Source organism: Nicotiana sylvestris, chromosome 8 (assembly GCF_000393655.2).
Source record: "Nicotiana sylvestris chromosome 8, ASM39365v2, whole genome shotgun sequence".
Classification (NCBI taxonomy): Eukaryota; Viridiplantae; Streptophyta; class Magnoliopsida; order Solanales; family Solanaceae; genus Nicotiana; species Nicotiana sylvestris.
Window position 1 is genome coordinate 2914232 of NC_091064.1, and position 54475 is coordinate 2968706.

Consider the following 54475-nt stretch of genomic DNA (forward strand, 5'->3'; position numbering starts at 1 on the left):
TTCTCCACAATTGTTCCTCATTTTTTGGCATTTTGGGGCCATACAACAGGAATTTAGCACGATTTCTAATTATTCGTGTGATAATGTCCATGCCATCTTCATGAGTTCGGGCGACAGTCACGGATCGTCTAAAATTTAGCAGGCCCATCAAAAATGGCCAAACGAAAAATAGTCATGGCTTCTCCATGATCGTTCCTCTTTTTTGGTGTTTTAGGGCCATAAAATAGGAATTCAGCATGAGTTTCAATTTTTTGTATGCTAATGTCCATGCCATCTTTATAAATTCGAGCGACTGGCCCTAAACCGCTTAAAATTTTGTGGGATATCAGAAACTACCTAATGAAAAATATTCATTGTTTCTCCATGACCATTCCTTATTTTTTGGGATTTTAGCATCATAAAACAAGAATTTAGCACGATTTTCAATTTTTCGTGTGCTATTGTTTCACGCCATATTCATGAATTAGGGCGGTCGGCCCCAAATCGCCTAAAATTTTGTGAGCCAATTATAAATTACCTAATGAATAAGTCATTGCTTCTTCATGATCATTCCTTGTTTTTTTGTTATTTTAGGGCAATAATACATGATTTCAGCATAATTTTCTATTTTTCATATGTTAATGTCTGCACCATCTTCATAAATTCAGGGGACGGGCCCTAAATTATCTAAAATATTTTAGGCCTATTAGAAATAACCTAATGAATAATAACCATTATTTCTCCATAACCGTTCCTTATTTTTTGGCGCTTTAGGACCATAAAATAGGAATTCAGCACGATTTCTGATTTTTCGTGTGCTAATGTTCGCGCCATCTTCATGAATTCAGGCGACCGGTCCCGAATCACCTAAACTTTTATGGACCTATTAGAAATAATGTAATAAATAATAGTCATTGCTTCTCTATGACCGTTCCTCATTTTTGGTGTTTTAGGGCCATAAAACGGGAATTCGCCACGATTTTTGATTTTTCATGTGCTAATATCTACGCCATCTTCATAAATTCGGGCAACCACCCCGGATTGCCTAAAATTTTGTAGGCCCGTCTGAAACGACCTAATGAACAATAGTCATTGCTTTTCCATGACCGTTCCTCTTTTTTGGTGTTTTAGGGCCATAAAATATGAATTTGGCACAATTTTCGATTTTTGTGTGTTAATGTCCATGTCATCTTCATGAATTAGGACGACCAGCTCTAAATCGTCTAAAATTTTGTGGGCCCATCAAAAATGATCTAATGAACAATAGCCATTGCTTCTCCATGATTGTTCCTCGTTTTTTGGCGTTTAAGACCATAAAATAGAAATTCAACGTGATTATCGATTTGCTAATGTCCACGCCATCTTCATGAATTTGAGCGACCAGCCCCGAATCGCCTAAAATTTTGTGGGTCTATCAAAAATGACCTAGTGAACAATAGTCATTGCTTCTCCACGATTGTTCCTCATTTTTTAGCATTTTAGGGCCATAAAATAGGAATTTAGCATGATTTTTGATTTTTGGTGTGCTAATGTTCACGCCATCTTCATGAATTAGGGCGAGCGGCCCCGAATCGCCTAATTTTCTTGGCTTCATAAAAAATGATCTAATGAACAATAGTGTCACGACCCCAATTTTCCTCCGAAGGATGTGGTGATGGCACCTAGGTTCTACAACTAGGTAAGCCTAACAAATAACAACATCTGAACGGATATATAATAATAAGTTACTGAAAATGACTAAATAATAGATAAAACCTCCTGAAAACAGAATCTCACAAATACACACCCCAAACCGGTGGAACTGAGTCATAAGCTCTATAATATGCAACTAGATACTGCTATATTACTGTCCGAAAAGAAATATAACATTAATTAAAATAAGGGAAAGTGACTTCGAGGCCTGCGAACGCCGAGCAGGCATATCTTGAAGTCTCGGGTAAAAGCAATTAGCAGGAGATCTCTATCGACCGGTACGAGCCGGTGTACCTGGATCTGCACAAAAAGATGTGCAAAAGCATAGTATGGGTACACCACAATGGTACACAGTAAGTATCAAGCCTGACCTCAGTGGAGTAGTGATGAGGCCGAGTCAAAGCACCTACTAGGAAATGAAATAGACAATATAAAAATATAATACAGATAAGTAACGAAAAGTAAAGAATAACTGATTCGGAAAAAGATAATAGCAAGAACTAGTATCGGAAGTTAACAATAGAAATAACATAAAAGAAGTAAAGTGCTACAATGATCATGTACGGACTACACCTGCTAGAATAATAAAGAATGAAGCAACACGAAATATTCCTTCCACAACACTTTGCAACATGGAACAAACAGCAAGAAACACAACGAGGTACGACCTCGTGTATAATGAAATCAAACCGTGGTACTGCCTCGTATAATCACATTTCTCAATATCAATCACAATCCTTCCATATATCGTCGTGTGAGCCTTACATTTGAAAATAGGTTTTGGAAACAGTTTTCTCGAAAAAGCTACATGTACTTTAGTCCACTTTATGATGTCGCATGGCTTCACATAATTCCCCTACAAGCAATCACGCGCATAAGTCCTACCTTATACCGTTACATGCACATCAACCCAAGCCTTATACCGTCGCATGCGCATCAATATCATATCACAATAACAACTCGGACCACAAGTGTCCACATATCACAACTTGCCAACAAAAACAATATCAATATTTCTACAAGAATAGCCCATGGCTCCACCACAACGTATACAAGAATATCAACAAGCATAATGGATGGAAAATACTCAATAAGATAGATGTTTCAACAATAACCAACATCGCCTTAACATATTAACGACTCTCACAACTTCAACATCAAATAACTCAACAATGAGAAAATAATGCATCACCGCGATATTAGATAAGACTAACTCATAATAAAGGAAATAATATTCAACAATAAGTCTCATATAATGGAAGTCAACAAGTAAAAGGGTAACACGAACAATTAATTCAAACAATAATAATTAACAATGAAGAGATAACATGTAACAATAAAGGGGAAAACATTTCGACTAAAGCATGGGAGCAATTTAGCAAGTAGAATGTAGAACAAATACTAAACAAGTCAATTAAGGTATTTAAGGATAGTCTAACACAATTAAGGATAATTTGACTATGAGAATTTAGAACATAACATGGCATCTCAACTAAAGCGTGGAAATAGTCTGAGTAGCATATACCAGTCAAATACTATGTACAACCAGTGTACCCACTCGTCACCTTGCATACACGAATTTTACTTAGCACGATTGAATCAAACAATACCAATCCTAAAGGGAAGTTTTCCCACATAAATTTAGGCAAGACACTTACCTCAATTAGGCCAATTCAAGACTCGAAAAATAGTTTTTCCCTTAAAATCCACCTCCACACGGCTCTAACCAAAAACGACTCAATATTATCAAACAATGCTAGGATATTAAATTGCAATAGGATTTTTATATTTTTCCCAAAAAATCAACAAAAGTCAACCTGGAGCCTGCCCTGTCAAAACTCGCGTCCAATGGTAGCTTCCATCTACCCATGACCCCATGAGTTCATATATGTGATTAGTTTCAAAATCCGAGTCCAAATCGACTCTCAAAACTCAATTTCTTATTTTTCAATAACTTGACAAAGTTTCATAAATTTCTACTTTGATTCACATGATTTTGATGTTAAAATCTAAGATATGTTGATGAAATATGATTAGAAATCAATTGGAATCACTTACCCAAGGCTTGTAGGTGAAAATCCCCTCTCCAAGTTGCCACCTACCGGGTCTAGGGTTCAAAAATGAGAGAATGAATGCAAAAATCCAGTCTCCCAGCTATTTGATCAGTTGCAGATGTCACAATTGTGAATAAAGCCTTGCAATTGCGGACTGAAGGCATGGGGCAAATCTTCGCAAATGCGAAGATGGGACCGTATTTACGACCCTTGATGCTCTCGCAATTGCGAACCTAGCCCATCCCAGAAGAACTTCGCAAATGCGAACACCTGCAAACCCAGCAGACTTGGCCTACCTTCGCAAATGCGAACTAAGACCTCGCAAATGCGAGATCTGAGGCATGTGCAGAAAAAAACTAGCAACTTTGATTCCAACAACACTCAGCTAAGCGTCTGAAACTCACCCAAGCCCTCGGCTCTCCAAACTAAACATCCACACAAGTCTAAAAACATCATACAAACTCGCTCGCTTGATTAAAACACAAAAATAACATCTAAAACTACGAATTGAACTCTAAAATACATTATTTTCAAAGAGATTTTCAAGAACTTCTAAAATCTCAACTAAGCATCCATATCCTATCAAATCAACTCCGAACGATGCCAAATTTTGCAAACAAGTTCTAAATTTTGGACCTATTCCAAGTCCCAAAATCAAATTCCGAGCTCAATAGCTAAAAGTCAACCTACGGTCAAACTTTTTGACTTAAAATTGCCAAATTTTGATAAATCAATATAAATCAGCCTACGGACTTCCAAAATCAATTTTGGGCATACGCCCAAGTCCGAGATCACAATACGAAGCTATCGGAGTCATAAAAATATAGTTCCGGAGTCATTTTCACAAAAATCAAAATTTGATCAATATTTTCAAATTTAAACTTCTAAGTCTAGAATCAAGGGTCCAAATCAACCCGAATGCTTCCGGAACGAAACTAATCAAGCAAGTCATAAAGACATAAACACATAAGTGTGAAGTAATAAAAGGGTAAATAGTGCACAATTACATAAAACGACCGATCGGGTTGTTACAAATAGTCATTGCTTCTTAATGATCGTTCCTCGTTTTTTGTCGTTTTAGGACAATATAGCATGATTTCACTATGATTTTTTATTTTTCTTATGTTAATGTCCACACCATCTTCATAAATTCAGGCGACCAGCCCTAAATCGCCTAAAATTTTGTGGGCCTATCAAAAACTACCTAATGAACAATAGCCATTGCTTCTCTATGATCGTTCCTCGTTTTTTGGCGTTTGGGGCCATAAATAAGAATTCAACATGATTTGTGATTTCTCGTGTGCTGATGTCCGCGACATCTTCATGAATTCGAGCGACCAGCCCCTATATCGCCCAAAACTAAATGCGCTCATCAGAACAACCTAATGGACAATAGCCATTACTTCTCCATGACCGTTCCTCGTTTTTTGGTATTTTAGGGCCATAAAACAGGAATTCGTGACGATTTTTGATTTTTCGTGTGCTAATATCTACGTCATTTTCATGAATTCGGTTGACCGATCCCGAATTCCCTAAAACTTTTCAGGCCCATCAGAAACGACCTAATGAATGGTAGCCATTTTTTTCTCCATGATCGATCCTCATTTTTTGGTGTTTTAGGACCATATAATAGGGATTCAACACGATCTTCGATTTTTTGTATGCTAATGTCCACACCATTTTTATTAATTATGTCGATCGGCCCTGAGTCACCAAAATATTTAAAATATATATAGTACAATAATTGATAATTTAAAAGCACCACGGGAGATTTGTAATTCCACCTTCCACAAGTACAATAATTGATACTTTAAAATATTTAAAATATATATATAATTTATGATCAAAGAAAATACCACCACATAAATTGGGACAAAGAAAATACTAGTTATTAGTGCATCGAAAGATCTTGTGATAAATTCTTTCCAATTGCATAAGTATATGGGTTTTGGGTCGGGTCAATACCCTCTTAATCGGGTCAATATTTATTATTTAAAAAAAAGGTGGATTAAAAAGTTATTGCACCGAAAAGTTAAATTTTTCGACAGTTGCGACTTTTTATGCTAGGTGGTGAAAATTTTATGATATTTCTGTTAGAAAACATAGTTATATGACTTTGATAAAAAAAAATAATAATCATAATTATATTAGAAAATTTTAGTTGTGGTGCGTGCAAGTTGACTTGGACACCACTAATATAAAAAAAAGATTACCTATATCTCTTAGCACAACATAAAATACCACCGGAGTTAAATGCCTAATCATATTGTAGTCTTGTAATATATTTCATGACCCTTCAAATAATGCAAATTCTAAACCATTCCGAATTTGTGGCTAAAAATTATTACTACTATTTTTGCAACCACAAAAAATAAATGGAAGAACGAGTCATTTGCTACCTTCACTTCATTATTAGAACAATATTATGAGAAATAATCGCTCCACCATATTTTTCTTAACGTTCTCCCACTATAAAAAGGGCATTTCATTCTACTCAAACAGGACACACAAAAAAAAGAAAAAGAGAAGGAGCAATAAATAAAAGAAGAAGAAAAAAAGTCAATAAAATACACAAAAAAAGAAAATTAAAATGGCAAAGGCTATTTTGCTCCTCTCTGCTCTCTGCATTGTAGCCCTTGCCAACTTCGCCCATTGCCACCCTCAAGTCTTTGATGTTGAAGGCAAGGTCTACTGTGACACGTGCCGTGTCCAATTCGAGACAAAACTCAGCGAGAACGTTGAAGGTACGAAATATTGCTTGGGTTTTCCAAAATTATTATCCTTCAAAAGTAATATATTCTAGAGGATCCAATATGGGTGCAACGATATTTATTTGAAATTCAAGCAATATAGCATTAGCTAGGGTGCAGACGCATCTTAGTTGTTGCTTTCAACTTAAGCTATATATATTTATAGATTTAAATTTATTTATTTATTTATTTATTACATAGAATAAAAATAATTACGGTAGGATATTGAATATAATGAAAAGCTTTTTTCTTATCACAATAGATACAACTATAATGATACTGACCTTATGTTATTGCTCGAAATCTTCAAAATTTCTATCCTCCAAAAACATGAGTGCAATAAAAAAAAAATTAAAATTTAAGCAACATAGCACTAGCTAGGGTGCAGGCACATCTAAGTTGTTGCTTTCAGCTTAAACTATATATAATTAAATGTTTAATATATTTATACATTGAGTTTTGAAGATTCTTGTACTGAACATAATGAAGAGCTTTTTTTTTCTTAGCACAATAGATACGACTGTAAAGATACTGATCGGCCTTATGTTATTGGGACAGGTGCCACCGTGCGCTTGCAATGCAGGAACATCAGCACAGAAATCGAGACATTCTCGGTCGAAGGCGTGACAGACAAAGATGGCAAGTACAAATTGACAGTGGAAGGTGACCACCAGGACGATATATGCGAGGTGACGGTCGTAAAAAGTCCAAGGGAAGATTGCAAAGAAGCTGTCACAGGTTATGAAAAGGCCAGAATTGAGTGCAGTGACAATGTTGGAATTCACAATGCTGTTAGATATGCCAATGCACTTTTCTTCATGAAATCTGAGGCTGTTTCTGGTTGCAAGGAAGTTCTTGATGAGTTGGGTTTATTCCCACTTGAATTCTAAATTTGTTAAATTTAAGTTTAAAAAAAATGTGAAAAAAAAATAATAGCTTTTGCCCATTTTGTTTAATGGTTAATGTAATAAATAAAGAATGAGGAAATATGGATTTTCTCATGTATATGTACTCTCTCATATGGAATGAAAAGTTCCATGTGAATTGTTGAATGAGAAGATCTTGATTATATTTTAAGAAAATTGGTGTTTGATAGTATTTTTTTTCTTTTTGTTTTCATAATATTAAGTAATTAATATGAATTAACATTTTGCCACGACCCAATTTATGAAATAAAGGAAAAATATATGGTATAATAAAGCAATGTCATTTTTTTTTTGAACATAAAAGGCATGAACTTATATTACTTAAAACACATTACAAAACGTGGATATAGTCTTTAGGGCATTACTATTGTTCATACTTGCTAAATAAAGCAACGTCAGTTGGCAATTTGTATTTTATTATATTATTTTTTTCATTGTAGAATTTGGAATAAGATTTATTTTTCTTAACACTAAATGAGATATTGTTTTAATTAATGAAAATATTGATAAATTTGCTAATGAAAGGCAAATTAAATATTTCGCTTGCAAATTGACGATTGTCTGCTTAATAAAATGTGTATTTATTTTTACTTTTAGCTACAAGACAAGATAATATTTCATCGGCTATTTTGGGATGAATTTTTTTTAATTCTATTTCATTACTTTAATATTATTAAACGAATATTGTTTGATACTTTAATGCTCCACCACCACTTTCTCAGATTCTCTAATTATTGTTTATGACATCGTCTCTCCTGCTGTATTGTTGTAAAACATCTTCTGCAGCTGAAAATAACTTTCTGGGCACAAGTTATTTTGTGTTCACGCAAGGTTCGAGAAGGAGCCGTACTCGAAAAATATATAGTGACGAATTCAGGGTTTTAAAGGTATGGGTGCTCGCTAATAAAAATTTTGAAAGAAGAGGAAAAAGGAATTTAGTCGTGGGTGCTCACTCAATATTTATTCAAATATTTTTATAATTGGCTATGTAAATTTACTAAATCTGATCAAAGATAATGGGTGCTTGAGCACCCATAGAAGACCATGTAGATCCGCCACTGAAGATATGGTCTAGACAATTTACACTAATGTAGGCATTAATGGCTGCTTCAATGACTCAACCTCGTGAACTATAAATTAGACAATGATAACTTTATCGTTGCTCCAAAACTTCATTCATTCTTTTCCTATTATGCATTTGCGAAAAAATGGGATCACTTTTAGCCCTTGTCAGAAACTATTTACATTTGATGGCCGAAAAATATATAAACTTTGTATGTTTTTTGTATACAGAATGTACTTTTATCGGCTATTAGTTTGAGAGCGGCTATACGGTGTCAATTTCTCTTTATTTTTATAGGAAACTTTCATAAATCGAGGGAAGACACTATCAGGGACGTATGTAATGTGATAATAATGTTCAATTAAACCCGTAACTTTCAACGGAGTAAAAATTTATATTTAAAAATTCGTTAAAATTTACAAAAATAATAGATATAAATCCATAACTTTAAAAATATAATGAGTTCAATGCTAAAAAATTTAAAAATTAAACTTATAAAGTTCAAATTTTAAATCCGCCTATAGACATTATGCTGTGTTTTACATTACTAATGTCCAGTGGAGGATCAAAACAATACTCAATTGACATAACTTATTGTTTCTAACTTGGACTATATAACATGTGGTGTAAAGAAATTGACATACGTATTAAAAAAAGTAAAAATTGCACGGGGCGTCCTATTTGGTCGCCCCCATTTAATTTATACCTATTTTTTAAAAAAGGTTTCAACTTGTACCCATTTTTTAAACAACTTCAGCCCCTTTCTCCTCCTCCTTCTCCTCCTCCTCCTCCTCCTCCTCCTCCTTCTTCTTCTACTGTTGGTGCTGCTATGAAACTTCAGTTCATAGGATGATTGCCATAAATATGTTTATCAGATTATTTAAAAATAAATTATAAATAATTACGTAAGTTAGTAGAGAATAATTTGTGAATATTTCCACGTACGTAAGTTAGTAGACAATAATATTTCTGTTCTTGAAAAAGCTTAATGACAAAACTAATGAATCTAGGACAAAAAAACTTCAGCTTATTTAGTGCAATTATAAACAAAAACTTCAGCAAATAGAGAACAAATAGGTATTATGCTTAAGTTCAGCAATTACAAACAAAAACTTCAGCACGCTGGTTACTTCAGGCCCGTCTACTAAAATGATGTGCGTGATTGCCTTTGCTACTTCAGCCCCGTATGTTGAAGTTACGCGATTACAAACTTTTTTTTGCAAAGCGAGCACAAATTAAAACGTGACCCAAAAAACGGGTATAGATGCAAATGCCCCATTAAAAAAATACTAAATGCTCGGACTCGAGATCTCTGGTTAAGGGTAGGGGAGTACTTACACTCATAGGGGGGAGCCATGATTTGAAGCTTATGGATTTAAGACAAATATATATTTTGAACCAAAGGTACTAAATTCGACCGAGTGTATACCTTGCAGGATTAATCCTGCTAAGGGGTTCAAAAAAAAGTTAAAAAAGATTATAACTAATGAGAATTGAATCAATGATCTTACAAAAGTTTTGAATCCCCTTGACCATTAAGCTATGCTTTTGGGTCATGTTAAAGAGATTCAAAATATAATATATAAAGGTAAAAAAAAAAATACTTTATATACACAATGTAATTTTTTGAAAAAGGGGGCCGCTCTAAATCCGCCGTTGCCGGTAATTTTCTAAAACCTTAAAGTGTGACTTTTAACTAACAAATTATCCGAGTCTAATCGGAAAATAAAGTATTTTTTCTATCTTAATTTATTGTTCGTCAGTATTTGATTGGTCATCAAATTGAATTTAAAGACTTATAACATATAATTTAATTGTTAAACGCACAACATATACCTCTTTTCATTTTACATAATATTTTTTCCTTGTTTTGTCCTTTCAAATAAATGTTAGTAACATCTTTCTATGTTTGAAAATTTTAAAGCTTAATTTTCTCATTTTATTTTTAATATCCTTATAGAAATGACATGATATTTTAAAAATTATAAGAATAATCAACAAAGTTGATCTTGTTAATGTAAGCATTTTTTTTTTTTACTGAAATATACTTATTTTTTAGTTTTTACAATCAACTATCAATTTGTTTAATTTATTAATAATTTTAGTGGGAAAACCTTTTTTTTTTTTTTTGTCTGAAAAATCTTTACTTTTTGGCAACAATAATACAAAGGCACGATAAAAAAGCAAAAAAGAAGAATTTCAATGGAACCCTATTAAGCATAGGTTTTTAGTGAGAGAAAGAGTGTGAAACTCTCTTACAATTTCTGCTTTCTCTCTCTAGAAAAAAGAGCCCCTTAGCGTAAACTTTCTGCGACCAAAAAAAAAAGGAAAAAAAAATTCGATTCAATTCAATGGCTAATAGCAATCTTCCTCGAAGAATTATTAAGGTTAATTTCCTGTTTTAGCTTTTGATCTTTTATGTTCATTGTTTGATTACTCTTTTAGTTAGGGTTTTTGATCTATTTTTTACTGTTCAGAGTTCGATTCAGTTTAAATTTTGCTGAATTTTGGTTTTATGTGATTTTACAGGAAACTCAACGTCTTCTCAGCGAACCCGGTAATTCACCCTTAAATCTTCGTCCCAATTCAATGCGTATGATGTTGTTTGTTTGGATACTGAGTTTAAGAAAGAAAAAAACTTTTAAAACTTATGATCTAAATAAAATAAGTAATGTTTGTGAGACTTTAAATAATCTCATTCATTAAGAGTAAAATGGAAAAGTTTAAAGTTAAATTATTTTTAATAATAGAGATGTGTCATTGTTAAAGAGAAAAGAGTGTCACATAAAATAAGACAAACTGAATACAAAGATATCTCTATGGAAGCCATGTATTAGTATATGTTGCGGTGTTTAATCAGCATGGAGTTTAAGAAAGAAAGTAAGACTTTTGAAACTTGTGGTCTAAAACAAATCATAGATATTTGTGTGGCTTTAAATTAATTTATGAAGGGTAAAATAGAAATTCAAAAGATAATTTGTTTCTAAATAAGAAAAAGTGGCCTTTTTTTGGGACTGGCGAAAAAGTAAAGAGTGCTACATAAATTGACAGGGATAGAGTATTTCTTTCCTGAAAAAGAATTTATTGAGTACTGCAATCCCACCCAGATAGAGCGGAACGGATATAGAGTATCTAAATAGTTGAACTCAACAAGTTTGGAATTTACTTACTGAACAATTATCGACTTTGTCTCCAATTAAATTGTGTTTAGAAAATCTAAAATCAAGATTCTATTTTGAAGCATTGAAGTCATTTCTTTAACAATTTAGGTACATGAACCTCTTCTCTCCTCTTCTTTCCGTCCGAGATGCAATTCTCAGTTATTCCCTGAATTTTCAAATACACTTCAAAGCATTAAAGTTACTTTTTTAACCACATGAACCTTTTTTACTCCTTTCTTTAATCCAAAAGTGCAATTTTGTGCTTTTCTTTCTCGAATTTCCGTATATAGTTGGTGTGATTCGTTTGTAAAATTTGGTACAAGCAAGTGTTATTTCCTTTGAAGTTTATTGCTAGTTTTTTTTTGTTGGATTTTGGGTTCAGTTGGATTGCGACATGTATTGCTAAGAGATTTAAAAGTTTCTAGTGTGGTTTAAAATTAACTGCAGCGCCGGGAATAAGTGCATCTCCTTCGGAAGAAAATATGCGATACTTCAATGTCATGATTCTTGGTCCAACACAATCTCCTTATGAAGGTAATTTGCTCAATCAATTATGCCAATTATGCTAAGTACACAGAGCTAGATTTCTAGTCACGAGTTTGGCAGTACCCAGTAGCTTTGCCAAGACTCTACTTAATATGTATATATTTATCCAGAGCCCAGTAAGCTGGCCTCTCTAGAATCTAGAACCTGTAAACTCAAAATTATGGATTCCCCTTTGGCTAAGTAGACGAAAGTCCATGTTGCTATTGTGCCTCACATTGTATAGAAATGATTAATTATTTATACATATTTCAGTTCTTTTTCTGGATGTTTTTGATTTAATATTAGAAATGATAAATGAAACATGAAATCAACTAGTGTTTAACTAATTAATCCTGCAGAGGTTGAAGTTAACTTGACCAGTTGACAGTGGGATGTGGGGCTGCAATTGTCAATTTTATGTATTTAAGTTGCTAAAGACGTCCCAACTCCCATTATTTCAGTGTCTATTCGGCCCATGTTAGCTATGTATGTCTCGACATATTTCTGACTACAGCTTAATGGAAAGCTATCTGTCATTGTACAATTCATTGAATATGGTTCTTTGAGTCTATTTGTTCATTATAGGTGTTTTGATGTCCACTATAGGTGTCCGGATGTTTTAAGGTTTCTAGTTGCATAGGATACAGTTTTTGAGAGGGGCATGAACTTGTTTGTGTTGCCCTCGTTTTGTACAGCTACTCGATAATTAATAAAACTTCTTTAATTGCCAAAAAAAACAGCATTCAGATGGAAGATATCCATCCTTCGCCTTCTAGTTTTGCTTTGATATGCATGTATGTTACTTTCTTTAATTTTAGTTCAACTGATTTATCCTTATAGTTGGACTATAGGTGATATGTTCTTGGTATACTTTGGAAATTATATCTTATGACCATGTGCAGTTTGTTTTTTGGCTGAAATATTCTTTGCTTAATTTCGCTGCTTGCTGCTTTTGTTTAGGAGGTGTTTTCAAACTGGAACTCTTTTTGCCTGAAGAGTACCCAATGGCTGCTCCGAAGGTATTTGAACACATAAATGGATTTTTTGGCAAGTTTCAGCAGATTCTCAGAGTCTCAGACAGGCTTCTCTAATTGCATATTCCGTAATTATATTGCTTGCATTTGTATAGAGTTTGATTTGACTGATTGATCAGGAAGCATTAACTGCAACCTCCTTAACGTCTGCGTTTAACATTTAAAGTCTCCTGATGCGCCTTTCTACATTTGAATCTGAACTTTTCAAACTTAGCTGCTTTTATAGTTTTACCATCTCAATCATTGTCATCATCGTGTACTAATACCTAAAAATTCCATTTAAGTATATGTGCAGGTTTAGACTTTGTAACTCGATCATATTATTTGCTAATAAACTTTCAATATCAATGTGTATCGCATGGATAATATAGCTCATGACAATAAATATATTGACATGATTGTATGTGTTAGGACTATGTCACTGTAGGCCGCTCTTCTAGATGTACTGATCTTTTGCTCTTCGCTTCTTCTTTTTTTCCCAATTATGTGCACCATCAGTGGGTTGTATTATCAATAACTTGAGCTATCTAGAAGTTGGTCTTAGATGAAATTATGAGTTCTGGCTAAATACTAGGAAAATCTGAAAATAAGTATTATGATTAAAGGTAATATTAAATATTTTCTATTTCTTAGCTGTAAAAATGCCGTTGTGAAATTTTTCTTACTAATTTAATCTCACTTCTACACAAGTTAGCACCGAACAAATTTACACAGATCAACAAAATCCGGGAAATTGTTTATGACCTTAATAGTGGATGTAGTCCTATTTTTTTGTTCTTTCATCAGAAGTTTATAGTTGAAACTTCATTAGATCAATTGGTTTGTATCTTGTCTAATCTTTCAGGACTCTATTTAACTTTTCTTCCTCAGAATAGTTTGGTTGTCTATCAACAAATGTAACTGTTGACTGAGATTTTACTGGTCACAATGGTGCTTGGACAGTTGTAGCTAGTGTTTCTCTTGTTGGAACTTAAAGATGATAGTCTTTCATGAACTTCACGGATAATATTTTTTTGGTTTAGCTCATATTACTATAAGTATTCGTCGGATTTCCTTCCGTAGGAACTGAGTTGCAAAACTGATACAGTTCTACGGTTGGTAAAGGCTGAATAGTAATCAGATTTATCCTAGCGTAGATATTAAGAAAAATGGTGAATTGTGGGAAGAAACTTAAGAATAGTGTGTGGATAAAATGGTGTAAGATGGTCAATTATAGGGAAGTGATGTGTATGGGGCTTGACACCTAGCTGTAATGTGGAAACATTGTTGATTACTTGTCTTAGGCTGGAAATCACACTACCAGATATAAATTGGAGCAGTTGGAGAATCAAAGATAAAGAACCTCGTACAACCTTGCACCTAGCATGGAGGACAGAGATGCCTCATGCCTTGAGATGCTAAGATGTTCTATGTTACTTGCTCTCAAATGCTTGGGGTTCAGCACCAAAAAATAGTACTCCCTCTATTTGATTTTGTTTGGGGCTATTTCTTTATTAATCATTCCAAAAGAACGGCACATTTTATATTTCCTTAATGAGAAGCTTTTACAGCCACACAAATGTTATGACATATTTAAGACCACAAGTTTCTAAAGTCTTATAGCCAATGTGTTAATAGCATATCGATACCACAAACTTTAAAAGTCTTCCTTTCTTTCTTAAATTTCGTGTTGGGTCAAACTATGCCAAACAAAGTGGAAGAGGAAGTACGGGATTTTATATAGGTACTATACGAAGACACTAAATCTGCATAATACCGCATGCTTTCGGAAGTGTTTTACATGGTAGAGTTTCTGGATGTGAAGCTTCCTCGACCTAGTCTTTCATGGTCTTTGCATGAGGCTTGCCCTTTCTGGACAATTCATGGGCTTTTACCACTATGTAACATGTACGATCGGACATGATGGTTGTAGAGATAATATGCTTGTGTGCGTGCTTGCAGTATGGATTAAAACGTGAATTAAGTTTGGCTATTATGGTTGCCGCTGTTAATTCTGTCATTGATCAAGTTGCATACTGTAACAGGTTCGATTTCTCACCAAAATATACCATCCCAACATTGATAAGGTTTGTTCTGTTACTCGATTATGTTATACATAGATTTAAGCCACAAGCTAACTCACTCGCATGGGCCATTGTTATGAAGCTTGGTAGGATATGCCTTGATATTCTTAAGGACAAGTGGAGTCCTGCTCTTCAGATTCGTACCGTTCTTTTGAGGTATTAAATACAGAGTACTCTTGGATATTATTTTTTTTCATACGCTTTTGTTCATGCTCTTCCCGAGGATCTAAGGAACTTCTTGAACATGAGCACCAAATTTTGGCTTAAGGCGCTAGAATGTTAATAATTTGGTTCCTTTTTCAGCATTCAAGCACTTTTGAGTGCACCAAACCCAGATGATCCACTCTCTGAGAACATTGCGAAGCATTGGAAGTCGAATGAGGCTGAAGCTGTTGAAACAGGTAAGTTGCCTTCCCGCTCTTTCTATCAGTCGAAAATTGAAGGCATTTGGTCTTGTCAATAGTCCAGCAGTCCTTGATTCAATTTTTTTTTTTTTTCAATCCTGCAGCTAAAGAATGGACACGCCTGTATGCGAGCGGTGCCTGAACCGGCACGACTAAGTGATTTTGAAAAGAAAAAGAAAAAAGATGTGGAATGTAATTTATCAACGGTCTAATCAGGGGACTTGGGAGGACTGAAAGCTAAATGCTTCAGATTACCATCTATAATATTTTCCCTACCCTTGAAATTGTATAATCAAATATTGCACCTTTTTTTTTTCAAGTTGAAGAAAGTTTTTACTATGAGAACAGAAACGGTTCTGAAGTGAAAGAAGTATCATATGAGAGACTAGTTATTTCCTTGTTGCAATCCTGAAACTGGAGGATTGGTGCTGCAGCAAATATTTATCTGCATTATTAAGGGTTAATCATGTTCTGATTTCCAACTGCTAATCATGTTCTTATGCAAAGATTACATTTTGGGATTTTGTGTTTCTTAAGTCTTTTTTGATGCGTCTGTAATAGCCTATGTGTCCTAAAAATGAACGTGCTATACCCACCCGATGAGATTAGGGTGAAAAGACTTTCTTTCATTAACATATGGCTTTGTGCTTGGAATTGGAGGGTAATGCAATTGGAAAAATGACATTGTATAGCTGCTGTAAAAATAATAGTCGAAAAAATGTATAAAATTTATATATATTTTTTGTATATATATACATTATGTATGTTATATACAAAAATTATACTAGTTTTATATAGTTTTTGGCGCGGGCTAAAAGTGATAATACTCCTATTGCGATTGGAAAAATGACATTGTATAGCCGCTGTAAAAATAATAGCCGAAAAAATGTATAAATTTTATATATATATTCATTATGTACGTTATATACAAAAATTATATAAGTTTTATACAGTTTTTCGACTACCAGATGTAAATAGTTTCTAGCGCGGGCTAAAAGTTATAATACCCCAATGCAATTCCATAAGAGCCCAAAACTGTGACTACTTCAGTCACAAAACAGGGCCAACAGCACCTAATCAACAAGTTGGTGAAAATATTGCCCAAATCAGATTAGCCTAGTCGAATTTTTATCATTTACTCCCTCATTTCGCTTTTACTTGTCCACTATACTAAAAATATATTTTTCACTCTTACTAGTCCGCTATACTAAATCAAGAGAAAAGACAATCTTTTTTTCTTATTTTTACTCTAATCATTAACTACTCATTCCCCAAGTTATTTCCCAAGACTTTTGAAAATAATATCATTATGGGTAAAATTATAAAATTCATACTTTATTTATTTTACTTCAAGGGAGTGGAGAGTAAAAAGTAGACAACTAAAAGTGAACGGAGGAAGCACCTTTTTGTCCTTTATTCTTGAAAAGGATTTTATTGAAATTGCTCAATTTTTCCCTCTTACATTTTTTGGTCTATTTATACCGTTGTCGTTATTTTTTATGGAGTTTCAACATGAAATAAGTGTTCTCCACGCATATAAATAATTCGAGATAAAAGGACAAATTTACTCAAATTATAACTATAAGTTAGAAGTACTCTTAAATTCGAGTTTCACGAGCGGTCAAGAGTAAAAATGAGACTTTCTTAATGAGGATTAATATTAGATCAAAAGTTAACAAATGTCAAAATTATTCAATTTCAAATTGTACAATAACAAATTTGATATTTTTTCCTTTTCTTTATGTGGTAGTTAAGGTTTTTGAGGCCCATTTAAGCCAGAGGCGGATGTAGTATATTACCGACGGGTTCAACTGAACTCATAACTTTCGACGCGGAGTAAAAATTCATTAAAATTGTAAAAATAGTAGATTTAAACCTATAACTTTGAAAATATAATGTGTTCAATGCTAAAAGCATTAAAATTAAACCCAAAAAATTTAAATCCCAGATCCGCCTCGATTTAAGCAGTAAAAGTGTACTATGGTACGACAAAATGTGGAATCACTTTTGTGCTTTTAACTTCACTCATTTGGTCAAACATCTTTGTCCTATAGGCCTATACCAATAAATGCACATCTAATTCCTAGTGAAATTACTTGTCTTCCTCAACTGATTATGCTTCTTTAATTCTTTTGATGATATGGTGATAAGCCAATACATGATTATTCTAAGCTACAAGTAACTTACTATATTAAGAAAGTATTACAACCAAATGACTAGTTTTATTCCATTTGTGACTTATGTATCTTTATGTAGGCCATACATCAAGTTCAAGTTCATTTTCAATTGATGGGAATGGCTAGTAGATAAACTAGATATGCCACCAAGAATGTGTTGGAGAGTATGTTGCTCGAGCTCTTCGAAAATGTGGCCAGATACGTGTCGGATCCTTCAAAAGCAGTGTATTTTTTAAGGATCTGATATGGATGCAGCTACATTTTGGAGAATCCACACAACATAGGTTGGATGCAAGGGTCGAGCTAGAAATGAATGTACAGATTCGACTGAATCCAGTAACTTTGGTCTATATTTTATGTTTGTTATAAGAAATGCATTTAGTGTGTGTGTGTGTGTGTATAACTTATTAATTTAGAACTCAATAACTTAAAAAAAACTAAAATTATGAACTCATAAGTTTTAAATTTTGGCTCTGCCTCTGGTTGGATGATTGAATCGCTCTAGTCATAACTCTATCTTTAACTAGAGGTTTCGAGTCCAAGTTCAGGAAATAAACTTTTCGATAGATAGTAATCCCTGCGATCCAATTTATGTGAACATGTTTGACTGGGCACGGAGTTTAAGAAAAAATGAAGAATTTTTAAATTTGTGGTCCTAAACAAGTTAGAAAGGGGATCCAGAGTATTTGTGTGGTTATAAAAGCTTATCATTAAGGGTAGAATTATAAGTTTAAGCTAAATTATTTCTAAATTAAGAAAGGGGTCATTCTTTTTTAAACGGACCAAAAAAAATATGTTCACATAAATTAGAACAAATGGAATATTTTATTCCCTTTAGTAAACTTATTGGCACGAATTTGAATTAACTAGGTCATTAAAAAGGGCATTTCAGTATATGAAGTATCTCGTATTTACCCAGATTCAAAAAAAGGCTGCACCGATATAGGCAACTCACCGTAATACTAGTATTAGTGGCTAATTTCACGACTCGGACACGTAATCAGTCGTTAAATTTCAAATATTAATTATATCGGAAGAATACAATGTAATGCACCAGTCAAAAATATGAAGACAGTCAAAAATCCTAGAAATGACCAAAGAGAAAAAAAGAATTAAGGCATTGGGATTAGTAGCACTAGTCACAATTGACATGACACATCTATATTGGAAAAAGTGTGTACCAAATTCAGGACATGACGATTGATAAATAAATTGATAAATACGAAATTCTGTCTTTTTTAATATCCGTGCTAGTTTTATATATGTACTTCCTCCGTCTCATAATATGTATCATAATTTTTTTTTATGTACGTCCCTTAAAAAAATAATTTTTGATTATTTTACCATTATTAAATATTTTCTTAATTTATACATCATCTCTATCAATGACATTATTTATATTTTTACTAAATGTGAATGCAATTGATTATTAAAGGTAAAAAAGAAAAAATATAATTAATTTTGTCTTGAAGTTCTAAAATGACAAATAATTTAAGACAACTATTTTAGCAACCACGACACATATTATGAGACGAAGTGAGTACTAACTAATTCGATCTACCAAAATTTGGACAGATAAAAAGATATTATAATATTTATGTCTTCAATGTGATTTTGACGCTGTTGTTTTTGTCTTTCCTATGTTTTTCGTATTATTATTATTATTATTATTATTATTATTATTATTATTATTATTATTATTATTATTATTATTATTATTATTATTATCATCTTCTCTGCCTTCGATCTCTATTATTAAATGGAAAAAATATATTATTGCTGAAACAAGAAAGAATTGAAACCTTAGATCAAAACACTATGTATGGATGTTATGAACTACTTGAACAAGAATTCTTTACGTACTGGGTTTTCTTTCGAATAGGCCCTGAAAGGCGAAGGAAGGCCGGAATGCCAATAAGCGTCTATTATATTGAATTTACCTGATAATTCCCATTTTAGAAATGTCTGTTGCCAATCCTTGGCCTATATAATGTATTTTATTTGTTGGGTTCATTATATCGGTTTTCTTACTGTTTTTGCCTTTATTATTTTCTGCATGACTTCTTCATTACTGTTTTTCTTTTTCAAATCTACTATGAATTACTTTTCTTGAACCGAGGAGTGACCGAAAACAACCCTCTCTACCTCTACAAGGTAGGAGTAAGGTTTGCGTATACATTACCTCCCCATACTCCAAAGGCGGAGTCAAAATTTAAACCTTATGGGTTCGAAATTGTAATCATTTTTAAGTTACTAAATTTTAAATTAATAAGATGTACATATTCAATGAATTTCTTAAGACAAATACATGGTTTGAACAAAAGCTACTAGTTCGGCCGAACCCGTATCACGCACTCTGTCTCCGCCCCTGCCTGACCCTACACTGTGAGAACATACCGAATATATTATTATTGCTATTATTGTGATATAAACCCGAAATCTCATGATTCCCAATATAATTTATCGATCATAAAGCCACATTTTTAGTGCACAATAGATAAGATAGATAGATCTATAACGGCTATAATATTGAATAATGATATGATTCCATTGACTGATATCATATATTTCCTTTTCCTTTTGAAGTATTGATTACACATCAATCTCAAAAAATCTTTTTCCCTCTATTCTCTGTAACGTAATTCGTACGGCAAACACTGCTACGTTATGAGTTGTGAATGGTAACAATGAATTGATGTGTCATTTAGCAACATGTCTTTATTCTTTATCCAAATCCCAATTTTTTTTTATTTAATAGATTCCTTTAATTTTGCTGCCTATGTATTTTGGACTTTCTAGTGTTTAGTCATTTTCCATACATTGTCGTCTTCTTCATTCTCAACTCATTTCAACTCTAATTTAATTAAGTGGGGTTTGTTTCATTAAAGTTTGAAGTTTGTTTGTAAAGTTTTAGGGTTTGTTTGTCTGTACTTAGGTAGGGTTTGTTTCATTGCTGCAGTTGAAAAATATTTTTTTTGAAAACTAAGTAATTTTCTTACTTATTTTTTGGATTTGATTAGGTAGCAGAAAATATTTTTGAAAAATATATAATTTAAGCAAATACTATATGAGATGAAACAAGTAAAAATGGGAGACGATGGTAAGTCGGGGTCTAGGGGCCCGGGTGGCGGGGAGGATGTTAGGGGTAGGGGTGGTCAAGAGGGGGCGAGGGGGTTGGGGAGAGGGATCGGAGAGAGTGGGGCTGGGTTTGGTGAGGTGGGGTGAGGATGGGGTGGGAAAGTTTGATAAAGAGTTTTGGAAAATATTTTTTCTCCTTTTGGTAAGGAAGTTATTTTCCGCCAATTATAGGAAAAATGACTTCATAAGGAACAATATTTAAGCCAACTAAACATGGAATAATTGAAAAATATTATTTTTTCATACCAAGCGCACACTTAGTTTTAGAATTTGAACTTAATTAAGCCGCATTGCTTGCCACAATCAAAGAAATGGCGTTTCCAATCAAAAGACCGAACACAATAGGGTTCTTATGGACTCTTTAACATAGTAGCTTTTGATAATCTTTCTGTACCTTTTTATATTATTTGTTACTCATTATTTTAAAAGTTTGTTAGGTTAATGTTTCATCTTTATCTGTCTCTATCTTTTTTATTGTAACTTAGCTCTATATAAAGAGTTATAGTTCATTAATCATATAGAGCTCTTATAGAGCTCCTTTAACTCATTCTGCAACATGTACTCTTAATGGTATCAGAGCTCCTCTACCACGCCTCATTCTAGAGGATTTGAGCCCGTATCCGTTCGGCAACCTATACTCTTTATGGTATAAGAGCTCCTCTATGACGCCCCACTCTACACGATTTAAGTCCATATCCACTGTTGAGCATACTAGCATGTAGACTCACTATTCGACCCGTCTTGAAACAAAACAACCATTCCAGTATTTTTCCTACGGTACTTGAGACAAAAGCCCTCCACCCCACTAAAAAGTAAAGAAACCGTCATGCCTGCTTGTGACATTTTACCAAAGCGTTGAGGCTTGCAACAATAGCTACCCAAGAGATACCAGTTTGCTGTAAGCGAGTTCGGTTAGGAGGGACAAAAGAGAGATGCTTTCTATTAGTCAAACGTAGATATCGCCCCCTATGCTCCCACGGTCCGCTTACTGAGAAATAGAAAGGAAGGACCCGGGAGCGGCCCGATCATCCAAGATGGAAAAGACTCACCCCAAAAACAACTGACCTTCTCCCTCTTTAAAGTTAAAGAGCAATCATGTTACTCATTTGCCACATATTCAAGATGTATTAGGTTTGAGGGACCATAGCATATACACACAATGAATATGCAATAGGTATCATAGCTGTATATACTATCCATATCACCAAATGGTCCATAACATTGGCAAATTAATGAGAAAAAGTTTGGAGAGGAGTAGACAAGTTAAGAAAGGGACAGCTACAATCATATACTTATGAACTTTACCAAAGTACAAAACCCCAAAAATCAAGCGGTCCACATAGCCATCTATTAAGAACCAAACATCAATGATAACTTGAGGGAGCGGCCCGCCGAGTTTCGAACAGTGTGTCAATTCACACTCGGAGATTTCTCAACAACAACAAAAAACCTAGTGAGTTCCACAACTGGGGTCTGGGGGAGGGTAATGTATATGCAGTGGGAGGGTGGAGAGGCTATTTCCGATAGACCCTCGGCTAGATAATACACTCGGAAATTTCTCGATCATCGGAAAAAAACAAAAAACATCACCCTTACCCCTTATAATTGAGATTTAAATGGCAAGATTACCCCTACTCAAATCAACAGTACACAGCCTACCATTCAGAAGGCATTCAAACTAGAAATGCAAATCATAGATCATGAATGAGTTAAATGTTATCAAGAGAAAGAAATAGGGAAAAGAATTGAAATCTTATTGATAGAATGCTTGAGCTAAGAAACATAATCATATTCATCCTTCTTTCACTAAACCAATAACTACCCACTAGACATCCAATATTCCTTCCTCGGCCTCCAACGGTTTGTGTGTATGATCGTATATGTACACATTATGATCCTCATCTAACGCCATCCAGTCAGCCGCTTCTATTCTCTCTAAATATCAATTCTACATGTTCACTACTTCTCACAACTGAAGATGGATTATCCTAGGGGAAAGGCTAAAAATTTTAAAAATACAAATGGAAGAGAATGCGGGGGACGGGAAAAGAAGTTGAACAGAAATGAGGAATGAATGAATGAATAAACAAGGGTAAAAAAAAAGGAGACTAAATTTTCCCTCTGCAGACAATAGGCGCATAGCTGAATCGGCTCATAAAAGCATTTTGTGGTAGCTCTGATTATGTCACATGTATATATGGAATCCTTCTATGTGGGAGTGGAGACGGTTTTCAGAGTGATCTTGCAACTGGAATTGCAAGAGAATGCAAGGCAATAGGCAAAGAAGCACCATGAAAAATGGCAATGCACTCTTAAATGCTGTAATGCCTCACCGATGACTCCAACACCTCTGGACTTGGGCAAACCATCTCCTTCACGCGGCTACCATTTTTGTAAATCTTAAATGTAGGTACTATTCTAATATTCTCTGCTGTAGCGATTGTTGGGCTCTCTTCCACATCCACCTTCAGTAGAAAACAGAAGACAACCGTAAGTTAATATGAGTTCTCTTCATTCCTCTCTTGTACACGTAAAAGTTCTGAATTCAGGGATATGATTGTTTACCTTGAGAAAACTTATTGAAGGGAATTTGGTGCTTAAGGTATCCAAGAAAGGGGATATCTGCTTGCATTGTAGGTTGGATGCCGCTTTAAAATGGACCACAGATGCACCTACAGTTTCCAACTGCAGTTGTTGAGTTATATAGTAAATGATAGAAGGAAGGTTGAGATAACAGATGCAGGAAAGCTTACCAGATGATGAAATCGCAGCCCGGAACTGCTGGAGACCCGAAACCAGCTCCACCTCCCCACCAAATTTCATATTGTAAACATCTTCTCCACGTGACTTCTTTAATGCAACTTGGGCATGGAACAATGATTCCGCAACCTCATTGTCATATGGAAGTTGCCTCCTCAAAACCTCGTAATCTCTCACAGCTTCCGCCCATCTTTCCAGCTATAATTCATTGTATTAGGTCAAATTTATGATCCTTTTCTCAAACAGCAGATTCTAGGAAAACATAGAGTAGTGCACCCAAGGGTGTGGCCTATTGGTCGATAAAGTGGGTTGAGAACCATGATGTCTCAGGTTCAATTATCAGCGGAGACAAAAAACACTAGGTTTCTTTCCATCTGTCCAAGCCTGGGTGGCCAGAATTACCTGGTTCCTATTGGGAGGTGACAAGCATCTCGTGAAATTAATCTAGTTTCGCGCAAGCTAGCCCGGACACCACGGTTATAAAAAAAAAGAAGGAAAACATAGAGTAGTAGTAACTAAGATTTGAAGGTGGCATGTCACCTTAGCATTTGAGGCAGCTCGTCGAAGTAGAGCTTTAGTATAATTTGGCTGGATAATGAGAGCTTGGTTGCAATCATCCAGAGATTTTTCCCACTGCCCGAGTTTATACCAGCAAGCTGCTCTATTGCAGTAGAGAACTGAATTTGAAGAATCACGCATGAGCCCTTCCCCATAAGCAGCACAAGCTTCTGTATATCTTTCAGATTTAAATAGATTGTTGCCGCGACCACGAGCTTGCCCCACCAGCCTCACATTGTTGAGTAAAGCAGAAACTTCAGTACTTCGAGGGTCTACTTGTGCAGCTCTCTCAACGTAAGTCAGTGCATTTTCAAACCTGCAGATATTCATGATCCATTCTCTCATACTCCTGCTGAACCTCTTATTTCTACTACAGCAGATGTTATATTCATAAACTCACCTTCCCCGAGCCATCTCAATCTGAGCCTGAACAAAGAATATGTATGCTTCAGAGAGCATCCCAAAAAATTTTGACTGACATGCTACAGCAGATGGTTCGAACTTGTTAATTTTTGATAGGCACAATTCAGCATCCTCCAATTTGTGTAACTTCAAATAAGCTTCCGCTCTACATGCAAATAGCTGCAATTTCAATATCAGCAATTCAGTATCAGCTCTTGAAATTTTCATAACCAATTAGTCACGGAACTGAACCATTAGAAATGCTTTACCTGAGGAGATGCATCTGCTCCAGAAGCAGTTGCTGCCTCAGCTTCTCTTAAGGTACTTTTCCAATCTCTACCTCTACGGGCATCAGTGCATCTGCTGATATGTTTCTCCACCGCTTGCAACTTCTGCAACTCAGCTTGATCTGGCTTATGACCTAGGGAAAAAAAGTGACTCCTTGCATTTTCAACCTGTCCTAAACTGTAAGTTTTACAGGAAATGAGATTGCTTACAGTTCTAGGCAAAATAAGCAAGCAAACTAATCTAATTCAGATAAGGAATTGTGAGAATACCGTCGCAAGTGTAATTACAATCCGTGAAGAAACTAAAAAGTGGAAGGGGAACAACAATAAAATGCATGAAACTATAGCCCTATAAAAAAGGGACAACATAGGAACAAATAGCAGAAACAATGACCACAAAAATCCAAACAGACAAAACCATTAACTTTTGTTCGTTCAAAACAATCAGATCTGGTTAATCAAAAAGTGCATCCACCCACTAATCAACACATTCCATGCATCCCATTTAACATTTGTTTGGCAAATGTCAAATAACGCATCAATCGAGAAAGTTTCGCATTAGCAAATAACTAGGCCAGAAAAAATAATCAAAATAACGCATTTAACTGGTAATCTTTCATACACCCTACAGAAATTTCACCACACTTCCAAGATTTGTTGATAACCAATACGACCATACACAGCAAGCATCAATCAAGAAAGTTTTACATTAGCCAATAACCTAGCCAGCAACATTAATCAAAATAACACATTTAACACTTACTCTTCAATACAGAAATTTCACCACATTACCAAGATTTATGATAACCAATATGTGGATACACATAGATTCTAAATTTTGATATTTTTTTATATCACATACAGCGTACACCAACTTACCACATTACCAAAATACGCAAACACACATAGATTCCAAAATTTGATCTTTTTTATATCAAATACACCGTTCACAAACTTCATCACATTACCGATAAGCGAAGAACACGCATATAGATTCTAAAAATTTGATATTTTTTATATCCATACACCGTACACAAACTTCAACACATTACCAATACGCGAACGCGCATATGGATAGATTCTAAAGATTCAAACTTTTTATAAATCACTTACCTAAGTAACAAAGATCCTAATCGTTGGTGTGCTCTAACATACGATGGATCCAGCCTAATGGCTTCCTCACATTCCTTCACTGCCTCCCCTAGCCGATTCAAAGCCATTAACGCAGCAGCTCGATTACAATGTAATGCAGCATTGCCCGGAGAAATAGCAATGGCTTTATCATAAATACTCAAAGCTTCAATAAAATTACCCTTCTTGTAATTCTCATTCCCTATTCTTTTCAACTCATCTGAATCATTAGTAAAAATCCCTCTTTTTACTGTCTCACCAACAGTAAATCCTCTTGAATTCATAGTATGGCCAGAACCGCCATCGAAGGCGGATTTTGGACCCGCACCGCCGCGCATTATGCTGCCATGGCCGTAATTCGCCGTTCCGGTCCCTAAAACATCAGTCTTTGTGGATTTACAAGCCATGCCGGTTTTCAAAACCTTACCGGACGGGCAAATATTGCCGGCCGGAAGCGCATTACCAACAGGGGAAGTGACGGAGCATCCGCCGGAGTAAATTAACGGATGTGCATTTCCCGAATCGGACCGCCCATGACCCGGTTTGAGCCCACGTGCTGTAGGCGAGCTCTCAACTGAACCCGAACCCGAAAGTTCGCCGGAATGGCTCGCATCCGATCTTCTAGGACCCGACCATAACACATTTCGAGCCGACCCGGATCCAGATGATGAGCTAGATCTGCTACTTGTAGTCGTAGTAGTCGTAGTAGTAGTGGTAGAGGTACTGAGTCGACTCGTTCGGGTCATCAATGGTGAAACGGGTGAACCCAGATCCAGTTCTCGAAAATCGGGCTTGTTATCATTCTTCTCCTCCTCTTTCTCTTCGTTAATATTACAACTACTCAGTAATGAGTTTCTCAACCGATCAGCTAATGAGTCAAAACCCATTTCCGATATGGGTTTTCCAGAATGCGACATTTTTTTTTTAAATATATAAATTTGGCAATGTGTATATCTTAAAGTCTCAAATCTTGAACTGGGTTTGGGTTTTTTCTCTTATTTGTAAGTGTAATGGTGGATTAACTGAGAAATCTTTACAATGTAAAGAGAAAAAAGGGAAATGGAGGATCTCGTGAATTTAAAGGTAGAAGCAAAGAATTAATGTGAGTTGGGTAGAGAGAGAGAGAGAGGGGTTGGGGTTTACAGAGAGAGAAAGAGAGAAGAAGAAGAAGAAGAAGAAGAAGGAAAGAAAATGAAAGGAACTCTTTTTTTTTCTCCTTATACTGTACTTTGATTAATTTTCATGCTTCACGAGACAGTCATATATGTACCTGAATTTCTGAATTAAAATATATTTTTAGCTTAACTCATTATCTAACTATAATTAATTAAGGGGTCGTTTGGTTGGAATACGATTTATACCGGTATAAGTTATGCCGGTATAAGTTATATTGAGATAAGTTATGTTGGGATTAGTTATGGTGGGATTGTTGATTATTCATTGTTTGGTATGGTGTATTAAAAATGACAATTGCATAATTTCTAAAAAGAATGTATAAGTTATACTGGTGCTAATTATTCTCACCTTCTATAAGGTATAAGTTATCTCGGTGTTAAAATTAACACCGGGATAACTTATACCTGATTTGCTAACCAAACAGAGTATTAAGATGGTATTAAATTTTTATATCACCCTTATACCTTCTTATACCTCATACCAAACGAACCCTGAAAGATCGTTTGGTAAGATATATTAGGAAAAATATTACATGTATTAGTTTTGGTATTATTACTCCCTTGTTTGGTAATGCTATTTGTATTAGACTTTAAGTTATACACCCTATTTAGTATTATTCTTATACATAGTAAATTATGGCATTAGCTATACTATGATTTTTAATACAATGATAAGCATGTATAAAGATAGAATTTGCCCTTTCACAACCTTTAATATACCAAACCAAACAGTTGATAAGAAATAATTCTAGTATAATTAATTACAGCATAACTAATCTTAGCAATATTAATCTCAACATTATTAATACACCATATTCAGTATACACCCTATCAAACGACCCCTTAAGCTTGCTTATATTATCGGTTCCAACCCGGAAGAAGATTGCCTATAATGACAACTAGTTAAAAATTAATCGATTCATCATATATTTTAATTCCTCCAATATACTTCCTTCGGTCCACAATAAGTGACTATTTTGTCTTTGGCACACCCCTTGATAAATTACTAATTCCTAGAAACAAATAAGTATTCTGACTAAATTATCCTTAATTAAAATTTGCATGTTGTTAACTTGACACATTGGGATATCTACATAAGGGTAAATATGAGAAACTATAGTTAATTTATTCTTGATTACATAAAAACGACACTTATTTTGAACTAAAATAAAACGGCGAAAAAGTCACTTATTCTGAATCGGAGGAAGTATTATTCTTATATGCCTTATAGAGTAATAGTTTGATTGAGTTTTAAATCCGTATATATAAACTTGCTCATATTATCGATTTCAAACCCGAATAAAAAAGGCTAGCTAAAAATTAGTCAATTCATCATATATAAGTATTATTGAAATATGTTCACCTAGGGACACTTTACAATTTAAGATGATGTTACGTGATAAAATTCTCGTTTAGCCATAAAATTTGAGAGCTTAAATTAAAATTCTATACTCAAATAATCTGTTTGTTTATAGATTGTAATTATTTTTTGGTAGATTTTAAAAATAAAATCTTTAGATCTCAAAAATATTTTTTTCGACGTAGTGAAGATTCATCTAACCTGATTTTAATTTATTTGAGATTGAAACGCAAACACCTAATAAGTAAATATTTTGATTATGTTCACGTTGGCTTCATCCTTTACGTTTCCCACAAATAGCTACTTCCCTGTATTTTAATATTTCTTTTATTTATCCCTATTAATTATTTGAGAAGAGTTTGCTAAAGTCAAAAAAATTGAACATATAATACTCTGACATTAAATAGCATAATATATAAATATGTAAATCCCAATTTGATAGGCGATATCACGAGCAAGTCATCGTTCAAATTTTCTTTTTCAGATTAAAAGAGTTTATTAGAGTCAAAAGATTGAACATATAATTGGTTACAAATTCTAAATTTGAACTCAATCAAATGTCTTTTCCAAATATTTTTTTTTTAAAATTTTTTTAACACAAAATGGTGATTTATAGTACTTTCCATGTCATGTGTAAATATGTGTATACTACTTTTTAGAAAAATTTAATTTTTTTTTTCTATTAGACAAATTAAATCAATTTTTTTGAATGTTTCCAAAATAAATGCAACCATAATTAGCAATAATTTTTAACGTGCGTACGCCTTAATTTTTTAATGGAGAAGGTGTAATTATTCAGTTAAGTATAAAAATTGAATACTAATGGCATGTGCTAAATCTCTAACCATTAATTAGTGGCGTGTTTAGAAGAGAAGATCGATCTTAATTAAAGAATTTGGCATGCTTCTTTTAGATGTCTTTTCATTTAGTGGAAAAAATTAGTTAGAATTAATATGATAGATATATAGTGGCTGGCTGAGATCAATTTTACTGAATAATTTCACCATGTCATCATATTTTTAAGAGTACATGTTATATTTTAAATTTTATGCTAATATGCAATATTAATTTCCCATAAGTAATATATTCTTGAGTCTTCTGATATATTTTTCCACCTTCAAACATGATTTTGGATTAAACACATTAAAATAGATTTTAAATTATATATATTGTCAGTTTAAAGAATTTTTTTAAACAATCACGTCACCTAAAAAATATATATATTTGAGCTTTAAAAAAATTGAATTTGTAATATCGAAAATGAGACAAGTTACTTGCAACATATAAATGTGATCTAATGATATAAAAATTCCTTATATAAATGATGTATAGAATTTAAACTCTTCATGTAAGACCCTTCCGACGGTATTAGAATTAATTTCGTTAAGGCCAAAAAGATTTGAAAAATATATAAAGGTAAATGTAAAAGTAATCACTTTTAAAATGGCACCCAATTAAATTAAAGAAACACATCGTAGAGAAATGATGAAATCCGTTTTGGCGTGTTTGAGACGTCTAAAAGATTAGTTGAAAACGAAGTCTATACTTATAATTGAAGAATCATTAGTTTATTATGATAGACAAAAAAGTATTAAAATAAATTTTATTTTTAAATTTATTTTATAGCTAGCTCTTATGTTTATATTCAATATGAATATAAGAGTACGCAGATAGAATAAAAACTTTATATATTAATCAAAGGGGCGGAGCTGTAGAGTGCTGGGAGCGGATTTGATCGAACCCGATAATTTTGATTCGAATCATGTATTTGTCTTTAAAAAATCTATTAAATATGTACTACAAATTATTATTTTAAAATCCGTTAACTTAAAACCATTAAAATCCTGATAAATTTGAAATCCTAACTCCGCCTCTGAGATTAACTACATATGATAACCGTCATAAAGGTGTTGTTCTTGTTCCTCTTTTAATCTTGATTTTTATTACAAAATATTTTTTTAGTTATATGACACTTTTCAAATGAAATCGGTAAAATGTATTATATAATACACGAGAACAGTAATAAAATACAGAAATTTTCTTAAGACCATTTTCTTCTACTAAAATTATAGTATCACCCCTTTAAATGGAGAGAAAGTGATATTGCATCTTACATAATTAAAAATAGAAGAAAAAAAAGAAAGAGAGGGAAAATAATATAAATTGAAAAAGCGGGTTGCTACGTGATAATGGATTCTCAAAATTAAAAAATAATGCGTCAGTTAATTGTAGTTATTTCGTGATACTCTATCTCAGGACCCATATGTTAAACCCACAAATCTGTAAAAATAACACGGTATAACCAGTTTTCGGATTGGTCATTCAAAAATAGTCAGTGTTTACCAAGTCAATGAAAAATAGCCACTATTTTGCTGCAACAGAGATAGGTCCAGCATAATATACTGGAGTTCGGTGCACCTGTGTATGAACTCCAGCATATTATGCTGGACCGGTATACTTTGCTGGCTCCAGTATAATATACTGGATTTGCTGGCTCCAGTATAATATACTGGAGACTGGAGCACTAGTGCTCCAAACTCCAGTATATTATGCTGAACCGGTATACTTGCTGGAACTCTAGTATATTATGTTGGAGTTCTAATGTACTTATGCTGGAACTCCAACATATTTTTATCCTCGAACTCCAGTATAATATGTTGGAGTTCAAGTATACTTATGCTGGAACTCCAACATAATATACTGGCGTATTTTCCGGGTTTTGAACAGTGTTTTCGCTCAGATTTATCTTTACATAAAAAGTGGCTAAATTTTGATTACTTTTGAAACTGTGCTATTTTTGAACGACTAGTTGTAAATCTGGCTATTTTTGAATTTCTCCCACAAATCTTCCTTTATTAGGTTGGAGTTTTTTTTCTCTTACTTGCTGTGTGAAATTTATGTTGTGGCATTGACTAATTTGAATTCGTGCTACGTAAGGCGCATTAAAGAAAAAAAATACTTTCTAGCATTCTTTTTTCATTTACAAGGCTCGAATTCGAAGTTTCTTATTAAAGTTGATCGAATCCTATTCAGGGGTGGAGCTAGCTGGGCGGAAGGTGGTTCTGTCGAATTCTCTTTACCAAAAATTATATTTTATATATAAGGTTAAATTATTTTTTTTATGTATATATATGAGGTATTGAATTCCCTTAACTTCTTTACGTATTTTTTTAAATCCTTTGGTGAAAATCCTGCTTCTACCACTAATTCTATCCATCCCAGCGTAACTTAATGTCCGGTGGTACTTAAGTTGGAGTTGAAGCGCCATGGATATAGGCATATAGCTATATGCACAGGTGAAGCTATGTATGGCTAAGGTGGTCAATTAAATACCTTTCGCCGAAAAATATAATTATATTGTATATAAAGTAAAATATTAACTTGTTATTAATAAGAAATAGATACTTTTACATAATCAACGACACTCTTATCGAATTTTCTGGGTTCGATATGATATTGTGGTTATAGTTCAAAGTGGTGGGTAGATTGTGTGATTGCATGAAACGTTGCTTGAGAATAAAAAACATCCACATGACCACAAACTTTACAAGTAGATGATTATGACTGCTGATTTGGCTACAAAGGTGGCAGCCATGTGTTCACAGTTCACCATTTTGCTTTTGTGCCACATGGTCAATAGTTGGCATCTACATAGACTTTTATGCTGGGCCAGCCCAATAGCACTTGTTGTATGTTCAATCTTTCTCAAAGCAAATATGTCATTAAATTCAGATAAGGGTTTAGGATTTAGGGTTTAAGGTGAAACTCCAAGATATTTTTATGAAATTTTACTAATAGAACTTGAAATTTCATGACAATAACAGCCTTTTAAGTACAGGAGAAATTCAAAAATAGTCATAGTTTAAAAAATAATCGAAATTTAGTTACTTTTCATGTAAAGATAAATCTTAACGAAAATATTATTCAAAATTCGGAAAATACTCCAACATAATATAATGGAGTTCCAGCATAAGTATACTGGAACTACAACATAATATACTGGAGTTCCAATATAATATATTGGTCCAGTATAATATGCTGGAAATTCATACACAGGTGTTCCAATCTCCAGTATATTATGCTGGAACTTTTCGCGTGTTGGAATTTCAGCATAATATGCTGGAAGTTCATACACAGCTGCACCGTTCTCTAGTATGTTATGCTGGACCGGTCCCTGTTGCAGCAAAATGGTGACTATTTTTTAATGACTTTGTAAATACTGGCTATTTTTGAATGACCAATCCAAAAACTAGCTAACCTGTGTTATTTTAACTTTAATTACAGAGCTGAAAAGTGATTAGCCCACATTATTAGAACATTAAAGCCCGAGACGGCTCCAAAGCATTATGTATGGGTTCGCTAGAACCCAATAACTTTTCCTCACACCTTGTATATATATATTATAAAAATTATTAAAATATCTATAAAGATTGAACTGTAAATCCAGTTGTTACAATAACAACAATAATAACAATAAATCCAGTATATTCCCACAAGTGGAGTCTGGGGAGGATAGTATACGCAGACCTTACCTCTACCTTTAAAAAGGCAAAGATGCTATATCCGATAGAACCTCGGGTCAAGAAATATAAAGGGGAAGGGGCAATGACAATGACAACTAAATCTAATTGTTATTATATATAAATTTGAGATTATTATAGGAATCTATAAATTTTAAATGCCGAATCCGAATCTGATTAAAGCCTTGTATGCTATCGTCTCTTTCGGCATAGTTAATTTATAGCAGAACAAAATATGTCCAACTTAGTAGTCCATCATAAAATAATTAAGATTTAAACTCGTGACACTCAATTTGCTTTCAAATTATATCTTCTTGGCCATGAAACCATCCCACTAGAGGAAAGAGTCTAGCGTTTGGTGAGACGGTAATGAATACGTTAAACAAATTAATATTGCTATATATGAGTTAAGAGGGAGAAAAGGATTCTGTTATTGACTTACTTGTCACTTTTACAAATAAAAAGGAATTTGATTTTCCATTAAATTGAATCAATAATATCAACAAAAGAAAATTCTTTTTTTGGGAGAATTAGAGGAGTTAGGTGGATTTGAAATCGATAAAAATAGTTTATTATATGGAGTTATCCCTTAATTGGATTAATCGCGTAACATAAATGAAAACTTACCAACTATTAGTAGGGCCACATTCTATCTAGTTTATATAGCTATAAAAAGAACTAAAGACATTCACATGTACAAACCTTTTAATGACCTAAATATAGGCTTTAACAACCTAAAAAGACTAACGCAGCATAAATTAGCTAATACGAATTCTTGGACTAATTCAAAGTATGCATTCAAAAGGTAGTTCGGTGCACAAAAATATATCGTATTCACGTAGAATTTGGAGAAGGGTCGCACCGCAAGGGGTATGATATAGACAACATTAAAAAGGTAGTTCAGTGCACAAAGCATCTCACGGTTACATAGTGTTCGGGAAAGAACCGCATTCCAAGGGGTGTAATGCATGGGCGGAGGGAGAGTAGAACCTACGGGTTCGGCCGAACCCAGTAGCTTTGATCCTAACCATATATTTGCCTTAAGAAATTCATTGAATATGTATAAATTATTAATTTAGAACATAGTAACTTACAAGATTTAGAATTTCGAACCCATAAATTTCAAGTTCTGGCTCCGCCTCTAGTGTAATTAATGTAGACAATCTACCTTAATGCAAGCATTAGCCACTACTCCACAGCTCGAACTTGTTACCTATAAGTTTTACCGTTGTTTCAAGACTCCCCTTTCATATTCAAAAGTATGCATTATAAGTCAAAAATATTGCTTAGGTTACAAGCAACAAGTATATTTCTAACTCATGTATTTTGACTCTTTGCTAACATAATGATGGCTTTTGGAAGTTTTTTCAAACAATAATTGAAACTTGTTCCCTAATAGAAAGGCCGTGATGCAAAGGGACAAATTCATAGGACGAAAAAGAGTTGAAATTTAGAGGAAAAAATGTTTGGAACGTTTTTATAGTTAAAGAGTAATGTAACGGCTCGAAAAAAAACAAACAGACAAAGTCTTGTTTTTCTAAGTTAGGACTATAGGTCTGGTTTAAAACACTCACGAGGATTGTCGGTGCAACAAACGTAGGAAAGAGACCACCAAAGAATGTGGTGCACGATGGGACTGCTCCTCTCTTAATCAAAGGTCTCGAGTTCGAGCCTTGGGTATGGAAAAATTCTTGGTAGGGAGCGCTTCTCCCGAATAGGGCCCTACGCGGTACGAATTCAGATATAGTCAGGCTCCAACGCAGGCACCGTACACCAGGTGAGAAACCAAAAAAAAAAACATTGGAAAGAGACTTGAATCATACTAAAAAGTTCAGGGTTTAAGGATCAGAGTTCAAGATTTAAGGTTCATGCTTCAGGAATAAGGGTTCATAGTTCATGCTTCAGAGTTGCGCAATGAATACAGCCCGTGTCAACTATATTCGCAATTGTATTTATAACCAAGGCGACATAAAAGGGTATGTATAAAGGATACAATGTGTATCAACTGTATACACGCGAATACAACTAAGGCGAAATACTGAAATACAAAAAAATAAAATGTTCTTATTGAGATTCGAACTCAAAACCTTCACTAGCTATGTAGACACTCTAACCAGCTAAGCTATGAGAGCTTGTTGCTCTCTTGTTTCAGTTCAAAATAATTAATCTCTTATTTCATAGATTTGCTAGAAAATTCAAATATAACTACGAATAGTAAATTTGCTGAAAGTATGCTACGAATTGTAAATACAGTATGTTTGATGTGTCGCACATTTTTTCCTAAAAGTTTCAAGGTTCAGGGTTTAGAATTAGGGGTTTATAGTTCAGAGTTCAGGATTCAGAGTTTAGATATTGGAAGTATGAAGTTTAAATCCAATCTGTACCGGATGTAGTTTTAGAGCTACGAATTCAACCGAACCTAACATTTTTGACACATAACATAGATATACCTATAAAAATAACAAAATTTCAGTAAATGTTAGATTGTTTCAATAAATATTAGATTCAAAGGTACCTCTCATAAGTTTTACTCCTCAAGTTTGTATGGACTTTAGTTAAATATCGTGATTATATAGAGTTAACCATATATAGCGTAAAACTTTTTCTCCATTTTCGATATAGTTTAGCACTTTATTATATAATTTACTTACTTTATTTACTATCTCATATTTCTAAGAGATAGCAACTAAATATTATAAAGAATACCGGTAGTTAGCTTTTATATGCCCTAATGCTGTAAAAAAAAATTCATACAGTGTATAAAATTAAAGCCATCTGATATTATTACCGTACTAAGAAAGAATTAATACAAATACCTGAAATGGGAAATCGTTAATTAATTAAAAAAAAAACACTTTCTTGTAGTTTGTACTTAGAATATGATATATGTATACTTTTTTATGATTGGTAACTTTAGGGAATTATTAATTAATGGCATTAGACAACCGACATTTCCTGCTTGTTATCAATCATAAATTTAAAGTTTATGAATTCAAAATTTTAGTTTTTTAAGTTACAGAATTCAAAATTAACAATTTATACTTATTTACTGAATTTTTGTACGGCAAATATATGATAATTAAATTTCCATGAAAAGTATTAATGATGACCGATTAAAATTTTTAAAAATATACTGATAATATAAATAAATTTACACCATTATCTTATATAGTTACTTAAATTTTTTCCGCTTTTGGAAAATAAAGGTTGCATTATTAGCACTTGCTGCGATCGTTGTTTTAAAATTCCCAACTCTAAAATCTAAATACCTCTGATTATGCTAGTATCCCCCATGAATATACCATTTTGTGGCAGCTGTTTTGAAGCCATAACCATCATTAGCCCACAGATTATAATCTACTAATTAGGTTGAAGAATAAATTAAAAGGGGTTTAAAAAACAAAATAAAAAAAGAAAGTCAAGAAAATAGCAGCAATAATATCATAGTGGAAAAAGTTTTGATATTTGAAAGTTCCAAAGCTAAGGTCTGAGTTTGCCATGTGATTGACATGAAGCAAAAGGTAAGGGGAACTGAGAAATAAACTTAAGAATGTCTCGAGTGGAGCAAATCTATAGGAAATAGTACAACTATTTCACTATTTTAATATTAAGAAAAATCTGTCTCTTTTTATTGCAGAGCCAATAAGAATTGGATGAGCAGAGCGGAGCTAGTGTATTAGGTACGAGTTCAGATAAATTTATAGTTTTTGCTTAAATTCTGTATTTGTTTGAAAATCTATAAATATTTATAAAGTATAGTTGTGCGACGGCATAATTAAGCGGATCTAGGACAAGTTGCGTAAATCATTGATTTTAATGGAACAATGCAGATCTAGGATAGTTGTAAACTCTATTAAATTCATTGCTTTCACTTCAAATTATGTATATGTATACAAAAATGTTTAATATATATAATAAAATCATGCTCATTTTTGAATTCATTCATTTTAGATCGTGAAATTAGCTTTTGCATGCATGTGCATTGTCCTATCACTTCTTCACTTAAGCATGCATGCATATAAACCACTGAAAGGGAAGGGGAATCTTTAAGCATCAGCCAAGTTGTTTTCGTGTGATCTATAGATCATGATTTTGAGCTGTGGAATCAGTCACTGATACATCAAGGTAGGCTTCCTACATCACACTCCATTGGAAAGTGACCCTCATGTGTGAACGCGGGATGCTTTGTCTTATCACTTCTTGTACTTAAATATACATACATATAAACTACGGAAACGGAAGGGGAGCCTTGAAGCAACGGTCAATGTTGTCTCTGCGTGACCTATACGTCATGAGTTCGAACTGTGGAATTAGCCACTAATACTTGCATCAGGGTCAGGGTCGGCTCAATAGCATCTGATGAGGCCTAAAACAAAGCCTTAATAAGAGGCCTTAAATAAATACATATATATTTAATGAACATCTTTGTTTAAAAAATTAGACAAGCGTGGAATGAAAAAAATGAGAACTTGATTTTATAAAGTAAAAAAAAAAATTGAATGAATTTAATGTTGATTGCATCACAACTAAAATGAAAGAACCTAGAAAACATACTCCCTCCGTCCTAATTTGTGTGATACTCTCTTTTTTAACCTGCCCTAAAAGGAATACCTTTCTATATGTGGTAATATTCAACTTTAAATTTTTCTCTTTACCCTTAATGAGATGATTTCTAGCTACACAAGTTTCTATGATTTGTTTTAGATCACAAGTTTCAAAAGTCTTTTTTTTTAAACTTCATGCCTAGTCAAACACCTTCATATAAATTGGGACGGCAAAGTATAATTTATGTGAGGAAAATAAATGATAAGTTAGATTATTAGAGATAGTTACATGACAATAGAGTAAAATAATTCAGTAAATACGTAAAATAAGATTGACAGAAAACTACTTTGGCTATACTAATCAGAGGAAGAAATCAACATTAATCAGGGTATGATGCCTAGCATTTCCTGAATTCTGTGTGAGCGCGAGATATTTTGTACACCGAGCTGCCTTATTTATTTTTTATTTATAAACTATTGAAACTCATTACTCATTACTATGCAATACCTATTCCAATAACAAGACAGAAATCAAGAAAGAAGAACATCACTATCTGTTTGTGGATAAGAACTACAGATAGAGGATGTGGATGGTTCTGAAAGGGCACGTGATAAACACATGGCCAATGAAGAAGAGCAAAAAAATGCCATGATTTGTTTTTGAAATCTGTGACTGTGGAGATTACTGGAGCTGAGATATGGGGGTAGCCCTGGTGTGTGGAGCTCATTTCCATTTTGTAGAGAATGGAATCCTTCATAAAAAGCTTGTTTCTGTGTAGCTTATGGCTAACCTGACGTTGATCCCTTTCTTTCATTTATCCTTTATACGGCCAGAACTAACGGCATCCTTATATAACAGTCATTCACTCTAAAAATTAAGTATTTCTTGAAACCAATTTTATGTTATATTATAATATATGTTTTCTATAACAACACTTCACTATAATAGCAAGAAAAAATCAGAACAAACGAGATTATTATAGAGATATTTGACTGTATGTCTTTTATTTAAATCCGGTGTTCGGTACCTATTTTTGTGTCTGGCTAAGTTGGATTTGCACCGAAAAGTCCCTTTTTGGGGAAAAGTAATTCATACCAACGCGACTTCACGCTTAGGGCTCGAACCGGAAATATCTGGTTAACAACAACAACAACAACAACAACAACCCAGTAAAATCCCACTAATAAAGCCTGAAGAGGGTAGTGTGTACGCAGACCTTATTCCTACCCCGAAGAAGTAGAGAAGCTGTATCCGAAAGACCTTCGGGTCCAAAAAACAAAAAGACAATATTAGTATCACCACAGAAATCATAGGAAAATATGAATGAAATCCAGAAGAAAGATGCAAAGCAAAATCGATAGCTAGTAAATAGGCCATGCCCTATCACAACCTTTGATGGTGTTCTTTATATTTCAAATGTATTACATTCGTTTTATTTTATATGACGGTATTTGACAGAATATAAAATAAGACAAAGATAGATATTAGAACTTACGGTCTTAAAATGTCATGATCAGTGGTGAAGTCAGAAATTTCAATAAAGAGATTCAAAATATAATTTATGAAGTAAACATACAAAGAAGTCAAGAGGATTTAACATCTAACATATATATAAAATAATTTTAAACTAGTATATATAGTATATAGTGTAAATTTTTAGCGAAAAGGATCCGATGATATGATGACCCAAAAGGTCATCACTTGCTTTAGAAATAAATTCTGCGTTATGATGCCTTAAAACCCTCTCTCTGCATCACCTCGATTTGCGTGTATAGTTCAGGCACATAGCCGGAAAGCCATTATGTGAAAATCTGTGAAAAATGTTGAATTTTGCCTTTAAAATGAATTTAAGTTGACTTCGGTCAACATTTTGGGTAAACAAACCCGGACCCGTGATTTGATGGTCCCGGAGGGTCTGTAGGAAAATATGAGATTTGGGCGTATGCCCGGAATCGAATTCCGAGTACCAAACCCGAGAAATGAATTTTTAAAGAAAATTATTTTCTGAAATTATTTATGAGTTTTGGAAATGACATGTGGTTGAAACTTGGTGGTATCGGGCCCGTATTCTGGTTCCGGGGCCCAGTACAGGTCTTATATGTGATTTAAGTTGAGTCTGTAAAGCTTGGTAAGAAACGGACTTGAAATGACGTGAATCGGACCTTATTTGAGAAAATTGGTAAATTTGATGTTCTTAAGTGATTTCATGATTTTGATGCTAAATTCATAGTTGTTGATGTTATTTTGGTGATTTGAATGCACGAGCAAGTCCGTATGGTGTTTTAGGTTGGTATGCATGTTTGATTTGGAGCCCCGAGGGCTTAGGTGAGTTTTGGATAGGCCACAGAGTGGAATTTGGACTTAGAAAGTTGCAGGTTTTTCAGCTGGTGTGTTCAGGTCCGCAGACTTCAAAATTGCAAAGCCTGGCTCGCAAATGCGAGCTCGCAATTGCGACGAAGCATCGCAAATCCGATAATGGACCTGGGCAGCCTTAGTCGCAAATGCGATTGTTCTATCGCTAATGCGATATCGCATTTGCGAAAGGTCCTTCGCAAATGCGAAGGTGACCGGAAATTGACTTGGTCGCAAATGCGACATTTTATTCGCAAATGCGAAAGGGACCTAGTCTGCCTTGGGATCGCAAATGCGAAGCAGTCATCGCAAAAGCGACGTTGCAAATGCAAAAGGGCCATCGCATATGCGAAGTGGCCTGGATTTCCCCAGTGTCGATGCGATAGATTTATCGCAAAAGCGACTTCGCAAATACGAAAGTCCCTTCGCAAATGCAAGAGTAGCAGACTTCTGGGTTCGCAATTGCGAATCCTGGTCGCAATTGCGATACCAGCAACCTGTAAATTCATAATTTAGACGCATTTCAACCATTTTTCACACTCTTTCAAAACCAAAAACACTCTTGGGCGATTTTTCAAAGACAACTTCTCTTCCAAATCGATTGTAAGTCGTTTCTAACTAGTTTTCTTCAATCTTTAGCATCTTCTCACATGATTTCAACTCAAAATTAATGATTATCATGAGGGAAATTGGGAGTTTTGGGCAGAACCTAGGTTTTTCGAATTTTGGGTATTTGGACCTCGATTTGAGGTTCGATTTCAAAACAAATTTTATATTTGGGTTCGTGGGGGAATGGGTAATCGAGTTTTGGTTCGAACCTTAAGTTTTGACCATGTGGGCCCGGGGGCGATTTTTGACTTTTTGGGGAAAAAAACTTTAGAAAACCTATTTTCATGCATTGGAATTGATTCGTTTAGCATTTATAGATATAGTTTAGTAACTTGTGGCTAGATACGAGCGAACTGGTGGTGGAATCAAGAGGTAAAGCGATAGTTGAGGCTTGAATTGTATTTGTGACATCGAGGTAAGTGTTTGGTCTAACCTTAGCTTGAGGGATTAGGAGTTGTGTCCTATTTGCTATATGTTATTTGTTGAGTATGACGTATAAGCATGGTGACTAGTATCTATACGTTGGTGTCAAGCATGCCCGTGGGTCTTATTTGACTAATGTGACTCCGTTTGTATTGTTCATGCCTTATGTGATGATTTCTATTGTTGAGCAAGTCTTGTGGAAGTAATAGTGATATTTGAACATCGAGGAGCGTTAGTTCAAGTTGTATAATGAATTGTGGAAGTATAATTGACAATTGAACCTTATAGAGCATTGGCTCAAGTTGTGAAGTGAGTTGTGAAGTAAATGTGAAAAGGAAAAGAGAAGAGGATTATTATATTGTCTCCTTTGCCGGGATGTTGTTGCTTTTAAATGCTATCACCCTTGCCGGGATGTTGATATTTTTGATATTGTTCCCTTGCCGGGATTTTATAGTGATTTCATTTATTTCCTTGTCCTTATTTCTTGTGATTATTGTTTGGGTGAGGAAGAGTGTAAAAGTACAAAAGGTGATGTCGTGCACTTGCCCTTGATTTTCCTGAATCTTGCTGATAATTGAGTTATGTTGTCCTTTATGTTTATTTACTGATTTTCTGTTGTTACCTGATTTTATTATGATGTTTTGATTCCCATGCCGGGATATTGTTGTTCCTTTGTCGGTGCTCTTTGTGATTGGTATTGAATTGTATATTGGGATCGGGTTGCACGCCGCAATAATATTATATTTGGATCGGGTTGCACGCCGCAACAATATTATATTTGGATCGGGTTGCATGCCGCAACAATATTATATTTGGATCGGATTGCATGCTGCAACAATATTATATTTGGATCGGGTTGCACGCCGCAACAATATTATATTTGGATCGGGTTGCACGCTGCAATAATATTATAGTTGGATCGGGTTGCACGCCGCAATAGTGATATATGATATGGATTGGGTTGCACGCCGCAACAATGTTTTATGATTTGGATCGGGTTGCGCCCCGCAACAATAAAGGAAAATAGTGGATATTGATTTGTTACTGTTTCCTTGTTCTTTCTGTTGCGAATTTTAAATTTTTCTTTTTGCTTTTCTCCTGAGTTACTGTTGGTAAATAATATTCTCCCACAGCATGTCCCCTTCCCATCTTTAACTGCTAGTTTCCTTTATCATTGCTTGCTTTCTATATATATATATATATATATATATATATATATATATATATATATATATATATATATGCTTTAACTGCACAGGTTTAGTTGGTAGTCTTGTCCTAACCTCGTCATTACTTCGCCGAGGCTAGGCTCGACACTTACCAGCACAGGAGGTCGGTTGTCCTGATACTACACTCTGCACTATGTGTAGATACCGACGCAGTAGCTTTTGGACCTTAGCTTGGGGTGGCTGCCTTCAATCCATACAGAGATCCAAGGTAGTTTTGCAGGCGTCCGCAGGCCCTAGCGTCTCCCTATATCCTTTCATCCTGTTTCATTTATGTATTTCAGAAACAGTGTTGCATTTATCTTTTAGACCTTGTTTGTAGTATTCCTAGACCGTTTGTGAAGTTGTGACACCAGTTCTGGGTAGTCTTTGTTTAAGAAATTGTATTGGAAATATTCAAATGATTTATCGTTTCTTCCACTTACTTTAAATTTCCGCCGTTTATAATTGTTGATTCACACTTGTTAAAGAATTAAAATGGGAAATAGGTAATTTGTGCAAATGGTTGGCTTGCCTAGCTTTCACCAGTAGGCGCCATCACGACTCTCGAGGGTAGAAAATCCGGGTCATGACAAGTTGGTATCAGAGCTCTAGGTTACATAGGTCTCACAATTCACAGACGAGCTTAGTAGAGTCTGAGGGATCGGTACGGAGATGTCTATATTTATCCCCTAGAGGCTACAGAGTTAGGAAAAACTTCACATCTATTCTTTTCTGTCGTGAGATTTTGTTCTCTCAATGCTAAATTGAAACCTCTACTCTTGTCCTTTCGCGAATGGTGAGGTCGCGTACCGCTTCTTCAGTCGAGCAGCAGCACAAGCCGGTGATAGAACAACTACGTCTTCAGAGGCTTTGTGGAGGTTGGATAGGTTTCACCAAGCTCTTCACTACCACTTTCAGTGGTGCATCTTCTGAGGATCCCCAGGATTATTAAGACAGTTGCCATGAGGTTCTCAGGAACATGGGGTAGTGGAGACCAATGGGGTCGCTTTGCTACTTTCCACTTGTCTGGATCCGTCAAGACTTGGTGGAGAGATTATTGTTTGGCTAGACCATCCAAATCACCAATTTTGACTTGGGAGTAGTTTACTCAGCTATTTCTGGAGAAGTTTCTCCCTATCACCCAGAGAGAGATATATCGGAGGCAGTTTGAACTCCTCCAGTAGGGTTCTATGATTGTCACTCAGTATGAGACCAGGTTTATTGATTTGGTCTGTCATGCTCTTCTTATACTTCCCACTGAGAGAGAGAGAGAGAGAGTGATGAGGTTTAGTGAGGGACTCGCTCAACCAACTAGAGGTGGAGGTAGAGGTGCTAGAGGTGGAGGTAGAGGTATTAGAGGTGAAGGCCAGCCAGTGGCAGGCCGTCCTGGAGATGTAGTTCAGGGTGGTAGGGCCCAGCCCCGATGTTATGCTCTACCAGCCAGGCTTGAGGCTGAGGCTTCCGATGTAGTTATCACAGGTACTGTTTTGGTTTGTAGCAGAGATGCTTCAGTTTTATTTGATCCAGGATCTACATACTCCTATGTGTCATCTTATTGTGCACTGTATCTGGTCATGTCTAGTGATTCTTTGAGTGCTCCGGTATATGTGTCTACATCGGTGGGTGATTCTATTATGATAGATTGAGTCCATCGTTCATGTATACTTGTGATTGGGGGTCTTGAGACTCGTGTAGATTTGTTACTTCTGGACATGGTTGATTTTGACGTCATATTGGGGATGGACTGGTTATCACCTTACCACGCTATCTTGGACTGTCATGCCAAGACTGTGACCTTAGCCTTTCCAGGTTTACCTCATTTAGAGTGGAGAGGGACTCATGGTCATTCTACCAATAGTGTTATCTCATATATGAAGGCTCGGCGTATGGTCGAGAAGGGGTGTTTGGCCTATTTAGCCTATGTTCGTGATTCTAGTGCTGAGGTTCCTTCTATTGATTTCGTGCCCGTTGTTCATGAATTTTTTGAGGTATTTCCTTCAGACCTGTCGGGTATGCCACCCGACAGGGATATTGACTTCTACATTGATTTGGCTTCAGACATTCAGAGCATTTCTATTCTGTCGTATCGTATGGCCACGCCTGAGTTGAAATAATTGAAGGAGCAGTTGCAAGACTTGCTTGAGAAAGGATTCATTAGACTTAGTGTCTCGCCTTGGGGTGCGTCGATGTTATTTGTTAAGAAGAAGGACGGATTGATGAGAATGTGTATTGATTACCGGCAGTTGAACAAAGTTACAATCAAGAATAAGTATCCATTGCCGAGGATTGATGATTTTTTTGATCAGCTTCAGGGTGCCAAAGTATTTTCGAAGATTGACTTGAGATCTAGCTACCATCAGTTGAGGATTAGGGCATCTGATGTCCCTAAGACAGCTTTCTGCACACGGTACGGGCATTATGAGTTCTTGGTGATGTTATTTGGGTTGACAAATACCCTAGTAGATTTTATGGATTGATGAACCGAGTGTTCAAGCCTTACTTAGATTTGTTCGTGATAGTCTTCATTGATAATATTTTGATCTATTCCCGCAGCCGGGAGAAGCATGAGCATCATCTTAGAGTGATTCTTCAGACTTTGAAGGACAGCCAGTTGTATGCCAAGTTTTTGAAGTGCGAGTTCTGGTTGAGTTCAGTTGCATTCTTGGGTCATGTTGTATCAGCAGAGGGTATTCAGGTTGATCCGAAGAAGATAGAGGCAGTCAAGAACAGGCCTAGACCCGCATCAGCTACAGAGATCCGGAGTTTCTTGGGGTTGGCAGGCTACTATCGTCGGTTTATGGAGGGTTTTTCGTCTATTGAAGCCCCGATGACTAGGTTGACCCAGAAGGGTGCCCAGTTCAGGTGGTCGGACGAGTGTGAGGCGAGCTTTCAGAATCTCAAGACAGCTTTGACTACGACACCGGTGTTGGTTTTGCCCACTGGTTCAAGGCCATATACAGTTTATTGTGATGCATCTCGTATTGGACTTGGTGCGGTGTTGATGCAGGATGGCAAGGTCATTGCTTACGTTTTGCGGTAGTTGAAGATTCATGAGAAGAACATTCCAGTTCATGTTTTGGAGCTAGCAGCCATTGTTCACGCGTTGAATATTTGGAGGCATTATCTATATGGCGTGTCATGTGAGGTGTTCACGGATCACAAGAGTCTGCAATATTTGTTCGGGCAGAACGAGCTAAATTTGAGGCATAGAAAGTGGTTGGAGCTATTAAAAGACTATGATATCACCATCTTATATCATCCGGGAAAGGCCAATGTGGTGGCCGATACTTTGAGTAGGAAGTCAGCCAGTATGGGCAGTCCTGCTTATATTCCGGTCGGTGAGAGACCTCTTGTTTTGGATGTTCAGGCTTTGGCCAATCAGTTTGTGAGGTTGGATGTTTCTGAGCCCAGCTGTGTGTTAGCTTGCACAATCGATCGTTCTTCATTGTTGGAGCGTATCCGAGATTGGCAGTATGATGATTCTCATTTATGTGTCCTTTGAGACACTGTGCAACCTAGAGGTGCCAAGCAGGTTACCTTAGGAGATGATGGAGTTTTGAGGTTGCAGGGTAGAGTTTGTGTGCCTAATGTGGATGGACTCCAGGAGTTGATTTTAGAGGAGACCCATAGTTCCCGGTACTCTATTCATCCGGGCGCCGCTAAAATGTATTAGGATTTGCGGCAGCATTATTGGTGAAGGAGAGTGAAGAAGAACATTGTTGCATATGTGAATCGATATTTGAACTGTCAGTAGGTTAAGTATGAGCATCAGAGGCCCGATGGTTTGTTCTAGAAGATTGAGATTCCTGAGTGGAAGTGGGATCGTATCACTATAGACTTCGTTGTTGGACTCCCACAGACTCAGAGGAAGTTCGATGCAGTGTGGGTTATTGTTGATAGGCTGACCAAGTCAGCACATTTCATGTCTGTGGCAGTATCCTATTCTTCCGAGAGGTTAGCTGAGATCTATATCCGAGAGATTGTTCGTCTTCATGGTGTTCCCGTGTCTATCATTTTGGATCGAGTTACGCAGTTTACCTCACATTTCTGGAGAGCAGTTCAGCGAGAGTTGGGCACACGGGTTGAGTTGAGCACAACGTTTCATCCTCAGACGGATGGTCAATCCGAGCAAACCATTTAGATTTTGGAGGATATGCTCCGAGCTTGTGTCATTGACGTTGGAGTCTCGTGGGATCAGTTTTTCCCTTTAGCAGAGTTTGCCTACAACAACAGTTACCAGTCGAGTATCCAGATGGCTCCTTATGAGGCTTTGTATGGTAGGCGATGTTGGTCGCCGGTTGGATGGTTTTAGCCAGGAGAGGCTCGGTTATTGGGTACGGATCTAGTACAGGAAGCCTTGGACAAAGTCAGGATCGTTCAGGATAGGCTTCATACAGCTCAGTCCAGGCAAAAAAGTTATGCTGACCTTAAGGTTCGTGATTTGGCTTTCATGGTCGGTGAGCGGGTATTGCTTCGAGTGTTGCCTATGAAAGGCGTGATGAGATTTGGGAAGAAGGGCAAGCTTAGCCCTAGGTTTATTAGCCCGTTTGAGATTCTTGATCGAGTGGGAGAGGTGGCTTACAGACTTGCATTGCCGCCGAGCTTATCAGCCGTACATCCAGTGTTTAATGAGTCCATGCTTCGGAAATATCACTGCAATCCATACCACATGTTAGATTTCAGCACTGTCCAGTTGGACAAGGATTTGTCATATGAGGAGGAGCCGATAGCTATTCTAGACCGGCAGGTTCGTCAGTTGAGATCGAAGAGTTTCCCTTCTGTTCGTATTCAGTGGAGAGGTTAGCCTGCTGAGGCATCGACCTGGGAGTCCGATTCAGATATGTGGAGCCGTTATCCCCATCTTTTTCCTGACTCAGGTACTTTCTTCTTATGTCCGTTCAAGGACGAACAATTATTTTAGATGTGGAGAATGTGATGACACCCAAAAGGTCATCACTTGTTTTAGAAATAAATTTTACATTTTAAGGCCTTAAAAACCTCTCTCTACATCACCTCGATTTGCATGCACAACCGGGCACGTAGCCGGAAAGCCATTACGTGAAAATCTGTGAAAAATGATGAATTTTGCCTTTAAAATAAATTTAAGTTGACTTCGGTCAACATTTTGGGTAAACGGACCCGGACCCATGATTTGACGGTCCCGGTCGTAAGAAAATATGAGACTTGGGCGTATGCCCGGAATCGAATTTCGAGGTCCCAAGCCCGAGAAATGATTTTTTTAAGAAAATTATTTTCTGGAATTATTTATGAGTTTTGGAAATGAAATGTGGTTGAAACTTGGTGGGATCGGGCTCGTATTCTGGTTCTGGGGCCCGGTACAGGTCTTATATGTGATTTAAGTTGAGTCTGTGAAGTTTGGTAAGAAACGAACTTGAAATGACGTGAATCGAACCTTATTTGAGAAAATCGGAAAATTTGATGTTCTTAAGTGATTTCATAACTTTGATGCTAAATTCATAGTTGTTGATGTTATTTTGGTGATTTGAATGCACGAGCAAGTCCGTATGATATTTTTATATTGGTGTGCATGTTTGGTTTGGAGCCCCGAGGGCTCGGGTGAGTTTTGGATAGGCCACAGAGTGGAATTTGGACTTAGGAAGTTTGCAGGTTTTTCAGCTGGTGTGTTCAGGTCTGCAGGCTTCGCAATTGTGAAGCCTGGCTCGCAAATGTGACAAAGCATCGCAAATGTGATGATGGACCTGAGCAGCCTTAGTCGCAAATGCGACTGTTCTATCACTAATGCAATATCGCATTCGCGAAAGGTCCCTCGCAAATGTGAAGGTGACTGGAAATTGACTTGGTCGCAAATGCGACATTTTATTCGCAAATGCGAAAGGGACCTAGTCTGCTTTGGGGTCGCAAATGAAAAGCAGTCATCGCAAAAGCGATGTCGCAAATGCGAAAGGGTCATCACATTTGTGAAGTGGCCTGGATTTCCCCATTGTCGCAAATGCGACAGATTTATTGCAAAAGCGACTTCGCAAATACGAAAGTCCCTTCGCAAATGCGAAAGTCCCTTTGCAAATGCGAGAGTAGAAGACTTCTGGGTTCGCAATTGCGAAACCTGGTCATAATTGCGATACCTGCAAACTGTAAATTCATAACTTAGACGCATTTCAACCATTTTTTACACTCTTTCAAAACCAAAACACTCTTGGGCGATTTTTCAAAGACAACTTCTCTTCCAAATAGATTGTAAGTCGTTCTAACTAGTTTTCTTCAATCTTTAACATCTTCTCACATGATTTCAACTCAAAATCAATGATTTTCATGGGAGAAATTGGGAGTTTTGGGTAGAATCTAGGTTTTTCAAATTTTGGGGATTTGGACCTCGATTTGAGGTCTGATTTCAAAACAAATTCTATATTTGGGTTCGTGGGGGAATGTATAATCGGGTTTTGGTTCGAACTTCAGGTTTTGATCATGTGGGTCCGGGGCAATTTTTTTGACTTTTTGGGAAAAAACTTTAGAAAACCTATTTACATGCATTGGAATTGATTCATTTAGCATTTATTGATATAGTTTAGTAACTTGTGGCTAGATACGAGCGAATTGGTGGTGGAATCAAGAGGTAAATCGATAGTTGAGGCTTGAATTGTGTTCGTGGCATCGAGGTAAGTGTTTGGTCTAACCTTAGCTTGAGGGATTAAGAGTTGTGTCATATTTGCTATGTGTTATTTGTTGAGTACGACATATAGGCATGATGACGAGTATCTATACATTGGTGTCAAGCATGCCCGTGGGTCTTATTCTATGACTAATGTGACTCCGTTTGTATTGTTCATGCCTTATGTGATGATTTCTATTGTTGAGCAAGTCTTGTGGAAGTAATAGTGATATTTGAACATCGAGGAGCGTTGGCTCAAGTTGTATAATGAATTATGGAAGTATAATTGGCAATTAAACCTTATAGAGCATTGGCTCAAGTTGTGAAGTGAGTTGTTAAGTAAATGTGAAAAGGAAAAGAGAAGAGGATTATTATATTGTCTCCCTTGCCGGGATGTTGTTGCTTTTAAATGCTATCTCCCTTGCCGGTATGTTGATGTTTTTGATATTATTCCCTTACCAGGATTTTATAGTGATTTCATTAATTTCCTTGCCCTTATTTCTTGTGATTATTGTTTGGGTGAGGAAGAGTATAAAATCACGAAGGGTGATGCCGTGCACTTGCCCTTGATTTTCCTGAATCTTGCTGACAATTGAGTTATGTTGTCCTTTACGTTTATTTACTGATTTTCTGTTGTTACCTTATTTTATTATGATGTTTTGATTCCCATGTCGGGATATTAATGTTCCTTTATTTTTTCCTTGTCGGGGCTCTTTGTGATTGGTGTTGAATTGTATATTGAGATCAGGTTGCAAGCTGCAACAATATTATATTTGGATCGGATTGCATGCCGCAACAATATTATATTTGGATCGGGTTGCACGCCGCAACAATATTATATTTGGATCGGGTTGCACGCTGCAATAATATTATAGTTGGATCGGGTTGCACGCCGTAACAATGATACATGATATGGATCGGGTTGCACGCCGCAACAATATTTTATGATTTGGATCGGGTTGCGCGCCGCAACAATAAAGGATAGAAGTGGATATTGATTTCTTACTGTTTCCTTGTTCTTTCTGCTGCGAATTTTAAATTGTTCTTTATGTTTTTCTCCTGAGTTATTGTTGGTAAATAATATTCCCCCACAGCATGTCCCCTTCCCATCTTTAACTGCTAGTTTCCTTTATCATATATATATATATATATATATATTTGTGCTTTAATTGCACAGGTTTAGTTGGTAGTCTTGTCCTAGCCCGGGACTACTTCGCCGAGGTTAGGCTCGGCACTTACCAGCACATGGGGTCGGTTCTGCTGATACTTCACTCTGAACTGTGCGCAGATCCCGGCGTAGTAGCTTTTGGATCTTAGCTTGGGGTGGCTGCCTTCAGTCCATACGGAAATCCAAGGTAGTCCTGCAGGCGTCCGCATGCACAGACGTCTCCCTCTATCCTTTCATCCTGTTTCATTTACATATTTCAGAAATAGTGTTGCATTTATCTTTCAGACCTTGTTTGTAGTATTCCTAAACCGTCTGTGAAGTTGTGACACCAGTTCTGGGTAGTCTTTGTTTAAGAAATTATATTGGAAATATTCAAATGGTTTATCGTTTCTTTCGCTAACTTTAAATTTCCGCTGTTTATAACTGTTGATTCATACTTGTTAAAGAATTAAAATGGGAAATAGGTAATTTGTGCAAATGGTCAGCTTGCCTAGCTTTCACCAGTAGGCGCCATCACGACTCCCGAGGGTGGAAAATTCGGGTCGTGACAGATGAACCCCTTCCGCCCCTCGCTTTACCCATGATCTGATCACATATTATATGGTTATAAAATAATATCATCAAGTGAAAAATAAAAATTTAAGGTTCTAAAGTTTTAAATTTAGAATAATTTATCATTCTTTTTAAAATAAAAATAAATAAAAAAGAATGTCAAATAAAATTAACCATCAAATATACGCTTTAATTCCTTTCCTTAGCGGTGGATTTAGAGTGAGTTTTGAATATATTATTTTGGGCTCAAACTAGTTATGTATAAATCAAATTATTCTAATTCTAAACTCGTCCACTCAAAATATATACTCCATTTTATTCTCCAAAGTTCCCAAGAAAAAAATGGGATGTAATTTTCAGATAGTCCTGAACTCTAGCACCATAATTTGTCCATACTCCATTACTACAATCTCGTAATGGCATCAGTGGCGTAATCAAAAATTCCGGCAAAGTTGTTTAAACTTTAAATATTTTTTTTTTTTATCGATAAATGGTGTATCAAAATTTTTTAGATCAAACTACACAATATAACTAAACAAAAAAAAAAAAATAGACCACACATGGTGTTCTCCGTTTAGTTTTGACAAATAAAATGAGCAAAATTTTTGAACCCGTAAACAACACTTTGAAACCCCGAATCGCTAGACTACCTCACTCAATTGTGTTAAGGGCATTCAAAATATAGTATATAACTATATAAAGTACTATTTAACTTGTATATGCACTATAATTTTTTGGCGAATGGTATGCGCTTGACCAAGGGCGTATCTAAGGGGGGTTCCATAGGGCACGTGAACCCATGCTCCCCGCCCTAAATCATGTATAGTAATGTTATTTTTTTAAAAAAATATTTAAATATATGTGTGTGCACCCATGCTCAAAATATTATATGATGTGATGGTTATTGAGTGCACCTCTCAAGGTGAGGTTTTGGGTTTAAATCTTATGTCAATCTTGTTATTTTTTCCTTTTTTTTTTCTAGAAGTAGACGCCAACGGGAGATGGGCATGTCTGGTGTTATTTTTTGCGTATTAATTAAGTACTTTTTCTTTTTATTTCTTTTTTGTTTGGTTTATTCTTTCAAAATTTTCACACATTGAGACTCCTATTCTTCTTTTGTTGCTGTAAAATCTTATATGATTAAAAAAAATGTGTATATTAAAACTAGTAGCAGTGTATGATGTAGCATATAGTCAATGAGTTTAACTGATCTCAATATTTTTAATATGAAAAATATATATACAACAATACAACAATATACCCAGTAAAATCCCACTAGTAGGGTATGAAAAATATATATAGATGTAAGAAAAATATATATAGATGTAAGAAAATTACTATTTTTTTTAAAAAAATAATAATTTTGAACTTATAATTCCTAAAGTGCAATGGATACACAATCGTAAGAACTAAAGGTTGAACCTGTAAAATTTATATTCTAGATCCACCTCTTTTTAATAGTGCACCCATTCTACTAAAATCCTTGATCCGCCTCTACGCTTGACCACCCTTGGCATAAGGTAGCTACGCCACTGAATGACATGCATATTGACTAATTTTCTGAACTCCAACTAAAAATAACATTCCTCTACTCTTTGAAGGGGCGCTTTAGAACAACGATAAAATTATTTTTGTGTTTGTCACCCATAAATTACGAGTTCAAGCCGTAAAAACAGCCGTCAATATTTGTATTAAAATACATTGTCTATATCATATTTATTAGCCCTTAGAATGCGGCCTTTCTCCAAACTCGCGAGATATCTTATGCACCATCGTTTTACGTTCATCTTACTCTTTATTTTTCTCTCTAATTTTTTTTTTATGCTTTCAAGAAACTGCAATGGCACATGAAAGACAGAAGGGTGCTCTAATTTAGGGTTGTATTTAAAGACAAAAAGCTCGAAATAGAATGGTGAGGGATAAGAGGTACGGCCTCACAAAGTTATAAGAGAAAACTCCAAACACAATGATCATCATTTGTCAGATTTTCCTCTGAAGAAACTACTTGATTGGCTCCCTTCCTTCACAGATTCCCTTGCATTTTGGAATCCATATGATACTCATATATTTTTATATATTTATGTTTTATTTTTATCTTCTATTCTGGTACGACCAGACGAGAAAGTTGTGTGTTCAAATCGTGAAAACAGCCTCTTGCAGTAATGTTGCTGCGTACAATAGACTCTTATAATCCGAACTTTTCCTGAATCTCATGTATAACGAAAGCTAATTAGTGCACCGGGCTGTGCTTTTATTTGATATCCGGTATCCTTTCAGGGATCCAAATAATTCATATTCACGTCGTGTAATGTTTATTAAAGTAAAAAATGCTTATTATCAGAATTTTTTAAATTTTATAGTTCAAACTCGATTGACACCTCAGATTAAGGGTAGAAAGAGCAATTCATATATTTTACAAATATTGTCGATGTCTGTCACGTAGAGTGAGAATTAAGCAGAAAATTTGCTTTTGCAAAATTTTAATTAAAACATGGTAGTTAACGGAAATCAAACCTTTAGAAAAGTCAAAGTTTCTATATTAAGTATATCTTTTATCTCATATTTAATGAGTTTAACTTCTATACAATAATAATATTAAAAAAATAATATATTATCTGATTTTAAAAGATTATTATAGATAACTGCTCCAAAAAAGCGGAATTAGTTTTCTAAAAACTAAGATAAATTACTTGATATACTATATTATTTTCATCGTTCATCTATACTATTAGTATTGGTATATATAATTTAATTCTTAACCACAAATATATGTCATGGTAGGCAATAGATTCCATTCCAAATATCTAAGTCTTGAAAATCTCTAATCGGTAGCTTAACCAGGCTAGCAATAACTCTGTCCTTTATCCTCTATGAGATATTATTATCTATTGGAAAAACCACATGACCAACTATAAAATATAAGCTAATGATATTTTATTAATTTCTTTTCTTTTTATTTTCCATCGGATGTTCGGTATTCGTAATCGGCCTCCAAAAAATTAGGATTCGCACCGTATAAGGTCCATTAAAGGCGAAAACTTTTCATACTAATAACTTTTTTCATTTTAGGGCTAGAACCGAAGACCTCTTAACGGGCAACCTGATGCACAATTCACATAGAATCCAGGGAAGGACTGCATCCTAAGGGGATATAATATATGCAACCTGCCCATATACAAGCATCATCGACTGATTTCTCGGCTTGAACTCAAGACTTCTTATTTATAAGAGTAAAGAGATCCTATTCATCGATCACAATCCTCGATGGTATATGGTATTAATCACAGTTGTCAGCAGATGGGGTTCATTGGATTCCTTGTATTTAGGAAAATCTGGAAAAAAAAACAAAAAAAAAAGAGAAAAGGGTATGGGCATATTCAGAAATCAGAGTAATTAAAAGTTACTAAAGAAAGAGAGTTTTCCTCATGTCTTGGCCAGTGAATATTTTGTCGTTAAGTTCTTCACTGGCCACTTGCTATTGGCCATTTCTGTTATATCGATATATTTATTATTTTTCAATTCATATGCATCTGAATCTTTGTTGTTCAGAAAAGAAACTTTGGCACAACCTTAGGTTAAATTTGTTTATAAAATTTTGTGTTTGACATATGTACCTAAAATAATGCCATGTATCAAAGGACACAAAAGGGTACGTCAGATAGTGCAATCTTGGACATGGACTGATTCAGAATTTTAAGTTTATGGGTTTCTACAACGATCTCAAGTTAATATACATAATAATTGGATTAACGAAGTGGGTTCCAACCTAAATATTCTTATACCTTTAATGAATTTTTAGTATAAATACAGGGTCTATGCAAAAGTTACCGA

At 35.2% G+C, this 54475-nt stretch overlaps 3 protein-coding genes across 3 annotated transcripts; 2 read left to right on the forward strand and 1 right to left on the reverse strand.

The window, feature by feature from the left end:
* The first annotated feature begins 6225 nt into the window (after nucleotides 1-6225).
* On the forward strand, nucleotides 6226-7557 carry LOC104240961 (anther-specific protein LAT52). Its single transcript, XM_009795869.2, has 2 exons — nucleotides 6226-6469; nucleotides 7034-7557. The coding sequence occupies exons 1-2, from the start codon at nucleotides 6316-6318 to the stop codon at nucleotides 7363-7365; spliced, it is 486 nt and encodes a 161-aa protein (XP_009794171.1). The 5' UTR covers nucleotides 6226-6315; the 3' UTR covers nucleotides 7366-7557.
* A 3098-nt stretch (nucleotides 7558-10655) lies between these two features.
* Nucleotides 10656-16140, forward strand: LOC104240960 (ubiquitin-conjugating enzyme E2 36). Its single transcript, XM_009795868.2, has 8 exons — nucleotides 10656-10851; nucleotides 10994-11021; nucleotides 12073-12159; nucleotides 13111-13169; nucleotides 15209-15250; nucleotides 15330-15403; nucleotides 15551-15648; nucleotides 15756-16140. Exons 1-8 carry the CDS (start codon nucleotides 10816-10818, stop codon nucleotides 15791-15793), a joined length of 462 nt encoding a protein of 153 aa, XP_009794170.1. The 5' UTR covers nucleotides 10656-10815; the 3' UTR covers nucleotides 15794-16140.
* A 6559-nt stretch (nucleotides 16141-22699) lies between these two features.
* LOC104240959 (TPR repeat-containing thioredoxin TTL1) lies at nucleotides 22700-27317 on the reverse strand. Its single transcript, XM_009795867.2, has 7 exons — nucleotides 26087-27317; nucleotides 24956-25151; nucleotides 24685-24866; nucleotides 24267-24600; nucleotides 23720-23924; nucleotides 23532-23638; nucleotides 22700-23431 (listed from the first exon to the last, which is right to left on the reverse strand). Exons 1-7 carry the CDS (start codon nucleotides 27019-27021, stop codon nucleotides 23279-23281), a joined length of 2112 nt encoding a protein of 703 aa, XP_009794169.1. The 5' UTR covers nucleotides 27022-27317; the 3' UTR covers nucleotides 22700-23278.
* Nucleotides 27318-54475: the final 27158 nt, after the last annotated feature.

What these genes read in the sequence shown, in the direction of transcription:
- LOC104240960 (XM_009795868.2), top strand. Translation starts at nt 10,816, where the DNA reads ATGGCTAATAGCAATCTTCCTCGAAGAATTATTAAG. An exon ending in AACACAATCTCCTTATGAAG is followed by an intron (nt 12,160 to 13,110) that starts GTAATTTGCTCA and finishes GCTTTTGTTTAG; the next exon opens with GAGGTGTTTTCAAACTGGAA. An exon ending in ACCCAATGGCTGCTCCGAAG is followed by an intron (nt 13,170 to 15,208) that starts GTATTTGAACAC and finishes ATACTGTAACAG; the next exon opens with GTTCGATTTCTCACCAAAAT.
- LOC104240961 (XM_009795869.2), top strand. Translation starts at nt 6,316, where the DNA reads ATGGCAAAGGCTATTTTGCTCCTCTCTGCTCTCTGCATTGTAGCCCTT. An exon ending in ACTCAGCGAGAACGTTGAAG is followed by an intron (nt 6,470 to 7,033) that starts GTACGAAATATT and finishes TTATTGGGACAG; the next exon opens with GTGCCACCGTGCGCTTGCAA.
- LOC104240959 (XM_009795867.2), bottom strand. Translation starts at nt 27,021, where the DNA reads ATGTCGCATTCTGGAAAACCCATATCGGAAATGGGTTTTGACTCATTA. An exon ending in TTAGGATCTTTGTTACTTAG is followed by an intron (nt 25,152 to 26,086) that starts GTAAGTGATTTA and finishes TAAAACTTACAG; the next exon opens with TTTAGGACAGGTTGAAAATG. An exon ending in GAGCTGCCTCAAATGCTAAG is followed by an intron (nt 23,925 to 24,266) that starts GTGACATGCCAC and finishes AATGAATTATAG; the next exon opens with CTGGAAAGATGGGCGGAAGC.